Here is a 72,089-nt window from a genome sequence, read left to right on the forward strand (position 1 = left end):
GCAGATTCAACCACAAAGACCAGGGAGGTTTTCCAATGCCTCTCAGAGAAGGGCACCTATCGGTAGATGGGTAAAAAAAGCAGATTTTGAATACCCCTTTGACCATCATGATGTTAGGAATTACACTTTGGATGTGTATCAATACACCCAGTAACAATAAAGATACACACATTCCTTCCTAACTCAGTTGCCGGAGAGGAAGGAAACCACTCAGAGATTTCACCATGAGGCCAATGGGGACTTTAAAACAGTTACGGAGTTTAAGGACTGACTATGAGAAAACTGAGGATGGATCAATAATATGGTAGTTACTCCACAATACTAACCAAATTGACAGAGTGAAAAGAAATAAACCTGTTCAGAATAAAAAATATTCCAAAACATACATCCTGTTTGCAACAAGGCACTAAAGTAATACTGCATGTTTGCGACAAATCCAATACAACACATTACTGAGTACCACTCTCACTTTTCCACGAGCCATTCAGTTGTACAACTGACTAGGTATCCCCCTTTCCCCTTTCCTTTCCATATTTTCAAGCATAGTGGTGGCTGTATCATATTATGGGTATGCTTTTAATCGTTAAGTACTGGGGAGTAATTCAGGATAAAAAAGAAATGGAATAGAACTAAGCAAAGGAGAAATCCTAAAGGAAAACCTGGTTCAGTCGGCTTTCCACTTGACACTGGGAGATGAATTCCTCTTTGAGCAGAACAATAACCTAAAACACAAGGCCAAATCTAAACTGGAGTTCCTTACCAAGAAGGTAGTGAATGTTCAAGTGGACGAGTTACATTTTTAACTTATATCTACTTGAAAATCTATGGCAAGACATGAAAATGGTTGTCTAGCAATGATCAACAACCAATTTGACAGAGTTGAAGAATTTTTCTAAAGAATAATGTGTTAATGAAGCACAATCCAGGCGTGGAAAGCCCTTAGAGACTTACCCAGAAAGACTGACAGCTGTAATCGCTGCCAAAGGTGCTTCTACAAAGTATTGACTCAGGGGTGTGAATAGTTACAGTTGAAGTTTACATACACTCAATTCGTTTTTGGTAGCATTGCCTTTAAATTGTTTAACTTGGGTTAAATGTTTTGGGTAGCCTTCCACAAGCTTCCCACAATAAGTTGGGTGAATTTTGGCCCATTCCTCCTGACAGAGATGGTGTAACTGAGTCAGGGTTGTAGGCCTCCTTGCTCACAAATGCTTTTTCAGTTCTGCCCACAAATTTTCTATAGGATTGCGGTCAGGGCTTTGTGATGGCCACTCCAATACCTTGACTTTGTTATCCTTAAGCCATTTTGCCACAACTTTGGAAGTATGCTTGGGGTCATTGTCCATTTGGAAGACCCATTTGCGACCAAGCTTTAACTTCCTGACTGATGTCTTGAGATGTTGTTTCAATATATCCACATAATTTCCTTTCCTCATGATGCCATCTATTTTGTGAAGTCCACCAGTCCCTCCTGCAGCAAAGCACCCCCACAACATGATGCTGCCACCCCCGTTCTTCATGGTTGGGATGGTGTTCTTCGGCTTGCAAGCCCCCCCTTTTTCCTCCAAACATAACGATGGTCATTATGGCCAAACAGTTCTATTTTTGTTTCATCAGACCAGAAGACATTTCTCCAAAAAGTACGATCTTTGTCCCCATGTGCAGTTGCAAACTATAGTCTGGCTTTTTTATGGCGGTTTTGGAGCAGTGGCTTCTTCCTTGCTGAGCGGCCTTTCAGGTTATGTTGACATAGGACTTGTTTTACTGTGGATATAGATACTTTTGTACCTGTTTCCTCCAGCATCTTCACAAGGTCCTTTGCTGTTGTTCTGGGATTGATTTGCACTTTTCGCACCAAAGTACGTTGTCTAGGAGACAGAACGCGTCTCCTTCCTGAGCGGTATGATGGCTGCGTGGTCCCATGGTGTTTATACTTGCTTACTATTGTTTGTACAAATGAATGTGGTAACTTCAGGCGTTTGGAAATTGCTCCCAAGGATGAACCAGACTTGTGGAGGTCTACAATTTTTTTTGTTGAGGTCTTGGCTGATTTCTTTTCATTTTCCCATGATGTAAAGCAAAGAGGCACTGAGTTTGAAGGTAGGCCTTGAAATACATCCACAGGTACACCTCCAATTGACTCAAATTATGTCAATTAGCCTATCAGAAGCTTATAAAGCCATGACATCATTTTCTGGAATTGTGAAATAATCCGTCTCTAAACAATTGTTGGAAAAATTACTTGTCATGCACAAAGTAGATTTCCTAACCGATTTGCCAAAACTATAGTTTGTTGACAAGAAATTTTTGGAGTGGTTGAAAAATGAGTTTTAATGACTCCAACCTAAGTGTGTGTAAACTTCCGTCTTCAACTGTATGTAAATTCGATGTTTATATATTTCATTTTCAATCAATTTGAAACATTTCTAAAATCATTGTGAGGTATTGTGTGTAGATGGGTCATAAAAAAAATCTAATAAATGTTGAATTCAGGCTGTGACACAACAAAATGTGGAATAAGTCAAGGGTATGAATACTTTCTGAAGGCACTGTATATTTGTACAAATAAATACAACTAAATGTTCTGATCTTTATTATATCTCTCAGATATAGGACAGATCAACCCCCCCCCCCAGCTTAGACAGGGTTTAGATTGTTTAGTGGCAAAAATAAGTGGTTATATATATATATACTCTACCGGTACTCATTCCTACTCATTCAAGGGTTTTCTTTATTTTGATTATTTTCTACATTGTAGAATACGCATTAAGAAGGAACGAAATTCCAGAAATGAACTTTTAAGAAGGCACACATGTTAATTGAAATGTATTCCAGGAGGGTGCAAAGCTCTCATCAAGGAAAAGGGTGGCTACTTTGAGGAATCTCATATATAATATATATTTTGATATGTTTAACACTTTTTTGGTTACTACATGATTCCATATGCGTTATTTCATAGTTTAAATGTCTTCACTATTATTTTACAATGTAGAAAATTGTAAAAATAAAGAGAAACCCTTGAATGAGTAGGTGTTCTAAAACTTTTGACCGTTAGTGTACATGTTCCCTGATCTTTCTTATATCTCTCAGATATAGGACAGACACTTCAGAACAAACTTCCTTTTGATTTTGGGGGGAATATCTGTTGTTCCATGTTGTGAATCTGTTATTCAATGCATTTGTATGGGCTTATAGCGGTAAAGTCCACTAAAAAAAGGGGGCTTAAAATTCTAAATCAAATAGCTAAATGATCCTTGGTATGACATTCTTAAAATAATTCCATATGGCTTAGACCCCCCGGCTTAGGCAGGGCTTTGACTCTTATTGGTTAAATGCTGCAGTAATTTCACTCGTTTTAGTAGCTGATGTGTATAGTGTTGAGTCACCCGCATACATAGACACGCTGGCTTTACTCAGGTGTGAATGCTCTGGGAGTCTAAACCTACCTAACCAGTTTGAATATCAACCATCAGCAGACAATTAAGTAAATTGAGAGCCTTTGAGAAGATCTGTGAGAGAGTTTTGTGCTTACAGGAACGGTCATGTAATATATAGTGTAGGTTAACAGCAAGGATAAACCGCTATCATATGTCTTGCTCATATAGATATCAAAAGATAGAATTAACCCTTGCAAAGGCTTCTGGGGTTGATCTAATGTACCTGTGAGCAAAAGTACTGTTCCAAAAAGTAACACACTTCCTCTATGCCATTTCTTCTCCAACTTCCCCCCCAGCTCTTTTGGGAGAAGTTGTCTATTCACTTGCTGGTTAACAGGGAGCTATGTAGGATTAAGAACTGTCAATGATCACTGACAGGATTTAAGTCCCGCCTCCTGGGTCAGGTTCTACCAGACTTTACACCATATGCTAAATGACCCTGATTCATAACCATCAGCAATCACACCTTTTTGACAGAAAGTAACCTTTGTTTCAACTCTTGTGTGTTGTGCACTTTTGTGAGTTTGCAGAGTTCGGATGTAATCACCCAACCATGATGGCAGCACATTGGAAGCCCATGATACAGCGGCAATTTTGGAGGAAATATTGCAGAGGAGAGAGTTTGGGCCCAATGTGTATTTCCAAACTGGTTAGACCAGGAGGGTAGTCAACTACATTCAGCCGCAGGAAGATTTTTTCTTGAGCAGATAGTCATTGGGCCGGAACATAATTGTTATCATTTGTACATTGCAAATTGACCACAAGTAAGCCCAAACAGATATTATATTTCACAATACCATAATAATTTCATACTTTGATTACATTGAGACAGACCACATACATGTAACTGCCAAAATAATGGAAACACAAGTACATGAGGGATACAAAGTATATTGAAAGCAGGTGCTTTCAAACAGGTGTGGTTCCTACCCTCCTTAATCAAGCAATTAACATCTCATCATGCTTAGGGTCATGTATAAAAATGCTGGGCGGGCCATTATTTTGGCTACCATGATTATACCCCTATAGGAAGACAATGCCCCTATCCACAATCAATTAATGGTTTGATGAGCATAAAAACAATGTAAACCCTATGCCATGCCTGTCTCAGTCACCAGATCTCAACCCAATTGAACACTTATGGGAGAATCTGGAGTGGCGCCTGGGACTGTGTTTCCACAGCCAAAAATAAAACAACAAATGATGGAATTTCTCATGGAAGAAAAGAGTTCCAGACACTTGTGAAATCTATGCCAAGGTGCATTGAAGCTGTTTTAGCTCGTCATGGCCCAACACCCTATTAAGACACTTTATGTTGGTGTTTCCTTTATTTTGGCAGTTACCTGGATGTATATTTATTTGTGGGAGTATTTGCAAACAGATTTCCTAAACAAAAGTAATTTTGAGCTGAATTCCTTTGTCCATCAACAGAAATCGTATGTGGGTGTCAGTCACAATTTATTGTTGAAAATTTTGTTATAGAGCAGAGGGCTGGGAGTGTATATTTCCCTCTTAGCCTAGCAGTGATCCATTTTGTTAAAGGCAGATGTCAGAGGTGATGTGGCTGTAGGGCAGGGCAAACACATGGATGTACAGACCCAGGTGTCTTTTTTTTCACAACCACAATCTCACAAATACTTCTCTGATTAGCTGTGTAAAGAAAGCATTTATCTTATTCACCTATAGATTTGCGCGTACACCTTTAGGTCCCTAGCCTAAATAATCTATAGTCACTCAAAAGCCAGAGATGTGGATGTGATTACAAATGAAATGAAAGGCTGCCATACCTTTGTAGATTTGTCAGTAGCACCATGGGTAGTGAACCTCATTTGATCAATTTAAAGTAGAGATGAGACATGCTAACCCATTGAGAATGGGAGGGTGGGGCAGCAGATTTCCACTCAAATCCTTGAAAATCTTAAAAAGGAAATGACAAAAACCTTTTGGAGAGAATTAAATCGTGGGTCGACTTCTGGCTTAGACTACACATGATATACAAATATAGGACTATGATGAAAAAGCATATTTTTAAATATTGTATCTTAATGAAGTATCTGTATATGCAGGGCTAAGGTGACTTCTGTTAGTAATGCTTTCCTCTCTTCAAGAAGAGGTTTTCAGATTTTTACAGAGCTTGGAAATGTATTCTGTCTTTGGAATGTGTAAACTGACCTTTGTAACCTCAAGTGGCAGAGGGATTATTGGGATCCAGCCTGACCTGTTCTTTCTCCCACTGCCTGCACTGCAGATAGTTTTACCAGACCATTTACCTGATCATCATTGACTCACATTAAACAAATAAAACATCAAAAGTGGAACACCTTCAAGTGTCTAAAAAGTTATTATACATGATTGGAGATGTAAATATATGTCAATTAGTAATTTATTGACTTTTCATATGACATTTATAGAGTTTTCAAAGTATATAGACAACAGAGGGGGATTTCTGAAGATCTTTAGTAACACAATCAAATCTGATTAGATTTAACCTCATTCTATCTACGTAAGCCTCACCATCCATTCGGTGATGGAATAAAGTTTACATGTGTTAATCTGGTCTATCAGCCTAATTCCATTTCGCCGGGCCTATAAATGCCTTTCGATGTTTTACCTTTTTTGGAAAGACCAGGAAACAAATCATATGGAGAGTTTGTCAATGACTTGCAGGTGAGATTGTGTGAGTTTCACAATTATATGATATGTCGACAGACCTGCTGGAGTTGCATTGTTTAGCTCCTCCTCTGAGGTTGTACCCTCCCTCTTCTCATCTTGCTCCAATAGGGTGGGGTGGGGAGGTTATACAAATAGCATTCCTTGGAGATCTGTTGTCGTGGAAGTTCTCTGAGCACATACATTTGTTCCATAACGGAGCATTAGTGTGTTGTATTTTTAGCCCAGTATAAGGTGTATGAGCTCAGTTTGAAGATGTCTCTTATAGAAGGTCTTCTGCAGGCATCAAGCACGGTGACACTGCTGGGTACTGTGCTGTTTCTGCTGGTCCTCTACCTCCGCTCCTCTGGTTCCAGCTCTGAGGAACAGGGGAAGGAGCCTCCAGGACCCAGGCCGCTGCCCCTGCTTGGTAACATGCTCCAGCTGGATCTCAAGAAGCCCTACTGCACTCTCTGCGAGGTAAGATGAAGTCATCCGTTGCTTTCAGAACAAAACATGTTGAGGTTGATTTGATCTGTTTTGTCTCACTTACATAGTTTTTTGCTATTTCACCAGGTTTGAAAAGTTCAGTAAGCAAATTGATGAATGAACTCAGGCACATTGTACATGCTTTTAGCTGGTGAATGTTGTTTAACCACGGGCTCGTCCCGTATGCGGGACGGACATCCAGCGGACATCCAGCGAAAAATCCTATCGCCATTAGCATAACGAAATTTAATATATATATATTTTTTTCAAATATAGGACTATGTTATATCGTTTTATAGATACACCTCTCCTGAATCCAACCACGTTGTCCGATTTCAAAAAGGCTTTACAGCAAAAGCAAAACATAAGATTGTTAGAGGAGTATATCGTAAAAGTAGCCACATAGCCATTTTCCGACCAACCACATGCATCACAAATAACCAAAAAACAGCTAAATGCAGCACTAACCTTTGACAATCTTCATCAGATGACACTCCTAGGACATCATGTTACACAATACATGCATTATTTTGTTCGATAAAGTTCATATTTATATATAAAAACAGCATTTTACATCGGCGCGTGACGTTGACTAACTATTTTCCCTCAAATGCATCCGGTGAAACAGCGCTACAATTTACTAAATTACTATTCGAAAACATTTTTAAAATGTAATATTGTCATTCTAAGATTTATAGATGAATATCTCTTGAAAGCACCTGTAATGCCAGATTTACTGGGTAATCACACTTTGCGATAAAAGTGGATGCGATACTCAGAAAAATAGGCTACCGTTACAGGTCAGCGCCATCTTGGAACAATCGCATATCAAATCTACTCTTGTATACTATTGTCAATAATCCCTTAACTTTGATTATCTTCATTAGAAAGCACTTCCAGGAATCCCAGGTCCACAACAAATGTATTTTCGTTCGAAAAAGTTAATCCTTTACGTCCCAATAGCTTGTTCTTGTTAGCGCGTTCTGAAGGCTGCTCCAAAAGTTCCGTCGGCCACGGGACTCCTCTTTCAATAAAATGCATTTTTTTTTTATTTAGGTTCGTTCAAACATGTCAAACGTTGTATAACATAAATCTTTAGGGCCTTTTTCAACCAGAGCTCCAATAAGATTCAAGGGGGACGATTGCATTGTCTTTCTAAACATTTCCAAAGGGGAGGGTAGCCAGGGGCGCCGGCGTCATAATGGTGATGGCCCTCCTCATGTGACCACTTTCCACAGCCTCTCATTCTGTCAGTTTTCACAGTAGGAGACTCAAACCACTTTGTAAAGACTGGGGACATCTAGTGGAAGCAATAGGAAGTGCTCAATGAACCATTGCTCACGGTGTGATTTATAGGCAAAGTGATGAAGTTGAGTCCGCAATTCAGAATTCCACATCCTGTTACGATCGGTCTCGGGGTTTTGACTGCCATATGAGTTCTGTTATACTCACAGACACCATTCAAACAGTTTTAGAAACTTTAGGGTGTTTTCTATCCACAAGTATTAATTATATGCATATCCTAGCTTCTGAGGTTGAGTAGGAGGCCGTTTAAAGTGGGCATGAATGTTTTTCAAAAATCGCTGTAGCGCCCCCTATCCTAGGCGACCGTCAAGAGGTTAACACAACCCCTCTGAATCAGAGAGGTACGGGGGCCTGCCATAATCGACATCCACGTTTTCGGCGCCCGAGATGCACCCTAGGAATATCCTTTCAAGGATCTTGTTAAAACAGACCTGGGTTCAAATACATAGTGTACTTAAGTATGACATTTTTGTGTTTGACTATTTTCTAATACACAGCCAAAAACAACTACTTCAAATAAAAAAACAAGTAGTTGTAAATACATGCCAATTGTAACAGATGCAGGGAGTCAGTAAGCAGGTGCAGTTAATGACATGACCAGACCTCTGACATGGAAACATAAACAATACTGTCTGATGACTGATAACAAGAGTGCTATATAAAGAGGTAATCAAGGGAGTAATGAAGTCCAGGTGTGACTGAGTCTCAGGTGTGCGTAATGATGGGTGCCAGGTGTGCGTAATGATGGTTGCCAGATGTGCGTAATGATGGTTGCCAGGTGTGCATAAAGATGGGTTGCCAGGACCAATGATTAGTAGACCGGTGACGTTGGGAGCGGGAGCTTGACACCAATACTTTCCAAATGTATTTCCAATAAAAAACTTTGTCTAAATACTAATTATTTTGTAAGTAATTCAATTACATTGACTGGTATTTGAACCTAGGTCTGACATCAACTGTAAACCACTGTCTTCACGCTATTTCTTGACTGAAACATGTTAAACAAGCTGTATGTGATGTCCAGTTATGTGTTTAGTCATATAGCATTACAAGACATAACTGAGTCTATGGTTTACTTTTATGTATACTTTATCTGTCCAGCTCTCCAAGAAATATGGTTCCATCTTCACGGTTCACTTTGGACCCAAGAAAGTGGTTGTTCTGGCAGGATACAAGACGGTCAAGCAGGCGCTGGTCAACCAGGCAGAGGACTTTGGGGACAGGGACATCACGCCTGTGTTCTATGAGTTCAGCCAAGGACATGGTAATGATATTTTACTCTTATGCTGGCTATGTTCCATTCTTAAAGGGATAGTTCACCCAAATTACAACCTGTTTTCTTGATTTCCTTAATAATCTGTAAGCAGTCTATGAACAAGCTAAAACAGCAATCCATGCGTTTGTTCTCCAATGTATGTGTTGGCCACAAATATGAGCATAGGATGAGTCAACAACATTGTGGGTATGAGTTAACAAATTATGAACTTTTAAAAGTGAGATTTTCACCTAATAGTTACTTTAAATAAACTTTATTGAGCTACACAATACATTTCAGACACTTTGAGATGAGTTGGATATGAAATGCATTACAAGCTGTTGAAAGTCTTATTCTAGCCTGGTGGAACAAGTCTGATTGCTTCATTCACCAATCTGTTTTACTGCATGTATCAGCCTGCCCTTTATCCAATAGATTGGCGTTTGGAATAAACCAGAAAATGGTCCAATCAGTACCCTCGCAGAAACAGTGGTTGGGTTTAGGACAACAACCAATGTTGCCAAATACTGTGCTTGAATTAGGCTGTCCTCTGATTGGTTGAAAGGGATCCAATAGCTGACAAGTTCATTTTGAATAATACCACTCCTTTCTGACATTTCAGGCTAGAATGGTGAATGCAGAGATCAGGCTAGAATGGTGAATGCAGAGATCAGGCTAGAATGGTGAATGCAGAGATCAGGCTAGAATGGTGAATGCAGAGATCAGGCTAGAATGGTGAATGCAGAGATCAGGCTAGAATGGTGAATGCAGAGATCAGGCAAGAATGGTGAATGCAGAGATCAGACTTTCCACAATTCATCAAATGTTCTGACTCTAATCCTCTAATCCTCCTCTGCAAATTATATAAATGTCTAAAATAGTTACAGATGATCATGACCAGAAAGGATGCAGAGATAATTTGGCAGATTATAAAAATATATTTGGTACATGCTCATTATTAAATGGCATATTATAGTAAATATCATGATTTATTATTATTACACTTTGAATTGTCATGGAAACATCTACGTTCTTTACAGGGATTCTGTTTGCCAATGGAGACTCATGGAAAGAGATGAGGCGCTTTGCCCTGACAAACCTTAGAGACTTTGGGATGGGCAAGAAAGGGAGTGAGGAGAAAATCTTAGAGGAAATTCACTACCTGATTGAAGTGTTGGAAAAACATGAGGGTAAGAGTATCAGTATCTCTACACTAGTAGTAGAAGTAGTATGATGTATTTATAGGGGATGCCTAGGCTTAATTGCCTGGTTAAAATCAGGCTATTTTTAACCACATTATTAGTAAATAGCTAATGGGCTTGTTAAGTGATCGTGTGGGTTCTGGAAAGCTTATTTAGTAATTGATTAGATGTTTTGTCTATTACAGGTAAGGCATTTGACACAGCACAGCCTGTGATTTATGCCGTCTCCAACATTATCTCGGCCATTGTCTATGGCAGCAGGTTTGAATACACTGACCCACTATTCACAGGCATGGCCGACAGGGCCAATGAGAGTATACACCTTACAGGTTCTGCATCAATTCAGGTAGTCTGCTAATTCAGACCATTTTGTTTTTACTGTATTTTCTGAGTAAATAATGGCTGTCTCAGTGCAATCAATAAAACTAGGAAACAGAACACCTGTTATGAATTCTTGCAAGTTAAAATGTACATACTCAGTTATACTTTACTTGATGTGCCAGTAAACTTATTATAAACCATTACTGTACAGTTTATAACCCATTACTAAGCTGCTTATACATCATTATATACAATATTCATGATGTATACATATAACATATCAAATAAAATCCTCATAGCCCAGTCCAAGCTCTTCTCTGTCCTGGCACACCAATGGTGGAACCATCTTCCCCCTGAAGCTAGGAGAGCAGAGTCCCTGCCCATCTTCCCCCTGAAGCTAGGACAGCAGAGTCCCTGCCCATCTTCCCCCTGAAGCTAGGACAGCAGAGTCCCTGCCCATCTTCCCTCTGAAGCTAGGACAGCAGAGTCCCTGCCCATCTTCCCTCTGAAGCTAGGACAGCAGAGTCCCTGCCCATCTTCCCCCTGAAGCTAGGACAGCAGAGTCCCTGCCCATCTTCCCCCTGAAGCTAGGACAGCAGAGTCCCTGCCCATCTTCCCCCTGAAGCTAGGACAGCAGAGTCCCTGCCCATCTTCCCCCTGAAGCTAGGACAGCAGAGTCCCTGCCCATCTTCCCCCTGAAGCTAGGACATCAGAGTCCCTGCCCATCTTCCCCCTGAAGCTAGGACAGCAGAGTCCCTGCCCATCTTCCCCCTGAAGCTAGGACAGCAGAGTCCCTGCCCATCTTCCCCCTGAAGCTAGGACAGCAGAGTCCCTGCCCATCTTCCCCCTGAAGCTAGGACAGCAGAGTCCCTGCCCATCTTCCCCCTGAAGCTAGGCCAGCAGAGTCCCTGCCCATCTTCCCCCTGAAGCTAGGACAGCAGAGTCCCTGCCCATCTTCCCCCTGAAGCTAGGACAGCAGAGTCCCTGCCCATCTTCCCCCTGAAGCTAGGCCAGCAGAGTCCCAGCCCATCTTCCCCCTGAAGCTAGGACAGCAGAGTCCCTGCCCATCTTCCCCCTGAAGCTAGGCCAGCAGAGTCCCTGCCCATCTTCCCCCTGAAGCTAGGACAGCAGAGTCCCTGCCCATCTTCCCCCTGAAGCTAACTGTGAATTGCTCTGGATAAGAGTGTTAGCTAAATGGCTAAAATATTTTTTACTATTAATTATATCATTGTAATTATTATATATAATATGGTTAAATAATCACTAGTGATGGGCACCGATATACAAAAGGATATCAATATCAGTAGCATTTTTGTGATTCCGTATCGGTTTGCATAAAATATATTGCAACTGTCTATGTTCACTTTTCTGTTCACGTCCATGGCTCCTTGAAGTTCAGACAACTGTTTGCAGATTGTCTGTTGGGCCAGGCGTGAATATTCTGGTATTATAATATTGTATTCAAACTGGTTAGTTAGGGAGGCCTATATTATAGGACCATGAACAGGCAATTAATTTAAATATGCTAAATTGAGAGCCTGTGAGGTCTGTTTGAGGGTTTTGTGTACGCAGGAAAAGTAATGTGTTCTTTTTACAGAATAGTAAAAATAATAAACCAACATTACAATATTCCTTGCTCATATCGATATCAAACAGTATTGAATATCACTATTGGTCCTCACAACTAATAATTACATATTTATGCATGTGTGTATCACATTTGAATTTATGTATTTAATAATCTAATCATAGTTGTGGTGTGTTATGTTATAATTAATATGATATTGTTTTATGCGTATTGTACCTGAATCTATGTGTAGATGTACAACATGTTCCCCTGGTTGGGCCCGTGGGTAAACAACCTGACACGTCTGAAAAAGAATATTGCTGATATGAAGATGGATGTGACAGAGCTGGTGAGGGGCCTGAAGGAGACTCTGAACCCTCAGATGTGTAGAGGCTTTGTGGACTCGTTCCTTGTACGAAAGCAGACCCTGGAGGTATGAAGACTTCATGCAGAATCTGCATCTCACTCATTCATAACAAAGTGTTGCATTAATATTGCTCAGTATAACTGTACAGAATATCATTAATCAATAAGGTCCAAGGGGGTGTGGTGTATATGGTCAATTTACCACAGCTAAGGCACTGCATGATGCGAAGTGCAGTGCCTGTATACAGTCCTTGTATATTGGCCATATTCCACAAAACCCAGAGGTGCCTTGTTGGTGTTATAAACTTGTTACCAACATAATTAGAACAGTAAATGAGTAATTTTGCGTTACACCTGTGGAATATTGTGTAAATTACTAAGACGTTCAGAAAAACAGTATCCAGGAACCAAACTGTCGGGTTTATAATACTTATTACGCCACCTTGTGGTTCACTTTGCTGCCAAAAAACACAACTAACTTGAGTTGTCCAACACTAACATCCCACTGGGCACAGACGTCAATTCAACATCTATTCGACGTTGATTCAACATAATTTAATTAAAATGACGTGGAAACAATGTTGATTCAACCAGTTTGACTGAATGCCAGCTGAAGGAGGATCTAACTAGTTCTCTATGTCAGTAGAATCACATGTAAACTCACACAGACTCAAACACTAAAACAGTTCCTCAAGCTGATTTTAAAGAATGTGTTTTTTTGTTTTGTTCTTTTCCATATTATGTCTATCTCTGATAAGCTACACAGGAGAGGGCTTAAAATAGCCCATATTAATATATGTAGCCTTAGAAATAAGGTTAATACAATTAATAACTTGCTAACATCAGATAAACATTCATATATTAGCCATTTATGAGACTCATGTAGATAATTAATTTGATACATCATTAGCAATACAATGATATAACATCTACAGATGACACAGGAATGCCTATGGGGGAGTTGTCGCTGTATGTATTCAGAGACATATCCCTGTAATGCTTAGACAGGATCTCATGTCAAGTGTTATTGAAGTGTTGTGGTTGCAGGTTCACCTGCCTCCTCTAAAGCCTATTTTAGTGTAGCTCCTATAGGCCACCAAGTTCTAACTGTCAATATCTAGATAATGTGTGTGAAATGCTTGATGGGGGCTCCCAAGTGGCGCAGAGGTCTAAGGCACTGCATCTCAGTGCTAGAGGCGTCACTACAGACCCTGGTTCGATTCCAGGCTGTTTCACAACTGGCCTTGATTGGAGTCCCATAGGGCGATGCACAATTGGGCCAGCATTGTTAGGGTTTGGCCGGGGTATGCCGTCATTGTAATTAAGAATTTGTTCTTAACTGACTTGCCTGGTTAAAAAACAAATGGTGTATGTGTTATAAACAGAGAAGTCTACGATCTTGGGGACCTGAATATTGACTGGTTGTCATCAAGCTTCTCACTGTAACCAGTGACTGTAATCTGGTTCAGGTTATTAATCAACCTACGAGGGTGTTTACAAACAGAATAGGAACGATCATCCACATGCACTGTATTGATTAAAAACAAATGAAGACTTTCGGAATGCTTATAGAAGGCCACTGAACATGCACTGGCACAAATGACTGATGATTGGTTTAAAGAAATGTATAATAAAAAGATTTCAGTGCAGCCTTTAATATTAGTGACCCTAACGTGTTGAAAAATCGTATGTGTTATGGCTTTTCAACCTCTGCCATTGTCACATTCGTCGTAATGAGTCAACCAAGGCGCAGCGTGTAGAGTGCTCATTCTTACATTTATTAAAGGAGAACACTTAAACAGAAAAATAACAACGACCAACAGTTCCGTAAGGTACAAAGACTAATACGGAAAACAACCACCCACAAAAACCCAAAGGAAAACAGGCTGCCTAAGTATGGCTTCCAATCAGAGACAACGAAAGACACCTGCCTCTGATTGGAAACCACACTCGGCCAAACCTGGAAAACGAAACATAGAAAATGAAAACTAGAACACATTCCCCTAGAAACAAACAAACCCCAAAACACACAAAACAACCCCCCTGCCACGCCCTGACCATTCTACTATGACCAATGACCCCTTTTCACTGGTCAGGACGTGACAGCAATATTGTGGATTCAGAGCTATCTATCTAATAGAACCCAAGGGGTTTTCTTTAATGGAAGCTTCTCTAATGTTGAACATGTAAAGTGTGGTGTACTGCATGGCAGCTCTCTTGGCCCTCTACTCTTTTCTATTTTTATGACCTGCCACTGGCATTAAACAAAGCCTGTGTCCATGTAAGCTGATGATTCAACCCGTCAGCAATCACAGCTAGTGAAATCACTGCAACACTAAACAAAGAGCTGCAGTCAGTTTGAGAATGGGTGGCCAGTAATAAACTGGTCCTGAACATCTCCAAAATGAAGCATTGTATTGATACAAATCATTCCCTAAGTTCTGGACATCAGCTGAATCTGGTAATTAATGGTGTGGCTGTTACTTGGTGTTATTTTAGATTGTAAACTCTCATGGTCAGAACATATTGATTCAATGATTGTTAAGATGCTGAGAGGACTGTCCGTGATAAATAGATGCTCTGATTTTTTCAATCAATCAAATGTATTTATAAAGCCCTTCTTACATCAGCTGATGTCACAAAGTGCTGTAAAGAAACCCGGACAAAAACCCCAAACAGCAAGCAATGCAGGTGTAGAAGCACCACTCTCCACAAAGCAAGCTCTAGTTTGATCTTATCTTAATTATTGTCCAGTCAAAAGAAGGGCCAACTTAAGCTGCCCAGAACAGCGTGGCACATTTATCTCTTCATTGTAATCAGAGAGCTAACATCAATACTATGCATGCCAGTTTCTCTTGGCTAAGAGTTGAGGAAAGACTGACTGTACATAACTCATGTCATCTGCGGGTCTGTTTCTGTTAGGAATCTGGCAATATGGATTCTCTCTACCATGACGACAACTTGGTATTTAGTGTTGCTAACCTGTTTGGTGCTGGTACCGACACCACCGGGACAACCCTGCGCTGGGGTCTACTGCTAATGGCCAAGTACCCCCATATACAGGGTAAGGATTGATATAAACACAAACGCATGCACGCACACTCACCACAGGAGGCTGCTGAGGGGAGGACGGCTCATAATAATGGCTGGAATGGAGTGGTATCAAAAATATGGAAACCATGTGTTCGATTCCGTTCACGCCATTACTATGAGCCCGTCCTCCCCAATTAAGGTGCCACCTGTGACACAGACATGAAACAGTAAAGCACTCATGGTGTTAAAAGTTATAAACATTGGCAAAGAGCCAGATTGAAGAATATATTATGAAACTAGATAAGGATGGCTTGGTTAATGAAGGTTAAACGTTAAGTCAGGTTTATACACTGAGTGTACAAAACATTAGGAACATCTTCCTCAGAACAGCCTCAATTTGTTGGAGCATGGACTCTAGAAGGTATCGAAAGCATTCCACAGAGATGCTGGTCCATGTTGAATCCAATGCTTTCCACAGTTGTGTCAAATTGGCTGGATGTCCTTTGGGTGGTGGACCATTCTTGATACACACGGGAAACTGTTGAGTGTGAAAAACCCAGCGGCGTTGCATTTCTTGACACAAACCGATGCGCTTGGCACCTTCACCATACCCCGTTCAAAGGCATTTAAATATTTTGTCTTGCCCATTCACCCTCTGAATGGAACGCAAAGACAATCCGTGTCGCAAGACCCACTGGTTGATGCTTATTTATAAAACCCTCTTAAGCCTCACTCCCCCATCTGAGATATCTACTGCAGCCCTCATCCTCCACATACAACACCTGTTCTGCCAGTCACATTCTGTTAAAGGTCCCCAAAGCGCACACATCCTTGGGCCGCTCATCTTTTCAGTTCGCTGCAGCTAGCGACTGGAACGAGCTGTAACAAACACTCATTCGGGACAGTTTTATCTCAATCACTTCATTCAAAGACTCAATCATGGACAGTCTTACTGACAGTGGCTGCTTTGTGTGATGTATTGTTCTCTACCTTGCCCTTTGTGCTGTTGTCTGTGCCCAATAATGTTAGTACCATGTTTTGTGCTGCTACCATGCTGTGTTGTCATCTTAGTTCTCTCTTTATGTAGTGTTGTGTTCTCTCGTCGTGGTGTGTGTGTGTTGTCCTACATTTATATTTTACTTATTTTTACTCCCTGTCCCTTCAGGAAGCCTTTTGGTAGGCCGTCATTGTAAATAAGAATGTGTTCTTAACTGACTTGCCTAGTTAAATAAAGTCTCAATTGTCTTGAGGCTTAAAAATCCTTTGTTAACCTGTCTCCTCCACTTCATTTACACGGATTAAAGTGGATTTAACAAGAGACATCAATAAGGGATCATAGCTTTCACCTGGTCAGTCTGTCATGGAAAGAAGAGCAGGTGTTTTTAATGTTTGTATACTCAGTGTACATTTCACTGCAGTAACTCCAACCCTCCCTCCTTTCTGTCTCAGATCAGGTCCAGGAGGAGATCAGCAGGGTTATAGGAAGTCGTCAGCCCTTGGTAGAGGACAGGAAGAACCTACCCTACACTGATGCGGTGATCCATGAGACCCAGAGACTGGCCAACATTGCACCCATGGCCATCCCTCACACCACCAGCCGAGATGTCACCTTACAGGGATATTTCATCAAAAAGGTCAGATACCTGGATATCCAAATCTCTTTGTTTATTTTGTGACCAACTTCATATTGTCTTCTTTTTTTCTGAAGGGAGGTTACAGGTTCAAAAAACAATAAAATAAATGCATACAAAGAGAAGCCCAATCCATTCCCCCCTTCAGTTCCTATCCACCCGCCCGCATCCTCCTTCCCCACCTGGAAACCATGCCTCCCACCCCACCTGTATAAATTGATGGTTGGGATTACAGGATGCCAAGGTCATATTTTTCTATTGTAACGTGTGAGCTGGGAGTCGGGAAGCAAGTTCAGGGAGTTAATCATTTAATCAGTAAACAAAACCTAATACAAAACAAGAACGAACAATGCACAGACATGAAACTGAAACAGAAACAATGTCTGGGGAAGGAACCAAAGGGAGTGATATATGGAAGTTAATCAGGCAGGTGATGGTGTCCAGGTGAGTCTGAGGTGCTGGTGCACGTAATGATGGTGACAGGTGTGTGTGTGTGTGTGTGTGTGTGTGTGTGTGTGTGTGTAATAATGAGCAGCCTGGTGACTTGGTGCGCCGGAGAGGGAGTACACGTGACATCTATAGTCTGTTCCAGTTAAAGGATTGTTCAGATTGAATTAGATCTGTGGACCATACTTTTTTAATGGCTAGCTCAGAATATGAGCTTTCCAAAAGTTGTTTATAAATTATAGAGATCAGTCCATTTGGGAGCCCAGAGCCCAGTGTATTTATAAATCCATCACTGGATGGTTTGGTAGTTGTGGTTTCCCAAAAGACTCCGTAGACCAGCATAGCTGACTTTAGTTGTAAATATAGAAAAAAGGAGTTGCCTGGTAATGTGTATGTATCTTTCAAATCTTGGCATGTTCTCAAACCATTACTGTCCATGATATCGGTAAGGATTCCACATTTGGGTGATGTAAAAAGACGGCATCCAGATCACAACACATTATTGTGAAATATTGGAGTATGGGCATGCCATAAGTATATATTTCTGCCTGAAGTTGCAATCCACTCCTTTTGAGTGTACACATTTATTAACCCAATTTTCATCACTTTTACTCTGAAAATAAGGGGTCCTATGCTTCACCTTTACTGCAGGGGACATCTGTGATTCCTCTACTGACGTCGGTCCTACAGGACGATAGCGAATGGGAGAGCCCCCACATCTTTAACCCCTCCCACTTTCTGGATGAGCAGGGAGGATTTGTCAAGAGGGACGCCTTCATGGCCTTCTCTGCAGGTATATTAACTTCATTATATAACAAATAATTTCATTGCAAGAAGTAGAATAACTCTGGTAGCCTTTTGGACAGACTTCATGCTATTTTCTGTATCTTTGGTCTCTCTCGCAGGTCGTAGGGTGTGTCTGGGGGAGGGTCTGGCCAGGATGGAGCTCTTCCTCTTCTTCACCTCCCTCCTGCAGCGCTTTCGTTTCACTCCTCCTCCTGGAGTAACAGAGGATGATCTGGACCTCACACCATCCGTGGGGTTCACCCTCAACCCTTCACCTCACCAGCTCTGTGCTGTGAGCCGGCTCTGAGATTTGAACATGAAAATATTGATGGGGCAAACTCAATCACAAAAGCTAATATGCATCGAAACCACTACACATGAAATGCACCATTCTAATAAATAATCCAAGAAATGAGTTTGCGCGACACACACAAACATTATTATATTTAGTTTATGATCGGTTCATAGGCTACTACCAATATCTTTTTACATCTAATTACACGAAGACTACGGTAGTCGAACATATTTTTATAGAGTGAAGTCTATTTTACTTCATTTTCAGCATTGGTCTGCAGTATTGCTAAATTTGTTAGAGTATTGGGACGCAGTCCAACACGTTCTGAAGGTAGTTGCCTGTTAATAAGATATTCCTGTTAAGAATAAAGCAACAAAGGTTATAAAGCTTCTCCTTCGTTTCAATCATTGCATCGCAAGTTCCATGGGTTATTAAAACAGGGTCTTATCCTGTTTTAACAGTGCCTATTAAAACAGGATAAATCCATTAGAATTCAATAGCTTTTTTGACAACACCCCTTCGGATTTGAACGAAACCTTCCATACATATTTGCCCATTGTTAAAGTGCACAGAAAGTGACTTATTAAATAAATATTTTTGTTCCCAAGAAATTTGACAACCTGGTTGTAGATAAACCAAAATACAAATGTATTTGTTGCTGGTATGTACCCGCCCCCCTGCTGCCATGGCGGATGCTATTGTTGCTATATCTGAGTTTTTAACACCTTTTCTGTCCTCGGAGTTGGTCATTTTAGGGGATTTGGATCTGGATTAGCTATCCCTGGCTTCAGATCAATAGTTGGCTCTAGAAAAGGTCTCCTCTATAAATATATACACTACCGTTCCAAAGTTTTTAATTTTTTTTTAAATGTCCTTGTTTTTGAAAGAAAAGCTATTTTTTGTCCATTAAAATAACATCAATTTGATCAGAAATACAGTGTAGACATTGTTAATGTTGTAAATGACTATTGTAGCTGGAAACAGCTGATTTTTTAATGGAATATCTACATAGGCGTACAGAGGCCCATTATCAGCGACCATCACTCCTGTGTTCCAATGCCACGTGTTAGCAAATCCAAGTTTATCATTTTAAAGGATAATTGATCATTAGAAAACCCTTTTGCAATTGTTAGCACAACTGAAAACTAGTACTGATTAAAGAAGCAATAAAACTGGCCTTTAGAATAGTTGAGTATCTGGAGCGTCAACATTTGTGGGTTCGATTACAGGCTCAAAATGCCCAGAAGCAAAGACCTTTCTTCTGAAACTTGTCAGTCTTTTCTTGTTCTGAGAAATGAAGGCTATTCCATGTGAGAAACTGAAGATCTCGTACAACGCTGTATACTTCACCCCTCACACAACAGCGCAAACTGGCTCTAACCAGAATAGAAAGGAGTGGGAGACCCCGGTGCACAACTGAGTAAGAAGACAAGTACATTATTGTCTAGTTTGAGAAACAGATGCCTCACTAGTCCTCAACTGGCAGCTTCATTAAATAGTACCCACAAAACACCAGTCTCAACGTCAACAGTGAAGAGGTGACCACAGGATGCTGGTCTTCTAGGCAGAGTTGCAAAGAAAAAGCCATATCTCAGACTGGCCAATAAAAATAAAAGATTAAGATCGGCAAAAGAACAGACACTGGACAGAGGAACTCTGCCTAGGACGCATCCCGTTGTCGCCTCTTCACTGTTGACGTTGAGACTGGTGTTTTGCGGGTACTATTTAATGAAGCTGCCAGTTGAGACGTCTGTTTCTGTAACTAGACACTAATGTACTTGTCCTCTTGCCCAGTTGTGCACCGGGGCCTCTCACTCCTCTTTCTATTCTGGTTAGAGAATGGTACTGGTTAGACTGGTACTGTAAATTAGTTTTTATATTTTTCATTAAAATCATTCAATAACTTTCTTAGAGGCGATGATAATATATTATCAAGCTTATCCACAATTTATCTTCCCTGCAAGATGTTAGGTTGATCATTGTGGACAATATCAGATTTATTTTAAATACACAAACTATACATTTAGCAAATTATTTTGGTATCACAACGCAGAAGTGTAAAATGACTCCAGCTGTGTATTATACAGTGCCTTCGGAAAGTATTCAGACCCCTTTTACTTTTTACACATTGTTACGTTACAGCCGTATTCTAAAATGGATTAAATAAATAAAAATCTACACACAAAACCCCAGAATGACAAAGCAAAAACAGGTTTAGACATTTTTGCAAATGTATCAAACCTCATATACGTAAGTGTTCAGACCTTTTCTATAAGACTCTAAATTGAGTTTAAGTGCATCCTGTTTCCATTGATCATCTTTGATGTTTCTACAGCTTGATTGGAGTCCACCAGTGTTAAAGTCAATCGATTGGACATGATTTGGAAAGGCACACACCTCTAAATAAAGGTCCCACAGTTGACAGTGCATGTCAGAGCAAAAACCAAGCCATGAGGTCGAAAGAATTGTCCGTAGAGCTCAGAGACAAATTTGTGTCGAGGCACAGATCTGGGGAAGGGTTAAAAAAGAATTCTGCAGCATTGAAGGTCCCAAAGAACACAATGGCCTCCATCATTCTTAATTGGAAGTTTGGAACCACCAAGACTCTTCCTAGAGCTGGCCGCCTGACAAAACTGAACAGTCAGGGGATAAGGGCCTTGGACAGGGAGGTGACCAAGAACCCGATGGTCACTCTGACAGAGCTCTGGAGATCCTCTGTGGAGATGGGAGAACCTTCCAGAAGGACAACCATCTCTGCAGCACACCACCAATCAGGCCTTTATGGTAGAGTGACCAGACGGAAAGCCACTCCTCAGTAAAAGGCACATGACAGTCCGCTTGGAGTTTGCCAAAAGGCACCTAAAGACTCTCAGCCCATGAGAAACAACATTATCTTGTCTGATGAAACCAAGATTGAACTCTTTGGCCTGAATGCCAAAAGTCATGTCTGGAGGAAACTCTAGCACCATCCCTTCGGTGAGGATGTTTTTCAGCGGCAGGGACTGGTAGACTAGTCAGGATCGAGGGAAAGATGAACAGCGCAAAGTACAGATAGATCCTTGATGAAAACCTGCTCCAGAACCCTCAGGACCTCAGACTGGGGTGAAGTTTCAACTTCCAACAGGACAACAAGCCTAAGCACACAGCCAAGACAACACAGGAGTGGCTTTGGGACAAGTCTCTGAATGTCCTTGAGTGGCCCAGCCAGAGCCCGGACTTGAACCCGATCTAACATCTCTGGAGAGACCTGAAAATAGCTGTACAGCAACGCTCCCCATCCAACCTGACAGAGCTTGAGAGGATCTTCAGAGAAGAATGGGAGAAACTCCCCAAATACAGGTGTGCCAAGCTTGTAGCGTCATACTCGAGGCTGTAATCGCTGCCAAAGGTGCTTCAACAAAGTACTGAGTACAGGGTCTGAATACTTAAGTAAATGTGATATTTACGTTTAATATTTAAAGGGGAGCAAGGAGAAAATATTTTCTAAAAACCTGTTTTTGTTTTGTTATTGTGGGGTATTGTGTGTAGATTGATGAGGGGGAAAAAACTATTTAATCCATTTTAGAATGAGGCTGTAACATAACAAAATGTGGAAAAAGTCAAAGGGTCTGAATACTTTCTCTAGGCACTGTATATTTCTATTGACTGTATGTTTCCAGTAGTAATAATACAGAAAATAACTGTTTTTTTCAGTGTTGGAGGCCACATTTTATATGTGAATAATTAAAACATGCACATAATGGACCTTTGATATGTTTGTAGACTTTATACACTCAAATAAGAAAATCTACAAGACCTGGAGTTAAGACTGTGCTGAAATCGGATATTGTTATTGGACACAAAGTATATTGTAGATAACAAATTAATGAAAAATTCCTGCTGCATGTGCAGGCTAGGTAAGATTAAGAATGCTGCACTTTATATAAAGTGATCTTGTTTTTCACAGATACTGTATAATGAAAAAAACAGCTCCATTTGAAAATGTAGACTACTATTTAATTTAAAGCTGTGGGATTATCAGGGCTGTATTTACTAGGAACCAAACAAAAGTAAATGGGCCAAAACTGGGCGGGACTAACCTGTATTTGTCCAATGAGAAACACTTGTTTTCCTGGCTAAACATTTTCCATTTTACCTGATCTCACTTCAGTTATTTTCTTTGATAATGCAATTGACTATTCACCCTTTAATAAAAAGCTCTTAAAATAAAAAAATGATGCGGAAGCATTGAATAATTCTCCAAATAGGTTAAATGAGAAAGGAATGGAAATGTTTGTTGCTAATAGTAGCCAACTCTTTTTTTTCTCCTTGCCATGCATTAGCCAAATTACAATAAAAGCCTATTAACTTTTCTACACGAGTGCCTTTATATTTTTGAAAGGGTTTGCTAATGCTTTTGCACTTTTCACACTACCAGAATATACTTTTTTGCTTGTTTAACTGTTCATCACCATTTCAAAGAGCACCTATCATCTGTCATAGATTGCCAAAGAGGCGCTCCTCCTCTGTTTTGTTAAATAGATCATTATTAGATGTGATAATGATCTGTAGGAACTATACTGTTTAAACCTGATAGAATGAGACAGATTTATTTCTGGATACCTAGCCACTCCTCTTCTGCTAAACCTGAACCCTATAGAGGGCGGGGTCTACTGACAGTTGAAGTCGGAAGTTTACATACACCTTAGTCAAATACATTTAAACTCAGTTTTTCACAATTCCTGACATTTAATCCTAGTAAAAATTCCCTGTCTTAGGTCAGTTAGGATCACCACTTTATTTTAAGAATGTGAAATGTCAGAATAATAGTCGAGAGAAAGATTTATTTCAGCTTTTATTTCTTTCATCACATTCCCAGTGGCTCAGAAGTTTACATACACTCAATTAGTGTTTTGTAGCATTGCCTTTAAATTGTTTAACTTGGGTCAAACGTTTCAGGTAGCCTTCCACAAGCTTCCCACAATAAATTGGGGAATTTAGAAAGAAAATTGTTGTTTTGGCAGGATACAAGATGGTTAAGCAGGCGCTGGTGAATCAGGCAGAGGACTTTGGGGACAGGGACATCACTCCTGTGCTCAGTGAACTAAACCAAAGACATGGTAATGATTTTTGACTTATTCTGGCCTTGTCACATTCTTAAAGAGCTAGTTCACCAAAATTACAAAATTACATATTGGGTTTCCTTACCCTGTATGCAGTCTATGGACAAGCTAAGACAGCAATCCATGCTTTAGTTTTGTTTTCCTGGCCAGAACAGCTAATCCAATACAAGTCAATATCCCCACATGTTTTGTTTTGTGTTTTATGTCCAAATCATCTTAAAGTAATTGTCCAGTGTTTCCACATATCTATGAAATATGACCGATAATTAGTTACAATATGAGGGACATATTTTCCATTCCAAAACAATTGTAATTGAGCATGTTAAAAATAAGCTTTTCTGTGTTGGAATGGTGTGGGCATACCACAACAAAATTGTGTGGGCGTATACCAAAATATTAATGTGAGTCGACTACTTTTTGGCATTTTTTAAATAGTCTGTTTGAGATAGAAGTTTTAGTGTTTTTTCTCCAATTTATGTTAGGCCACAAGGAGGAGTCAACAATATTATGTGGGTATAAGTTAACAGAATATTAACTTTTAAAAGTGGGATTTTCACTGGAGAGTTACTTTAAAGCTGCAATAGGTACGTTTTTGGGCAACCTGACCAAATTCACATAGAAATTATAGATATGTTATAGATATGTTATTCTCATTGAAAGCAAATCCATCAAAGCTACTTATACTAATCCTCTGCAAATAATATAAATGTCTATGATTAATTAGATGATGATCATGCCCAGAAAGGATGCATAGATAATTTGGCAGATTATTCATTTTCTTGGTATATGATAATTATTATGAAAGAGTCAATAATTATGAAATGGCATATTATTGTGAATATATTATGTTTTTTTATTTCACTTTGAATTGTCATGGAAACCGACTACCTTCTTTACAGGGATTCTGTTTGCCAATGGAGACTCATGGAAAGAGAAGAGGCTCTTTGCCCTGACAAACCACTATAAAGTCCATGGAGAACAAGAGCACCTTCTCCCAGCTGCCCACTGCACTGAGGCTAGGCAACACGGTCACCAATCGAAAATTTCAATAAGCATTTCACTACAGCTGGCCATGCTTTCCTCCTGGCTACCCCAACCCCGGCCAACAGCTCCGCACCCCCCGCAGCTACTTGCCCGAGCCTCCCTAGCTTCTCCTTCACCCAAATCCAGATCGCAAGATGTTCTGAAAGAGGTACAAAACCTGGACCCGTACAAATCAGCTGGGCTAGACAATCTGGACCCTCTCTTTCTAAAATTATCCGCCGCCATTGTTGCAACCCCTATTACCAGTCTGTTCAACCTCTCTTTTGTATCGTCCGAGATCCCTAAAGATTGGAAAGCTGCCGCGGTCATCCCCCTCTTCAAATTGGGTGACACTCAAGACCCAAACTGTTATAGTCCTATATCCATCCTGCCCTGCCTTTCTAAAGACTTTGAAAGCCAAGTTAATAAACAGATCACTGACCATTTCGAATCCCACTGTACCTTCTCCGCTGTGCAATCCGGTTTCCGAGCTGGTCATGGGTGCACCTCAGCCACGCTCAAGGTACTAAACGATATCATAACCGCCATCGATAAAAGACAGTACTGTGCAGCCGTCTTCATTGACCTGGCCAAGGCTTTTGACTCTGTCAATCACAGTTTTCTTATCGGCAGACTCAATAGCCTTGGTTTCTCAAATGACTGCCTCGCCTGGTTAACCAACTACTTCGCAGACAGAGTTCAGTGTGTCAAATCGGAGGGCCTGTTGTCCGGACCTCTGGCAGTCTCTATGGGGGTACCACAGGGTTCAACTCTCGGGCCGACTCTTCTCTCTGTATATATCAACGATGTTGCTCTTGCTGTGGGTGATTCCCTGATCCACCTCTATGCAGACGACACCATTCTGTATACATCTGGTCCTTCTTTGGACACTGTGTTAACTTCTTACATGTAGGGGGCAGTATTTTCACGTTCGGATGAAATGCATGCCCATATTAAACTGCCTCCTACTCAAACTCAGAAGCTAGGATATGCATATTATTAGTAGATTTGGATAGAAAACACTCTGAAGTTTCTAAAACTGTTTGAATGATGTCTGTGAGTATAACATAACTCATATGGCAGGCAAAAACCTGAGAAAAATCCAACCAGGAAGTGGCAAATATGATGCTTGGAATCTTTACATGTCATTGCCTATCTAACACACAGTGACTTAGGTTTCATTTTGCACTTCCTAAGGCTTCCACTAGATGTCAACAGTCTTTAGAACCTTCTTGCAGCCTTTTGCAGTGAACAGAGAGCGAACAAGAAGGTGGGGAAGTTGGTGACCCAGAAAATGACATGAGTTCACTAGCGCGCATTCACTTGAGGAGGTAGCTGTGTTCCATAACGTTTTTCAAGACATTGGAATCGTCCGGTTGGAATATTATTGAAGTTTTATGTTAACCTGTTGGGGATAGGGGGCAGTATTTGCACGGCCGGATAAAAAACGTGCCCGATTTAATCTGGTTACTACTCCTGCCCAGTAACTAGAATATGCATATAATTGTTTGATTTGGATAGAAAACACCCTAAAGTTTCTAAAACTGTTTGAATGGTGTCTGTGAGTATAACAGAACTCAAAATTCGCTGTAGCACCCCCTATCCTTGGCGTGCGTTAAGAGGATAATCTAATGTTTTGCTTTCGCTGTAAAGCCTTTTTGAAATCGCACAATGTGGTTACATTAAGGAGAAGTGTATCTTTAAAATGGTGTAAAATAGTCGTATGTTTGAGAAATTGAAATTATTCGATTTGTGATGTTTTGTATTTCGCGCCCTGCTGTTCCATTGGATGTTGGCTAGCGGAACGCCTGTCCTCAACATTGAATAAAGGTGAAATAAAAAATAAATTGATTAGATGTTTTGTCACTTACAGGTAAGGCATTTGACACCACCCAGCCTGTGATTTATGCCGTCTCCAACTTAATCTCGGCCATTGTCTATGGCAGCAGGTTTGAATACACTGACCCCCTATTCACCGGCATGGCGGATAGGACCAATGAGACCATACACCTTACAGGTTCTGCATCACTCCAGATACAGCCTGCTTATTCAGTCCACCCTGTTTTTAACTCTACTTTCTCACTAGACAATGGCTGTTTCAGTGCAATCAATGAAACTAGGGGGGGAAAAAATCAAGGACAAAAATGTAAGCATCTTCCCCGCTCTGCAGATGGCTATATCGGTCCACTGATACAGGACTATTAAAGGCCCAGTGCACTACTTTTGTGAAAAAATATGGCATTTTTTTTGTACATGTTTCTCAGCACCCCAACTTCCCTGTGGATGTGAATTTTCTGGTAGCATATTCCTACCTAACCAGTTTGAAAACAATGGGAAGTCTATCCACTGTTGATGGACCATCAACAGGCTATTAAATATAATAAGTGAAAGGTCTGTGAAAAGGTCTGAGGGTTTTGTGTATGCAGGAAAAGTAATTTATTATTTTTACAGAATAGTGTAGGTTAACAGGATGAAGAAAAACGACATCACAATATGCCTTGCTGATATTAATATAAAACAATATTGATATATCAAATTATCAATATTGTTGCCCACCACAAAAAATGACATACAATAAATATACATATTCATAAATACAGTATCTATAAAATGTATATATTATTGAATTGACATACGTTTAATATTATGGTAGTTGTGTATAGTATGTTATATGTAATATTGTTAGAAATCATTGATATAAGCAGATATTAAAATATAGTTTTATGCATATTTTACCTGTATCTCTGTGTACATGTACATATTGCCCTGGTTGGACCCATGGATAAATAGCCTGACACGTCTGACAAAAGAATATTGTTGATATGAAGATGGAGGTGACAGAGCTGGTGAGGGGCCTGAAGGACACTCTGAACCCTCAGATGTGTAGAGGCTTTGTGGACTCGTTCCTTGTCCGAAAGCAGACCCTGGAGGTATGAAGAGTTCATGCAGAATCTGCATCTCACTCATTCATAACAAAGTGTTGCATTAATATTGCTCAGTATAACTGTACAGAATATAATTAATCAATAAGGTCCAAGGGGGTGTGGTGTATATGATCAATTTACCACAGCTAAGGCACTGCATGATGCGAAGTGCAGTGCCTGTATACAGTCCTTGTATATTGGCCATATACCACAAACCCAGAGGTGCCTTGTTGGTACTATAAACTGTTTACCAACATAATTAGAATGGTAAACTAGTAATTTTGCATCATACCGGCCAATCAGCATCCAAAGAACCCAGTTTATAATTCTAATTATGCCACCATGTGGTGCACTTGGATACTGCAGCAGAACACAACTAACTTGACTCCACCACTAACATACCAATGTGCACAGATGTCAATTCAACGTGTATTCAACATTGGTTCAATGTAATTTCATTGAAATTAAGTAGAAACAACGTAGATTCATCCAGTGTGTGCCCAGTATACATATGACTGAATGCCAGATGGAAGGATAGAATTACAGTTCTCCTTATCAGCAGAATCACATGGAAACTCAAACACTTCCTCAAGCTGCTTTAATAGAATATGTTGATTATCTGTGAATAACTTACAACAGCTCCTTAAGTAACTGTTGTACATAATTCATATGTCATCTGAGGGTCTGTTTCTTTTAGGAATCTGGCAATATGGCAATATGGATTCTTTCTACCATGACAACAACCTGGTATTTAGTGTTGCTAACCTGTTTGGTGCTGGTACCGACACCACCGGGACAACCCTGCGCTGGGGTCTACTGCTAATGGCCAAGTACCCCCATATACAGGGTAAGGATTGATATAAACACAAACGCATGCACACACACTCACCACAGGAGGCTGCTGAGGGGAGGACGGCTCATAATAATGGCTGGAATGGTATCAAATGCATGTGTTTGATACCATTCTATTAATTCTGTTCCAGCCATTACTGTGAGCCCGTCCTCCCCAATTAAAGTGCCAGCGACCGCCTGTGATGCACGGACGCACGAACACACACAGAGAGACAAAATACTAAAGCACTCATGGTGTTACAAGTTGTAAACATTGGCAAAGGGCTAACTTGAAGCAGAGGTTATGAAACTAGTTTAGGATGGCTGGGTTAATAAAGGTTAAACATTAACTCAGCTTTATAAGTTTCAATGCAGTAACTCCAACCCCTCTCTCGTTTCTGTCTCAGATTGAACCACATACCTTGTTAAAGATCATTGAGATTAATCTTCACCTCTGGGTTAGAGTAACAGTGGCACTTTTCCTGTATTTTTTCCAGATCAGGTCCAAGAGGAGATCAGCAGGGTTACAGGAAGTCGTCAGCCCTTGGTAGAGGACAGGAAGAACCTGCCCTACACTGATGCAGTGATTCATGAGACCCAGAGACTGGCCAACATTGCACCCGTGTGTCACGCCCTGACCTGAGAGAGCCGTTTTTCTCTGTTTGGTTAGGTCAGGGTGTGACATGGGGTGGGCATTCTATGTGTTATATTTCTATGTTCCATTCATGTTTTCTATTTCTTTGAGTATGGTTCCTTATCAGAGGCAGCTGTCTATCGTTGTCTCTGATTAGGAATCATACTTAGGCAGCCCTTTTCCCTCCTTCAGTGTGGGATCTTGTTTTTGTACAGCTCAGTTTAGCCTGCAGAACATGACGTTCGTTTTCCGTTGTTTATTGTTTTGTTTTAGTGTTCTGAGTTTAATAAAAATAGAAATATGTACACGTACCACGCTGCACCTTGGTCTACTCATTTTGACGATCGTCACAGAATATCCCACCACCAACGGACCAAGCAGCGTGGTCGGGAGAAATGGACCTGGGAAGACATCCTGAACGGAAAGGGATCCTGGACCTGGGAGGAGATCCAGGCTCAATGGGATCGCCTCCCATGGGAACAGGTGGAGGCAGCGAGAGCAGAGCGGCGACGAGAAGAGGAACTAGCACGGCAACGAGGCAAGCACGAGAGGCAGCCCCAAGATAATTTGGGGGGGGGGGGGCACACGGGGAGATTGTCAGAGTCAGGGTGGAGACCTGAGCCAACTCCCCGTGCTTACCGTGGGCAGCGTAGGACTGGTCAGGCACCGTGTTATGCGATGATGCGCACAGTGTCTCCAGTGCACAGCCACAGCCCGGTGTGCTCTGTTCAAGCTCCCCGCAGTTGCTGTGCTAGAGCTGGCATTCAGCCAGGAAGGATTGTGCCGGCTCAGCGTTCCTGGTCTCCAGTGCGTCTTTTTGGCCCAGGTTATCCTGCGCCAGATCTACGCACGGTACCCCCAGTTCGCCAGCACAAAGCCGTGCGGCCTGTTCCAACTCCCCGCGCTTGCCGGGCTACGGGGGGAATCCAGCCAGGACGGGTTGTGCCAGCCATACGCTCCAGACCTCCAGTGCGCCTCCGCGGCCCAGTATATCCTGTGCCAGCTCTGCGCACCGGTCTCCAGTGCGTCTCCCCAGTCCGGTGAGACCGGTTCCAGCTCCACGTACGAAGCCTCCAGTGATAATCCATGGCCCGGAGCCTGTAGGGATGATCCATGACACGAAGCCTCCAGTGATGATCCATGGCGCGGAGCCTGCAGTGAAGATCCATGGCGCGGAGCCTGCAGTGAAGATCCATGGCGCAGAGCCTGCAGCGACGGTCCCCAGTCCGGAACCTCCTGAGACGGCCCACGGTCCGGAACCTCCTGAGACGGCCCACGGTCCGGAACCTCCTGAGACGGCCCACGGTCCGGAACCTCCTGAGACGGCCCACGGTCCGGAACCTCCTGAGACGGCCCACGGTCCGGAACCTCCGGCGACGTTCCACGGTCCGGAACCTCCGGCGACGGTCTTCAGTCCGGAGTCTTCGGCGACGGTCCGCGGTCCGGTTCATCCGGCGACGATCCGCGGTTCGGAGCTTCAGGCGACGATCCACGGTCTGGTTCCTCCGGCGACACAAAAGCGGAGAGATCAGCGGGCGGAGTGTGGGCTACGCCCTGAACCGGAGCCGCCACTATGAGTAGATGCCCACCCGGACCATCCCCTATAGTTTCAGGTTTGCGGCCAGGAGTCCGCACCTTTGGGGGGGGTACTGTCACGCCCTGACCTGAGAGAGCCATTTTTCTCTGTTTGGTTAGGTCAGGGTGTGACATGGGGTGGGCATTCTATGTGTTATTTCTATGTTTTCTATTTCTTTGTGTTGAGCCGAGTATGGTTCCTAATCAGAGGCAGCTGTCTATCGTTGTCTCTGATTAGGAATCATATTTAGGCAGCCCTTTTTCCCTCCTTCAGTGTGGGATCTTGTTTTTGTACAGCTCAGTTTAGCTTGCAGAACGTGACGTTTGTTTTTTCTTTGTTTATTGTTTTGATTTAGTGTTCTGAGTTAAAATACATTTATCATGAGCACTCACCACGCTGCACCTTGGTCTACTCATTTTGACGATCATCACACCATGGCCATCCCTCACAACACCAGCCGAGACGTTACCTTCCAGGGATATTTCATTAGAGGTCAGATTCTATAAATGGCTGTCTAATAAAATAAGGCTGAAATGATTAAGTAAACATTACTGTAATTAATTTTAGAATACCGAACAACAAAGTAACAGAGTTATTTTCAATTAATAGTGTACAGAGTGAAATGCAATGATACAGAGTTAAATATCAACAATAAATTGAGCATATACAACTCTGAAAAAAATGACTCTGATGCCAGAGTAGGTTTTACTCTCTTTAGACTGGGACCAAATGTTATCTGTGGCAGAGTTATATTTCTTCAATAAGAGTTCAATTTACTGTCATTTTTATTGTGCGTGCTATCCGGTACACCAGTATCTATAGGTAGACTTTATCTGTATGCTTTATCCCTCCAGCTATCCAATAAATATGGCTCCATCTTTACGGTTCACTTTGGACCCACAAAAGTGGTCATCCTGGTAGGATACAAGATGGTCAACCATCCAGAGGAGTTTGGGGACAGGGGAATACCTCCTGTGTTCTAAGATTTCCCCAATGGATATGGTAATGTTGGATAAGTCAAACTTGAATTCTACTCAATGGTCTGTTAAGCAGGCATACTTAATGCTGTAACTCCAGCCCCAAATATTTGACAAAGATATTATTCTCTCATAACATGATTAATTCCTGACACCTGCACAATGTGACTTTTCTACAGGTATTCTGTTTGCCAATGGAGACTCATGAAAGAGATAAGACACTTTGCCATGGCGAACCATAGACCTTGGCATGGGCTAGAAAGGAAGTGAAGAGGAAATTCGCTACCTAATTCAATTGTTTGAAAAACATGAGGGTAAAAATTTGAAGTTCTGATTTGTGAAAACCCCAAATAAGATAACAAATATATACATGTTCTTAGTTTTGCTAATTCTGTTGGTCTTTGTGACAGGTAAAGCATTTGATACAACCCAGCCAATGAATTATGCTGTCTCCAATGTAATCTCCAACATTATGTATGGCAGCAGGTTTGAATACTCTGACCCCAAGATCCAAGCCACTGTGAATCAAGCCAATGAGAACCTTAGAATTAGTGGCTCTGTTTCAATGCAGGTACATGATGTTTACTTTGTTTCTCACTCTTAGAGAAAAATGACAAACTGGTCACACTTGACTAAACCAGGAAAATTAAATAAATATTATATTTGTAGCGGGATACATTTATGCTTTACTCTTTATTTATGTGAAAATAGTTGTACAACATGTTCCCATGGCTGGGACCTTGGCTGAAAACCAAGTAGCTTTTGTTAAAGAATATTGACAACAACAAGAAGGAGATGAGGGAGGTCTCCAGGAACAGGATTGAAGTTAAAACCTACAGGAGGGTACAGTATCTCTCCAGGAACCGACAGGATGATAACTCTCCAGGAACAGGGTTAGAGTTAACCTACAGGAGAGTAGCACTACAGGAACAGGGTTAGAGTTAACCTACAGGAGAGTAGCACTACAGGAACAGGGTTAGAGTTAACCTACAGGAGAGTAGCACTACAGGAACAGGGTTAGAGTTAACCTACAGGAGAGTAGCACTACAGGAACAGGGTTAGAGTTAACCTACAGGAGAGTAGCACTACAGGGTTAGAGTTAACCTACAGGAGAGTAGCACTACAGGAACAGGGTTAGAGTTAACCTACAGGAGAGTAGCACTACAGGAACAGGGTTAGAGTTAACCTACAGGAGAGTAGCACTACAGGAACAGGGTTAGAGTTAACCTACAGGAGAGTAGCACTACAGGAACAGGGTTAGAGTTAACCTACAGGAGAGTAGCACTACAGGAACAGGGTTAGAGTTAACCTACAGGAGAGTAGCACTACAGGGTTAAAGTTAACCTACAGGAGAGTAGCACTACAGGAACAGGGTTAGAGTTAACCTACAGGAGAGTAGCACTACAGGGTTAGAGTTAACCTACAGGAGAGTAGCACTACAGGGTTAGAGTTAACCTACAGGAGAGTAGCACTACAGGAACAGGGTTAGAGTTAACCTACAGGAGAGTAGCACTACAGGGTTAGAGTTAACCTACAGGAGAGTAGCACTACAGGAACAGGGTTAGAGTTAACCTACAGGAGAGTAGCACTACAGGAACAGGGTTAGAGTTAACCTACAGGAGAGTAGCACTACAGGGTTAGAGTTAACCTACAGGAGAGTAGCACTACAGGAACAGGGTTAGAGTTAACCTACAGGAGAGTAGCACTACAGGAACAGGGTTAGAGTTAACCTACAGGAGAGTAGCACTACAGGAACAGGGTTAGAGTTAACCTACAGGAGAGTAGCACTACAGGAACAGGGTTAGAGTTAACCTACAGGAGAGTAGCACTACAGGAACAGGGTTAGAGTTAACCTACAGGAGAGTAGCACTACAGGAACAGGGTTAGAGTTAACCTACAGGAGAGTAGCACTACAGGAACAGGGTTGGAGTAAATATATATTTTTTAAACTACAGGAGAGTAGCTCTCCAGGAACAGGCTTGGAGAGCTCTGTGATAGAGGACAGCGTAAAGATGAAGATAGCTGAAATAGCAGTGGGCTGCGTTCAAACCCATACAGCAGTGGCATCTGTTCTGGAGGCTAGACCATCCTATGCCACGCCCCTTTTGACAAATAATTCCTACCCTTTAAAATGCATTGTGTTTTTATGTATGTATGTATAAGGAATCAGGCAACAAACTCTCATTAACATGACAACAACCTAATAGCTTCTGTTTTCTGCTGGTACAGACACCACAGGGACAACCCTATGCTGGGTTTTGAAGCTAATGGCCAAGAACCCCCTTATACAGGGTAAGCATCAATGAGCACACAGACCACCACACACAGACAGTGCAGGTGATTAAAGTAATGCAAGACAATCAACATTTTACTTCCTGTTAACATTGGCAAATTGCCCACCTGCGATTTACCCAAGCAAAACTGTTTTGGAACAGGGAAACCTGGTTCGGGAAAAGTGTTCAAGCAATCGAGAAAACCTATATAAGGTAAATGTTCTCTGAAGGTAGTCATTTTGGCTCTTCCTTTCCTTTATTTTACAGACCGAGCCCAAGAGGAGATCAGCAGCGTCATAGGAAGTCGTCAGCCCTTGGTAGAGGACAGGAAGAACCTACCCTACACTGATGCAGTGATCCATGAGACTCTGCGACTAGCCAACATTCTACCCATGGCCATCCCTCACACCACCAGCCGAGATGTCACCTTCCAGGGATATTTCATCAAGAAGGGGACACTTGTTTCCTCTACTGACATCTGTCCTACAAGACGGGAGCGAATCGGAGAGCCCACACACCTTTGACCCCGCCCACTTTCTGGATGAGGAAGATCGATTTGTCAAGAGGGATGCCTTCACGCTCTTCTCTGCAGGTGATTCCACTGTTTAATTTACACAGTCAGGAATTAAATAAATCAGATATCAGATATCATTCTATGGTGCTCATTACTTTGGCCCAGAGAAAGTTGAGGGGATGGAAGTGTCTGTGACAGATATCGATATTGATAACACTAAGTAAATCATTCAGAATCCATGGTGCTCTAATCTTATTGGGCATTGCTTTGACCCAGAGATGTTATGGTATAGTTGATGGTATAGAAATGTGTGAACAATTTGACATATATTGATATTGTTGTCTTCCTCATGTTATCTTCTTCCAGGTATTAGGGTGTGTCTAGGGGAGAATCTGGCCAGGATGGAGCTCTTCCTCTTCTTCACCTCCCTCCTGCAGCACTTTAGTTTCTCTCCTCCTCCTGGAGTAACAGAGGATGATCTGGACCTCACACCATCCATGGGGTTCACCCTCAACCCTTCACCTCACCAGCTGTGTGCTGTGAGCCGGATCTGAGATGAGAGACCTGTCCCTCATAATGGTTTTGGTTGAATTTGACTGCTCTACATTGCGACAATGTAATTGATTGATACAAAGCAGCGCTATTATGTGTATGTCCAGAAAGCTTGTTTTTTTTGCTTGATGTCCTGCCTTGTCTGGGACTACAGCTGTTGTCCAGCTTAGCAAAGTCAATCAGTTTTCTAGCTAATGTTCAGTAGTTGACACTAATATATATATATATATATATACATGACTAGCAAGCATACTTATTTCTTAGTTCTAGCTAGCAAATATGGTTAACACTAACTAACCAGCTAGCTAGCTCCAGCAGGAGTGGAAGTTCTGCTGCCTACTTTCCCTCCATGAGTGGTACCAGTTATGAAAGTACACTTGAAACAAAGAAATACTGCACTTACACAGGCAGCCCGATTCTGATATTTTTCCACTAATTGGTATTTTGACCAATCATATTAGCTCTTTGGGCAAAATACCAGAATTGGGATGCCTGTGTAAACGCAGCCAAAAAGTCTCACTTAAAGTAAAGTTGTTTACAAACAGTTCGCTAGCTGGTAGCTAGTTTAACCGAGTCCTTGTCCAATGACGTTAGCTAGTGGTTAGCATTAGCCACATTAGCTACTAATAACTTTTTACATATAATACATTTGGCTAAATTTGGGCAAGAAAATCCAACTTATTGCACCTTTAAACTTTCTTGTCCTATTCAAACAGGCCAACCAAAGGTACATAACACTAACAATGTCAGTTACTGATAACAGTTAGATGAATGACTTTTCTAAGCTTGGATACACCCCAAAGATAAGACGTAGACTTCTGATTAGCCTTTGACTATTTGGTTAGCAGTGTGTCACACTGCTCCATATAAATTGCTAATCAATGAGTATACTTGACATCGGCAGCTTTTTTCTCGAGTTGGAGTCTGGATATTCAATTCCAACGAATTCCAAATCCAAAAATCCTGGAGTCGTTCACCAAAAAAGCACTCAGAATGTTTGTATAGAATATACCTCGGCACAGCACTGTGATCTATCAATCCACTGGGCACACACACTGGTTGAATCAACGTTGTTTCCACGTCATTTATATTTCACACCCCACTAAAGTGTCAAATGTGAAAGACTCCTCAAATGTGTGCATTTGTGAAAAAGGTTGGAAATATGTATCTAATAGTTGCTAAATGACATTCAAAAGATATTGGTTAACACAGTAAAACTGCAAAGGTTTTACACTTGCCTTCAATTGTATCTAGTGTTTATCAAAGTCTAATAAACTATGGGAAATCCTCATAGGACGATGACCGGTAACCTTCGCATAGATAAGAGCACATTTTTTTCAGAATGTTTAGCCCCTCCCCTGAGGCTGTTTCATGCTCTATAAAAGGTGAGGCTCCATTGGCAGGCAGATCAATGAGCAGGAAGTAGTCACTATTTTTAGCCCTGTGTAGGTATAAGAGCTGTTTGAAGATGTCTCTTTTAGAATGTCTTCTCCAGACATCGAGCACAGTGACACTGCTGGGGGCTCTGCTGTTTCTGCTGGCCCTTTACCGCCTCTCCTCTGGTTCCAACTCTGAGGAACAGGGGAAGGAGCCTCCAGGACCCAGGCCTCTGCCCCTGCTTGGTAACATGCTCCAGCTGGATCTCAAGAGGCCCTACCGCACTCTCTGTGAGGTGAGAGGAAGTCCTGAGATTAAACTATGTTATGGTTGTTGATATGATATGTGACATTGTTTTATCTGGCTAAATATTTTCAAAATATTTATTTTAGCAGGTTTAAAACTTCCAGTTAGTTTCAATAGGCATGTATTGTCAAAGCAGCATATTAATATATGTTGAGTACATAGTGTTTCAACCAGTTAGCAATAGTTTTTGTCAACACAGGAGCCCTCTAAAATGTTTTTATTTTGATGTGGCCCTACTTACCACACTCGCTCTGAGTTTATGAATGTTTTCAGAGAATGTTCCTCCGTTAATGTTACATTTCAGTTTTTTTAAATGCCAAGTGTTGTCAAATAATACAGGTGAAATGATGACCACCGTGCATTCACTCACATAATAGAGGCATTTGGCTTGAGAATCGTATCTGTCATAAATGCTTAAAGGGATTGTTTTTTCTGTGTGTTTCTACCCCTATCTTAATAGTTTTCTTGTCACAGACCAAACAACTCACCAAAATAGCTCACACACTTCAATCCAACTTATATTGCAACAATATCACTCCAGAAGATATGTATCAACATAGAATTATACTTTATTTGTTACAGAACTGCTTCCAACAACCTTTAGTTCAAGTTTTTATATTCACATTTCATGCATTGTTTACTTCACAGGGCTTTTCGTAGCACCTGCATTTTTTAAAGTCACACACTGATCTCCACAGTCTGTGTTTGGTTAATTGATTTTGAATAACTTCTAGATGTTTTGAGTGCTTAGTTAAAGGGACAATCTGCAGTTCAAACAATAAAGCTTACACCCCACTACTGTTTTAGGTTAACAGCTAAGGAATGGGGCTGGAGAAATATAACCCCTCTGAAATTATAGACAGACCTAAAGATGCAATGACTGACCACCCATAATAATACAATTATAGTTTTAACCATGTTTAGAGGCTACATGTATTTATTATGTTTAACAATCTCATACTTTGGGTTCTGATGGGGTATGACAGTTGCGCTAAGCTCATAAGGTGTTTCTAGTTATATTCTTCAAGAGTCATTAGCTAAAAAGTAAAAAAATGGATGTACCAATGACAGATTGACCCTTTTTTAAACTGGTTTACTCTTTAGAACTCAGTGTTTGTTTGTTTGTAAACAATGTGATTCTACACAAACACTGTATAGCTTCACATGATGGTTAAGGGCTAGATTGAATCCGGTCGCATTTGTCCACTATGCACGTTTCAAAGGCAATGTTCCCGCATTCTCGGAGACCACGTTCACGGTAAAAGCTGCATATGTCTGCTCAATTGGAAATTACCTTTACATTTTGCATTGTCCAAATCAGCAATCGGATTGAATCCTGGCCTAAAAAGATCATTTCACAGATGGTCAGTCCTTGCATCCATAGCGCCATCTGTGAATTTGAGTGGTTGCATTTCTCCAGCCCCATTCCTCAGCTGTTTACCAAAATAAGTGATGGGACAGATGTTTTGATGTTGTTTGAATTATGGACTGCAGCTTTGAGATTGGTGTAAAACTCAGGAAAACATTGACCCGCCTGCTCTTTGAAACACCCTTGTGGTCGTTGCCTGGTAACAAGGTAAACAATGGGCCACATGTCATTATGAGCCTAAATAGTATACTCCCAGCCAGTATAGTATTAGATAGAACGTGGAGGCCCCGCACTCCTGTGAGAAAATGACCTGCAGTTACATAGGTTACCCCATTGGCTCACTGCAAAAACTTGTCTGCTTGTTTTAGTCAATTACAAGACTACATTTAAGAAAAGTACAACATGTCTAAACATTACTTTTTTAATCATAATGGCACACCTCATGTAGCCTAGCCCATAGGCCTATGTTAAGGTTTGTATCACAACTAAAGTGGCCAAATAACTTCTTAAAATGAAGCACATTAATTTGCGTTACAACTGGTGTAGAGCCTAACTGGCATACATATGAAGCGCGGGAGTTTCAAGTTTGTGAGAACATTTTACCATAAAAATGCACATTTTATAATAAAATAAATACATGCAGAATTGCATTTGCTGTCACTTTTGAGAATGGGGTTTTCCTGCTAATGGAACATTCACGCGTATAGCCTACTGCCATGTGCACATTGCTGAGCTTATGTGAAGAAATGGCATAATCGTTTATCAACAATTTAAGCTAAACGTTCTGATCTGTTGTGTCAGGCTCATTGCTTAAAACAGTTTTTTTTAATGCTATTGGTTGTATTTATTCGGGATCTATCGCATCCCACAACTGTCCCAGACAATGTTTGGAATATTTATTTCTAGTTAACTTTTGTACTGGGGGATAGTAGATTGACACGGGGTAGTGCTTTTGCTGTTTGTTAGGCCCACTTATCTTGTTGGCTGACAAAAATTCAATTACAGTTCTTCCAATATGCGCCTCAAATTTGGATAAGGATGCGAGCAGTTATGTCCCTCTTCACTTGTAGCCTGTGAGAAAGACCCAATCACTGACAGAGAGCCATGTGAGTGAGAGGTTTTTGGCAAGCAGCCAGGAGAAGGGAATTATACATATTTTTCATTTTAACCTTTATTTAACTAGGCAAGTCAGTTAAGAACAATTTCTTATTTACAATGACAGCCTACCAGGAAACAGTGGTTTAACTTCCTTGTTCAGGGGCAGAAAGACAGATTTTTACCTTGTCAGCTCGGGGATTTGATCCAGCAACCTTTTGGTTATTGGCCCAACACTCTAACCACTAACCTACCTGCCGCCCCTTCAGCCCAAGGGCAAAACGGCCACTCGCTGCAAAAGGCATGGATTTTTTTTTAGGTGGTACACTAAGGGAATGCAGCAAAGAAATTCGAGGCATTATCAAGCGATTGTCAAATTGTGAATGACAGACTGATGAAGTGTGTACAGCCTATTTAAGGTTTTTGTATTTCGCGCCACTCGATTCCACTGGCTGTTGACTAGGTGGGACGCTCACGTCCCACGTAGCCCAGGGAAGTTAAAGAGAGCAGAGTTGGAGAAACTTGCACTTTCTCTTGAGCTATTTTTATAGCCTACGTTTTAGGAGTGGGAAGATTTTCAGACTGAGAAATATGGGTGATCAATATTTAGCCCTATTTCTAGGCAATGTAGTAAACTATAGCCTAATCATAGGCCTATTAAGGAAATATATTTAATTGGAAAGATAACTACCCTGTGCTTCTCCGACCATGTATACATAGGCTATAGTCTACTCTGTTTAGTTGAGAACACACGCACACCTGATCTCGAAAGTTACTGCTACTGAACTGGAAGCAGCAAGAATGATGACAGCGACACTTGACGTTTAGCATAGTCCTATAGGTTAGCCTACCTTTCAGGAGGACAATTTGCAGGCATAGACAAATAAATGGGTATTCAATACTGAAGACCCATTGAATGTTTTCCCCAATTGATAAAGCAACTTCGCTCGAATGTGCACTGCACACTCGATCATATTGTCTTTATTATTTGATAAACAACGTTAATTTAACACTATGACATCCGGCATGCTGTTAAGTAGCTTGCTAGCTAAAAGCCACAACACATGAAAAGGGGTTAGTTACCAGTATCGTTCTGCTTGAGCTATCTTACGGTTTGTAAACAAAGCTGTTTGATGACAGTTTTAAAGTGTAACACATTTAAACTGGTTAAGATAAGAGCTACCATTGGTGTTTTAAAATGTCGGTTTTACCTGAAATTAGATAAAGCCAGAAGTAATGCCTGCCTCATTAATCCAAGTGTTTGACATGGGGGGGAAGGGACCAGTAACTTTATGATCAACTTTGTCAATGTACCAGCTATAGTACTTTTTCATACTTGGGTCAAACTGCAATGAACTGGTTACATCCAAAAATCATCCAATTTGATGAACAACATGATTTTCACTGTCCGGGACCTTTAATAAACCATGCATTTAGTCTTATTTTACGTTCTACAGCTGTCTAAGAAGTATGGGTCTGTTTTCACGGTTCACTTGGGACCCACAAAAGTGGTCATCTTGGCAGGATACAAGACGGTCAAGCAGGCGCTGGTCAACCATGCAGAGGAGTTTGGGGACAGGGGCATGCTTCCTGTGTTGTATGATTTCACCAATGGACATGGTAATGTAGGATATGTGAAACTTGTAATCCCAGTTAACTGTTGCATTCGACAATATTCTATCAAGCAAGCATATTTGGGTCTGTAACAACAGCCCCAAATATGTGACAAATATATGATTCTCTCCTGACATGATTAATTCCTGACACCTGCACAATATAACTTTTAAATAGGTATTCTGTTTGGCAATGGAGACTCATGGAAAGAGATGAGGCGCTTTGCCCTGGCGAACCTTAGAGACTTTGGGATGGGCAAGAAAGGGAGTGAGGAGAAAATCTTAGAGGAAATTCACTACCTGATTGAAGTGTTGGAAAAACATGAGGGTAAGAATTCGTAGTTCTGATTTTGAAAACCAAAAAAAGGGTTACATAAAAAAGAAATCCTTAGGCTTCCTAATTACATTTCTGATCTTGTTCTTTTTAACAGGTAAAGCATTTGACACAACCCAGCCATTGAGTTATGCTGTGGCCAACGTAATCTCCAACATTGTGTATGGCAGCAGGTTTGAATACTCTGACCCCAAGTTCCGAGCCACAGTGGATCGAGCCAATGAGAACCTACGAATTGCAGGATCTGTTTCAGTTCAGGTACTGTACTATGTGCTCATGATGTTTACTTTGCCATTATTCTCAGAGTGAAAAACAAACTGGTCACACTTGACTAAACCAGGAAAATTAAATAATTATTCAAATTTGTACTAGGCTACTGGAATAATAGAGGATAATTCATGCTTTACTTTTTGTTTATGGGGAGATAGTTGTACAACATGTTCCCCTGGCTGGGCCCTTGGCTGAAAAGCAGGAAGCTTTTGTTGAAGAATATTGAGAACAACAAGAAGGAGATGGAGGAGCTGGTGAGGGGGCTGAAGGAGACTCTCAACCCTCAGCTGTGTAGAGGCTTTGTGGACTCATTCCTTGTCCAAAAGCAGACCCTGGAGGTATGAAATCTCACTACAGTTAAAATCATCTCAATTAAAAACAAGATAACTCATGTAAAATATACTGTGTTGGTAAAATGTATATAGGTTCAGAACGTTTGTGAAACAGCGCAGTTATAAATACACTGCTCAAAAAAATAAAGGGAACACTTAAACAACACAATGTAACTCCAACTCAATCACACTTCTGTGAAATCAAACTGTCAACTTAGGAAGCAATACTGATTGACAATAAATTTCACATGCTGTTGTGCAAATGGAATAGACAACAGGTGGAAATTATAGGCAATTAGCAAGACACCCCCAATAAAGGAGTGGTTCTGCAGGTGGGGACCACAGACCACTTCTCAGTTCCTATGCTTCCTGGCTGATGTTTTGGTCACTTTTGAATGCTGGTGGTGCTTTCACTCTAGTGATAGCATGAGACGGAGTTTACAACCCACACAAGTGGCTCAGGTAGTGCAGCTCATCCAGGATGGCACATCAATGCGAGCTGTGGCAAGAAGGTTTGCTGTGTCTCTCAGTGTAATGTCCAGAGCATGGAGGCGTTACCAGGAGACAGGCCAGTACATCAGGAGACGTGGAGGAGGCCGTAGGAGGGCAACAACCCAGCAGCAGGACCGCTACCTCCGCCTTTGTGCAAGGAGGAGCAGGAGAAGCACTGCCAGAGCCCTGCAAAATGACCTCCAGCAGGCCACAAATGTGCATGTGTCTGCTCAAATGGTCAGAAACAGGCTCCATGAGGGTGGTATGAGGGCCCGACGTCCACAGGTGGGGGTTGTGCTTATATCCCAACACCGTGCAGGACGTTTGGCATTTGCCAGAGAACACCAAGATTGGCAAATTTGCCACTGGCGCCCTGTGCACTTCACAGATGAAGCAGGTTCACACTGAGCACGTGACAGAGTCTGGAGACGCCGTGGAGAACGTTCTGCTGCCTGTAACATCCTCCAGCATGACCGGTTTGGCGGTGGGTCAGTCATGGTGTGGGGTGGCATTTCTTTGGGGGGCCGCACAGCCCTCCATGTGCTCGCCAGAGGTAGCCTGACTGCCATTAGGTACCGAGATGAGATCCTCAGACCCCTTGTGAGACCATATGCTGGTGCGGTTGGCCCTGGGTTCCTCCTAATGCAAGACAATGCTAGACCTCATGTGGCTGGAGTGTGTCAGCAGTTCCTGCAAGAGGAAGGCATTGATGCTATGGACTGGCCCGCCCGTTCCCCAGACCTGAATCCAATTGAGCACATCTGGGACATCATGTCTCGCTCCATCCACCAACGCCACGTTGCACCACAGACTGTCCAGGAGTTGGCGGATGCTTTAGTCCAGGTCTGGGAGGAGATCCCTCAGGAGACCATCCGCCACCTCATCAGGAGCATGCCCAGGCATTGTAGGGAGGTCATACAGGCACGTGGAGGCCACACACACTACTGAGCCTCATTTTGACTTGTTTTAAGGACATTACATCAAAGTTGGATCAGCCTGTAGTGTGGTTTTCCACTTTAATTTTGAGCGTGACTCCAAATCCAGACCTCCATGGGTTGATAAATTGGATTTCCATCGATTATTTTTGTGTGATTTTGTTGTCAGCACATTCAACTATGTAAAGAAAAAACTATTTAATAAGATTATTTCTTTCATTCAGATCTAGGATGTGTTGTTTAAGTGTTCCCTTTATTTTTTTGAGCAGTATATATGGCAAATAGAAATCAAACTGAATGGTCTTCAGAGATAGCTGGGTGGGGTTGGGTAGCTGAAGGATGGGATTAAATACAAACAAAAGATAACAATTGTAAAATACATTGTGTCTGTAAAATGTATATAGTGTGTATAAGCTGGAAGTAGAAGCCTAAGTGTAGTTGTCCATTAGTTTACTGCAATTAGGGGAGGGGTGGAAGGGTTAGTGAAAAATAATAAAGGTAAATATATTTAATATCTCTCTCTCAATTCAATTTCAATTCAAGGGCTTTATTGGCATGGGAAACATTTGTTAACATTGCCAAAGCAAGTGAAGTTAATAAACAATAAAAATGTACAGTAAACATTACACTCACAAAAGTTCCAAAAGAATAAAGACATTTCAAATGTCATATTATGTGCAAATAGTTAAAGTACAAAAGGGAAAATAAATAAGCATAAACATGGGTTGTATTTACTATGGTGTTTGTTCTTCACTAGTTGCCCTTTTCTTGTGGCAACAGGTCACAAATATTGCTGCTGTGATGGCACACTGTGGTATTTTGGGTAGCCAAATAAAACCACCCGCAGGCCAAATTCGGGCACGGGCTACCAGATGGGGAAACCTTACATAGACTGACCAGGTAAATCCAGCTGAAAGCGACGATCCCTAATTGATGTGACTTGTTAAATCCACTTCAATCAATGTAGATGAAGGGGAGGAGACATGTTAAAGAAGGATTTTTAAGCCTTGAGACATGGATTGTGTATGCGTGCCATTATTTTTACTATTTTCTACATTGTAGAATAATACTGAAGACATCAAAACGATGAAATAACACATATGGAATCATCTAGTAACCAAAAAAGTGTAAAACAAATCAACATTTATTTTAGATTCTTCAAAGTAGTCACTGTTTGCCTTGATGACAGCTTTTGCACACTCTTGGCATTCTCTCAACCAGCTTCATGAGGTAGTCACCTGGAATGTACTTCAATTAACATGTGTGCCTTGTTAAAAGTACTTGTGGAATTTCTTTCCTTAATGCATTTGAGCCAATCAGTTGTGTTGTGACAAGGTAGGGGTGGTATACAAAAGATAGCCCAATTTGGTAAAACACCAAGTCCCTATTATGTCAAGAACAGCTCAAATAAGCAAAGTGAAATGACAGTCCGTTACTTCAAGACATGAAGTTCAGTCAATCCGGAACATTTCAAGAACTTTGAAAGTCTCTTCAAGTGCAGTCGCAAAAACCATCAAGCGCTATGATGTAATTGGCTCTCATGAGGACCGCCACAGGAAAGGAAGACCCAGAGTTACCTCTGCAGCAGAGGATACGTTCATTAGAGTTACCAGCCTCAGAAATTGCAGCCCAAATAAATGCTTCACAGAGTTCAAGTAACAGACACATCTCAACATCAACTGTTTAGAGGAGAAAGAGTGAATGAGGCCTTCATGGCCGAATTGCTGCAAAGAAACCACTACTAAAGGACACCAATAATAAGAAGAGACTTGCTTGGACCAAGACACACGAGCAATGGACATTAGACCATTAGAAATCTGTCCTTTGGTCTGTTGAGTCCAAATTCGAGATTTTTGGTTCCAACTGATGTGTCTAATTGAGATGCAGAGTAGGTGAACGTTTGATCTCTGCATGTGTGGTTCCCACCGCAAGGCATGGAGGTGTGGTGGTGCTTTGCTGGTGACACTGTCAGTCATTTATTTAGAATTCAAGGCACACTTAACCAGCGTGTGTTTTATTTAATCATTTTGATGTCTTCACTATTATTCTACAATGTAGGAAAAAAAATTTATGAAGAAAAACCATGGAATGAGTGTATCCAAACTTTTGTGTATACATACATGCATGCATGCATGCATGCATACATACATACAGTTGAAGTCGGAAGTTTACATACACTTTAGCCAAATACATTTAAACATTTACACAATACATTTACACAATTCCTGATATTTAATCCTTGTAAAAATTCCATGTCTTAGGTTAGTTAGGATCCCACTTTATTTTAAGAATGTGAAATGCCAGAATAATAGTAGAGAGAATGCTTTATTTCAGCTTTTGTTTCTTTCATCACATTCCCAGTGGGTCAGATGTTTACATACACTCAATTAGTATTTGGTAGCAGTGCCTTTAAATTGTTAAACTTGCGTCTAAGCTTCCCACAATAAGTTGGGTGAATTTTTGCCCATTCCTCCTGACAGCTGGTGTAACTGAGTCAGGTTTTTAGGCCTGCTAGCTCACCCATGCTTTTTCAGTTCTGCTCACAAATGTTTTATGGTTTTGAGGTCAGGGCTTTGTGATGGCCACTCCAATACCTTGGTTTTGTTGTCCTTAAGCCATTTTGCAACAACTTTGGAAGTATGCTTGGGGTCATTGTCCATTTGGAAGACCCATTTGTGACCAAGCTTTAACTTCCTGACTGATGTCTTGAGATGTTGCTTCAATATATCCACATCATTTTCCTGCCTCATGATGCCATCTATTTTGTGAAGTGCACTAGTCCCACCTGCAGCAAAGCACCCCCACAACATGATTCTGCCACCCCTGTGCTTCACGGTTGGGAGGGTGTTCTTTGACTTGCAAGCTTCCCCCTTTTTCCTCCAAACTTAACGATGGTCATTATGGCCAAACAGTTCTATTTCATCAGACCAGAGGACATTTCTCCAAAAAGTACGATCTTTGTCCCCATGTGCAGTTGCAAACCGTATTCTGGCTTTTTATGGCAGTTTTGGACCAGTGGCTTCTTCCTTGCTGAGTGGCCTTTCAGGTTACGTCGATATAGGACTTTTTTTACTGTGGATATAGATACTTTTGTATCTGTTTCCTCCAGCATCTTCACAAGGTCCTTTGCTGTTGTTCTGGGATTGATTTGCACTTTTCGCACCAAAGTACGTTCATCTCTAGGAGACAGAACGCGTCTTCTTCCTGAGCGGTATGGCGGCTGCGTAGTCCCATGGTGTTTATACATGCGTACTATTGTTTGTACAGATGAACGTGGTACCTTCATGTGTTTGGAAATTGCTCCCAAGGATGAACTCTACTTTTTTTTTTCTGATGTCTTGGCTAATTTCTTTTGATTTTTCTTAATCAATCTACACAATAACCCATAATAACAAAGCGAAAACAGATTTTAATTGTTTTTTTTGCAAATTTATATCAAATAAAAAAACATGCCTAATTGACATAAGTATTCAGACTCTTGGTATGTCCACCTGTGGTAAATTCAATTGATTGGACAGGATTTGGAAAGGCACACACCTGTCTATATAATGTCCCACAGTTGACGGGTCATGTCAGAGAAAAAACCAAGCCATGAGGTCAAAGGATTTGTCCGTAGAGCTTTGAGACAGGATTGTCGATGCACAGATCTGGGGAAGGGTACCATAAAATGATCGAAGCATTGAAGGTTCCAAAGACGACAGTGGCCTCCATCATTCTTAAATGGAAGAAGTTTGGAACCACCAAGACTAACTAGAGCTGGCTGCCCGGACAAACTGAGCAATCAGGGGAGAAGGACCTTGGTCAGGAAGGTGACCAAGAACCCAATGGTCATTCTGACAAAGCTCCAGAGTTTCTCTGTGGAGATGGGAGAATTTTCCAGAAGGACAACCATCTCTGCAGCACTCCACCAATCAGGCCTTTATGGTAGAGCGGCCAGATGGAAGCCACTCCTCAGTAAAAGGCACATGACAGCCCGCTTGGAGTTTGCCAAAAGACACCTAAAGGACTCTGACCATGAGAAACAAGATTATCTGGTCTGATGAAACCAAGATTGAACTCTTTGGCCTGAATGCCAAGCGTCACCTCTGGAGGAAACCTGGCACCATCCCTACAGTGAAGAATGGTGGTGGCAGCATCATGCTGTGGGGATGTTTTTCAGCGGCAGGGATTGGGAGACTAGTCAGGATCGAAGCAAAGATAAACGGGGCAAAGTACAGAGATATCCTTGATGAAGACCTGCTCAGTACCTCAGAGTGGGGCGAAGGTTCACCTTCCAACAGGACAACAGCCAGGACACACAGTGAAGACAACGCAGGAGTGGCTTTGGGACAAGTCTCTGAATGTCCTTGAGTGGCCCAGCCAGAGCCCAGATTTGAACACAATCGAACATCTCTGGAGAGACCTGAAAATAGCTGTGCAGAGGCGCGCCCATCCAATGTGACAGAGCTTGAGAGAATCTGCAGAGAACAATGGGAGAAACTCCCCAAACACTGGTGTGCCAAGCTTGTAGCGTCATACCCAAGAACGCTCGAGGCTGTTATCGCTGCCAAAGGTGCTTCAAGAAAGTACTGAGTAAATGGTCTGAATACTTATAAATGTGATATTTCAGTTTTTTTTATACATTTGTAAAAATGTATAACCTGTTTTTGCTTTGTCATTATGGGGTACTGTGTGTAGATTGACAAGGAAATATGTATTCAATCCATTTTAGAATAATGCTGTAACATAACAATATTTGAAAAAAAACAAGGGGTCTGAATACTTTCCGAATGCACTGTACAGTGAGGGGAAAAGTATTTGATCCCCTGCTGATTTTGTACGTTTGCCCACTGACAAAGAAATGATCAGTCTATAATTGTAATGGTAGGTTTATCTGAACAGTGAGAGACAGAATAACAACAAAAAAATCCAGAAAAATGCATGTTAAAAATGTTATAAAATGATTTGCATTTTAATGAGGGAAATAAGTATTTGACCCCTCTGCAAAACATGACTTAGTACTTGGTGGCAAAACCCTTGTTGGTGTAGCGTGGTTCGTTCTGCGTTGTGTACAACTGGAATTCTGATGGAAATTTGCAATAAACAAATTAATCAAAAACATACAAATAAGCACGAATACCTGTATCTAATGAATATGCTACACTCACATTTACTGTTTACAGTATATATTAGCTTACAGCAAACCATCAACAAATGCGCATGCTCAGTTCGTGCACCTCAGCCACATGCACAGCTCCGGGGGTCGGCTTGAGCTGACCAGTCGGCAGGTCACGGCACCAGTTTGTAGCGTGGTTCGTTCTGCGTTGTGTACTTTTACTTAGGACACTGCCACAACTGGAATTATGATGGTTGGATAATTTTTATTCGACCTGCACACGAAGAGACAACACACAATATGTTAGCCCTCGGTGCAGTCACAGCTCTCGGGCACCTTGCTAGTTGAAGGTCAGGCAAAAGAGAGCGGGAACTGCATGTACACATTCAGTGCCCAACAGCACACTATACAATACAAGTAAAATGATATACAACATAATTCGGACAAAATAAAAGACATACATGCACACGAAGAGACAACACACTATGTTAGCCCTCGGTGCAGTCACAGCTCTCGGGCACCTGCGTGAGCACATAGAAACTCACTCAAACACGGTCCCAAATACTCCCGAGTTACAATAGGTACCCTAATTAGCGAGCTCGGTGAAAGTTGTTAACATAAATATTTATAATTTTCCACATTGTAACAAAACCTATAGTTGCGTAACAGCACTTTATGTAACTTTACCACAGTTTTATATTGACAAATTACGGCGCCAAGGACAACATACCTTGCTAGCTGAAGGTCCGGCAAAAGAGAACGATAAAAGGGTACGTAAGTACAGATAACCCGCGATGGACCAAACCAAAATATACAAAACTTTTACAATTAGGTGTATTTACAATATAGATATCAAAAAAATGTTTGTACCCCGAAAAATAACATTAACTATGCAGCTATAATTAAATAAAGAAAACACATTGAATTATTGTTATTAACTTATTAACATCCCCTCTTGACCTGGCCTACTTGAACTGTCCTTGCGTGCAACTTGGTGCATAATCTAGGGGAACAACCTCACTCTACTACATTGGCAATCACAGAGGTCAGACGTTTCTTGTAGTTGGCCACCAGGTTTGCACACATCTCTGGAGGGATTTTCTCCCACTCCTCTTTGCAGATCTTCTCCAAGTCATTAAGGTTTCCTCCACAGATTTTCTATGGGATTACGGTCTGGAGACTGGCTAGGCCACTCCAGGACCTTAATGTGCATCTTCTTGAGCTACTCCTTTGTTGCCTTGGCCGTGTGTTTTGGGTCATTGTCATGCTGGAATACCCATCCACGACCCATTTTCAATGCCCTGGCTGAGGGAAGGAGGTTCTCACCCAAGATTTGACGGTACATGGCCCCGTCCATCGTCCCTTTGATGCAGTGAAGTTGTCCTGTCCCCTTAGCAGAAAAACACCCCCAAAGCATAATGTTTCCACCTCCATGTTTGACGGTGGGGATGGTGTTCTTGGGGTCATAGGCAGCATTCCTCCTCCTCCAAACACGGCGAGTTGAGTTGATGCCAAAGAGCTCCATTTTTGGTCTCATCTGACCACAACACTCACCTCTGAATCATTCAGATGTTCATTGGCAAACTTCAGACGGGCATGTATATGTGCTTTCTTGAGCAGGGGGACCTTGCGGGTGCTGCAGGATTTCAGTCCTTCACGGCGTAGTGTGTTACCAATTGTTTTCTTGGTGACTATGGTCCCAGCTGCCTTGAGATCATTGACAAGATCCTCCCGTGTAGTTCTGGGCTGATTCCTCATCGTTCTCATGAACATTGCAACTCCATGAGGTGAGATCTTGCATGGAGCCCCAGGCCGAGGGAAATTGACAGTTCTTTTGTGTTTCTTCCATTTGCAAATAATCGCACCAAATGTTGTGACCTTCTCACCAAGCTGCTTGGCGATGGTCTTGTAGCACATTCCAGCCTTGTGTAGGTCTACAATCTTGTCCCTGACATCCTTGGAGAGCTCTTTGGTCTTGGCCATGGTGGAGAGTTTGGAATCTGATTGATTGCTCTGTGGACAGGTGTCTTTTATACAGGTTAGAAACTGAGATTAGGAGCACTCCCTTTGAGTGTGCTCTAATCTCAGCTCGTTACCTGTATAAAAGACACCTGGGAGCCAGAAATCTTTCTGATTGAGAGGGGGTCAAATACTTATTTCCCTCATTAAAATGCAAATCAATTTTTGAAATGCGTTTTTCTGGATTTTTTAGTTGTTATTCTGTCTCTCACTGTTCAAATAAACCTACCATTAAAATGATAGACTGATAATTTCTTTGTCAGTGGGCAAACGTACAAAACCAGCAGGGGATCAAATACTTTTTTCCCTCATTGTATATATTTACAACAGTATTGGGGATTGGAAATGATGCTGACAATTACATTGATGGAAGCTACAATCTATCTGCAATATTAAAGCTAATCCACCCCCCCACCCAATTTTTGTTTTTAAATAAATAAGAAAATGAATGAATAACTTGCATGTAGGGATTTAGTGTGCATTGAGAAATATGTAAATGGCCCATGTCATAGAGAAAATATAGGAGCGATTGTGCTGAAATAGCATTGGGCCCATGCTGCAGCGGTATACTGTACACTGAGTGTACAAAACATTAGGAACATCACCCCCCTTTTGCCCTCAGGACAGCCTCAATTCTTTGGGGCATGGAATCTACAAGGTGTCAAAAGCATTCCACAGGGATACTGGCCCATGTTGACTCCAATGCTTCCCACAGTTGTTTCAAGTTGGCTGGATGTCCTTTGGGTGGTGGAACATTCTTGATACACATGGGAAAATGTTGAGCGTGAAAAATCCAGCAGCGTTGCAGTTCTTGACACTCAAACAGGTGCGCCTGGCACCTACTGTACTACCATACCCCATTCAAAGGCACTTAAATCTTTTGTCTTGCCCATTCACCTTCTGAATGGCACACATACACAATCCATGTCTCCATTGTCTCAAGGCTTAAAAATCCTTCTTTAACCTTTCTCCTCCTGTTCATCTACACTGATTGAAGTGGATTTAACAAGTGATATCAATAAGGGATCATAGCTTTCACCTGGATTAACCTGGTCAGTTTATGTAAGGTTTCCCCAACTGGCAGCCCGCAGTCCGAATTTGGCCCGAGGGTGGTTTTACTTGGCCCCCTAGGTTTTCTGGAATTTAAAACTTTTTGTTCATTTTTTTTTAAAATTATTATTATTCTTTTTTTTTACACAAGACTGTAAAACACCAGGAAATCAGCTCTAACTGATATTCATTTTGTAAATCTGCTCCCAAGTATTCCCACGTATAATAGAGAGACAACTCTGAGCAAGGTTTGAGAAATGATTGAGTCAAATATTATCTCTTGTGGTCAATTTGCAGTCTACAAATGTATATGCAATTATAATCCAGCCATCTGCTCAAGGGGATTTTTTTTAATATATTTTTTTTTATCGGCCTGCGGGTGAATCTAGTTGATGATCCCTGGTCTATGCCATGGAAACAAATATTTTCTCCCCTTTTTAAAATGCTTTTTCGGTGTTTTTCTGTATGTATAAGGAATCTAGAAACAAGAACTCTTACTACCATGACAACAACCTGATATCCTCTGTGAGAAACATGTTTTCTAATGGTACTAACACCACAGGGACAACCCTACGCTGGGCTTTGATGCTAATGGCCAAGTACCCCTTTATACAGGGTAAGTATCAATGTGCACACAGCCACACACCATTGTACATACATTGCAAGTGATTGTAGTGATGCAAGACAATCAAGGTGTTACTTGCTGTGAACATTTCCCACTTGAACCACAGGCCAGTTTATAGTTTGTTTCAATTGCTTGAACACTGAATGAAGCTGTAGTCCACATGAATGAAACAACCAGTTTTGTTTCCTGGGATAACCTACATGTGTAAGGAAGCCAAGTGATAGATATATAATGGAGTTGAACTATGGTGTGGTATTTATGTGGTAATAAAGGATACCGTAGCCATAGAGGACAACAGGTTCTTAACTTGAGGGAGAGCAGTGGAGCAAAAACCCGGAAGGAGCAGTGATCGGAGTAGATTACACAATTATAATCTTTGTTCTAATAATAAATCATATATATTTTTTAACTAGTCTACAAAAAGTATTTAGAAATATTCTCAAAAAAATCCACTTGCAAAAATAACATCCTTCCATGTTGATCAGATAATGCACTTTCCCCACTGTCTAGCTTGACTTTCCCCACTGTCTAGCTTGACTTTCCCCACTGTCTAGCTTGACTTTCCCCACTGTCTAGCTTGACTTTCCCCACTGTCTAGCTTGACTTTCCCCACTGTCTAGCTTGACTTTCCCCACTGTCTAGCTTGACTTTCCCCACTGTCTAGCTTGACTTTCCCCACTGTCTAGCTTGACTTTCCCCACTGTCTAGCTTGACTTTCCCCACTGTCTAGCTTGACTTTCCCCACTATCCATTTTGTTCCAACCTTCCAGCTTGGACAGGTGTATATTTTTTGTGTGCAGTTTTTTTCTCATTCCTTTATAAGCATTTTATTTGGAACAATGTTTTAGATTTTCAAAACAGTGTACACAAGACACAGTGCTGTTTTTCATAGCACTAAATGTACACTGAACAAAAATATGAACGCAACAATTTCAACGATTTTACTGATTTACAGTTCATATAAGAAAACCATTCAATTGAGAAAAATCTATGGATTTTACATGACTGAGAATACAGATATGCATCTGTTGGTCAGAGATACCTTAAAGGTAGGGGCAGTATCTGGTGTGACCACCATTTGCATCATGCAGTGCGACACATCTCCTTCACATAGAGTTGATCAGGCTGCTGATTGTGGCCTGTCGAATGTTGTCCCACTCCTCTTCAATGGCTGTGCGAAGTTGATAGGTATTGGCAGGAACTAGAACACTCCGTCGTACACGTCGATCCAGAGCGTCCCAAACATGCTCAATGTGTGACATGTCTGGTGAGTATGAAAGCCATGGAAGAACTGGGACATCAGCTTCCAAACAACTGTTGTGTACAGCATGTAAAATAACTAAATCAGTACTCCCATAATGGTATATATTTTACCATTCATGTAAACTCTTTGTACAGTGACTGGTTTTACAGTACTTCAGTCACAATTGCACTTTCAACATCTCTTCTCTTTGATTTATCTTTACTGCATTGTAAAGCGTTACAATATACAGCACCGAACACTTTTGCAATTCTAAACAGTATCAGGTTTAGTGAAATTCTTCCTGCTTTCGTATTAAATGCTAATTGAGAGAACAAGAATACAGCTCATTTCTAGTAAATGTTTGATAACCATATCCTACCATTTACTCTTCAATAGAAAAATAGTCTATTGATGGTGATAGTGTCACGCCTGCTCCCTCCCTCCTGCATCAACATCGCCGGTCTACTCTCCACCGGTCCTGGCAACCCACTTTGCGCATAGCTGCTCCCATCGTTAAGCCCACCTGGACTTCATCACCACCCTGATTACTCTCCCTTCTTATAGCCCTCACCAACCCCAGTCATCAGGCAGAATTGGTTCTGTTTTCATGTCCTGATGCGGCTCTTGTTTTGTACTTGCTATGGTCGTTATTATTAAACTCACCATCTGCTCCCTGACTCATTGTTACAGATGGTTAGTATTTGTTGAGCCATTACGCAATGAATGGTGAGATTACCATCTTGTTCTATGACAAATTATACTGTTTTGATAGTTACTTAATTTAGTGACAGGTTTTGATGGGGTTAGTGCATTTTGCTAGGGAAATGTGGTGTTTTGGCAAACACTTACAATTTAGTGGTTTGCGTTATCCCTGTTTTGAGGGAAGTGTTCAAACAATTCAGAAACAGTTTTGTTGGACATGATTTACCCTATTTACTTATTGTGTAGCTGTTGTCTACTGTTTTACAAAAAGGTGTTATGCATTTAGTGTGAACTGTGCAGAAAAGGTAACTGTTTTGGTACGTAGGTTAAGGTATCATTCCCAGCTTAATTCAGTTATCAAGCCATCTTGGAAAAACAATAAAATGCCCAGGGTAAAGATTATTAAGATGACATTTTCTGAGGGTAGTAACTTTGGTCCTCCCTCCTTTCTGTCTCAGACCGGGTCCAAGAGGAGATCAGCAGCGTCATAGGAAGTCGTCAGCCCTTGGTAGAGGACAGGAAGAACCTACCCTACACTGATGCAGTGATCCATGAGACCCAGAGACTGGCCAACGTTTTACCCATGGCCATCCCTCACACCACCAGCCGAGACATCACCTTCCAGGGATATTTCATCAAGAAGGGGACGCTTGTGTTTCCTCTACTGACGTCTGTCCTACAAGACGGAAGCGAATGGGAGAGCCCACACACCTTTAACCCTGCCCACTTTCTGGATGAGGAAGGTCGATTCACCAAGAGGGATGCCTTCATGCCCTTCTCTGCAGGTGAGTTCCGCTGTTTCTGTATTCATACTGACTGGGTAAGTGAATCCTTCTATGGTACTCTAAACTTAAGAGTTTGGGGAATTGCTTTGACCCAGAGTTTATGGTATAAAATGTGTGTACAATTTGACAAATATTTATGTGAACTATAGGAAATCTATGTAGACCTAATTGTCATATGTTGTCTTCCTCATTTTATCATGTTCCAGGTCGTAGGGTGTGTCTGGGGGAGGGTCTGGCCAGGATGGCGCTCTTCCTCTTCTTCACCTCCCTCATGCAACGCTTTAGTTTCTCTCCTCCTCCTGGAGTAACAGAGGATGATCTGGACCTCACACCATCCGTGGGGTTGACCCTCAATCCTTCACCTCACCAGCTGTGTGCTGTGAGCCGTATCTGAGATGAGTCTGGGCCTAATGTATATTATACATGACTTAGAACAAACGCTCCACTTTAGACAAACATGCTGAAATGGGTTACCTCACCAGCTGTGCTGTGAGCCAGGTCTGAGATGAAACCAGTCCCTCAATGGTTTTGGTTTAATTTGATTGCTCTACATTCCGACAATGTAATTGATTGATTCAAAGCACTGCTATTATGTATGTACAGAATGCTTGTTGTTTTTGCTTGCTGTCCTGCCTTGTCTGGGACTGGACAGCTGTTGTCAAGCTTAGCAAAGTCAATCAGCTTTCTAGCTAATGTTATCGGTAGTTGATGTACAGTGAGGGGAAAAAAGTATTTGATCCCCTGTTGATTTTGTACGTTTGCCCACTGACAAAGAAATGATCAGTCTATAATTTTAATGGTAGTTTTATTTGAACAGTGAGAGACAGAATAACAACAAAAAAATCCAGAAAAACGCATGTCAAAAATGTTATAAATTGATTTGGCCTTCCCTGTGGCTCAGTTGGTAAAGCACGGTGTTTGCAACGCCAGCATGGCGTGTGCAACGCCAGGGTTGTGCGTTCGATTCCCACGGGGGGCCAGTACAAAAAAATGCATGAAATGTATGCATTCACTACTGTAAGTCGCTCTGGATAAAAGCGTCTGCTAAATGACTAAAATGTAAATTTGCATGTTAATGAGGGAAATAAGTATTTGACCCCTCTGCAAAACATGACTTAGTACTTGGTGGCAAAACCCTTGTTGGCAATCACAGAGGTCAGACGTTTCTTGTAGTTGGCCACCAGATTTGCACACATCTCAGGAGGGATTTTCTCCCACTCCTCTTTGCAGATCTTCTCCAAGTCATTAAGGTTTCGAGGCTGACGTTTGGAAACTCGAACCTTCAGCTCCCTCCACAGATTTTCTATGGGATTAAGGTCTGGAGACTGGCTAGGCCACTCCAGGACCTTAATGTGCTTCTTCTTGAGCCACTCCTTTGTTGCCTTGGCCGTGTGTTTTGGGTCATTGTCATGCTGGAATACCCATCCACGACCCATTTTCAATGCCCTGGCTGAGGGAAGGAGGTTCTCACCCAAGATTTGACGGTACATGGCCCCGTCCATCGTCCCTTTGACGCGGTGAAGTTGTCCTGTCCCCTTAGCAGAAAAACACCCCCAAAGCATAATGTTTCCACCTCCATGTTTGACGGTGGGGATGGTGTTCTTGGGGTCATAGGCAGCATTTCTCCTCCAAACACGTTGAGTTGATGCCAAAGAGCTCCATTTTTGGTCTCATCTGACCACAACATTTTCACCCAGTTGTCCTCTGAATCATTCAGATGTTCATTGGCAAACTTCAGATGGGCATGTATATGTGCTTTCTTGAGCAGGTGGACCTTGCGGGCGCTGCAGGATTTCAGTCCCTTACAGCGTAGTGTGTTACCAATTGTTTTCTTGGTGACTATGGTCCCAGCTGCCTTGAGATCATTGACAAGATCCTCCCGTGTAGTTCTGGGCTGATTCCTCACCGTTCTCATGATCATTGCAACTCCACGAGGTGAGATCTTGCATGGAGCCCCAGGCCGAGGGAGACTGACAGTTGTTTTGTGTTTCTTCCATTTGCAAATAATCGCACCAACTGTTGTGACCTTCTAACCAAGCTGCTTGGCGATGGTCTTGTAGCCCATTCCAGTCTTGTGTAGGTCTACAATCTTGTCCCTGACATCCTTGGAGAGCTCTTTGGTCTTGGCCATGGTGGAGAGTTTGGAATCTGATTGATTGATTGCTTCTGCTCCCAGGTGTCTTTTATACAGGTAACAAATTGAGATTAGGAGCACTCCCTTTAAGAGTGTGCTCCATATCTCAGCTGGTTACCTGTATAAAAAACACCTGGGAGCCAGAAATCCTTCTGATTGAGTGGGGGTCAAATAGTTATTTCCCTCATTAAAATCCAAATCAATTTATAACATTTTTGACATTCGTTTTTCACTTATTTTTGTTGTTATTCTGTCTCTCACTGTTCAAATAAACCTACCATTAAAATTATAGACTGATCATTTCTTTGTCAGTGGGCAAATGTACAAAATCAGCAGGGGATCAAATACTTTTTTCCCTCACTGTACCTGGTTAAATAAAGGTGAAATAAAAAAAAACGTTGTAATTTATCCCCGCGTGTGAATCCTTTATCTTACAACTGTTTGGCAACCAACATTACATTTTCAGTAGACCCCAAGCCAGTGTCCCATTTTCAGTTCCAATATTACGCATTTAAACAGTAGGCTACAGTTCCCTTGACATGCCATAGGCCTATTTGAAGTCCTGTATTCATTTGAATTTGTATAACGCCAATTATCACACATCACACACTGCTATCATCCTCTTTTACAACTTCCCCAAATTACTTTTCTGGCGCTGCTTTTGATTTATTTTCAACTCTCTTTTCGCAGCTTTTGTTTTATTGAATTAAACTTCGACAATGTCATTTTTGCCTCCATGGATTGATGTTGACTTTTTCTTTTTCTGCTTGTTCTCAAAAGTATTATTTGGCGATTGGCTGTGTAATCGCAGAGACCGTGGGCAATAAATCAACCATCATCACTACACTATGCTGGGGAGAATGTTCACAACAGACTTATAAATTCAGACAAGCTAAGCAGAGCCCGGGGGAATATTGGATTCAAAAAACGTAGAACCAGGAATAGATATAGCCCTTGGTTCACTCCAGACCTGTCTGCCCTTGACCAACACAAAAACATCCTGTGGCGTTCTGCATTAGCATCGAACAGCCCCCGTGATATGCAACGTTTCAGGGAAGTTAGGAACCAATATACACAGGCAGTCAGGAAAGGTAAGGCTAGCTTTTTTAAACAGAAATTTGCATCCTGCAGTACAAACTCCAAAAAGTTCTGGGACACTGTAAAGTCCATGGAGAATAAGAGCACCTCCTCCCAGCTACCCACTGCTCTGACGCTAGGAAACACTGTTACAACTGATAAGTCCACTATAATTGAGAATTTCAATAAGCATTTCTCTACGGCTGGCCATGCTTTCCACCTGGCTACCCCTACCCCGGTCAACTGCCTAGCACCCTCCACAGCAACCCGCCCAAGACCCCACCATTTCTCCTTCACCCATATCCAGATAGCTGATGTTCTGAAAGAGCTGCAAAATCTGGACCCCTACAAATCAGCCGGGCTAGACAATCTGGACCCTCTCTTTCTAAAATTATCTGCCGAAATTGTTGCAACCCCTATTACTAGCCTGTTCAACCTCTCTTTCGTATCGTCTGAGATTCCCAAAGATTGGAAAGCTGCCGCGGTCATCCCCCTCTTCAAAGGGGGAGACACTCTAGACCCAAACTGCTACAGGCCTATATCTATCCTACCCTGCATCTCTAAGGTCTTCGAAAGCCAAGTTAACAAACAGATTACCGACCATTTTGAATCACACCGTACCTTCTCCGCTTTGCAATCTGGTTTCAGAGCCGGTCATGGGTGCACCTCAGCCACACTCAAGGTCCTTAACGATATCATAACCGCCATCGATAAGAGACATGTGCAGCTGTATTTATTGACTTGGCCAAGGCTTTTGTCAATCACCACATCCTCATCGGCAGACTCAACAGCCTTGGTTTCTCTAATGACTGCCTCGCCTGGTTCGCCAACTACTTCTCTGATAGAGTTCAATGTGTCAAATCGGAGGGCCTGTTGTCCGGATCTCTGGCGGTCTCTATGGGGGTGCCACAGGGTTCAATTCTTGGGCCGACTCTTTTCTCTGTGTACATCAATGATGTCGCTCTCGCTGCTGGTGAGTCTCTGATCCACCTCTACGCAGACGACACCATTCTGTATACTTCTGGCCCTTCTTTGGACACTGTGTTAACTAACCTCCAGACGAGCTTCAATGCCATACAACTCTCCTTCCGTGGCCTCCAACTGCTCTTAAATGCAAATAAAACAAAATGCATGATATTCAACCGATCATTGCCTGCACCTGCCGGCGGACGGCTCCGACTTAGAATACGTGGACAACTACAAATACCTGGGTGTCTGGCTAGACTGTAAACTCTCCTTCCAGACTCATATTAAGCATCTCCAATCCAAAATCAAAACTAGAATCGGCTTCCTATTTCGCAACAAAGCGTCCTTCACTCATGCCGCCATACACACCCTCGTAAAACTGACCATCCTACCGATCCTCGACTTCGGCGATGTCATCTATAAAATAGCCTCCAACACTCTACTCAACAAACTGGATGCAGTCTATCACAGTGCCATCCGTTTTGTCACCAAAGCCCCATACACTACCCACCACTGCGACCTGTACGCTCTCGTTGGCTGGCCCTCACTTCATACTCGTCACCAAACCCACTGGCTACAGGTTATCTACAAGTCTCTGCTAGGTAAAGCCCCGCCTTATCTCAGCTCGCTGGTCACCATAGCAGCACCCACTCGTAGCACGCGCTCCAGCAGGTATATCTCACTGGTCACCCCCAAAGCCAATTCTTCCTTTGGTCGCCTTTCCTTCCAGTTCTCTGCTGCCAATGACTGGAACGAACTGCAAAAATCTCGGAAGCTGGAGATTCCCATCTCCCTCACTAGCTTTAAGCACCAGCTGTCAGAACAGCTCAAAGATCACTGCACCTGTACATAGCCCATCTGTATACAGCCCATTTATCTACCTCATCCCCATACTGTATTTATTTATTCTGCTTCTTTTGCACCCCAGTATCTCTACTTGCACTTTCATCTTTTGCACATCTACCATTCCAGTGTCTAATTGCCATACTGTATTACTTTGCCACCATGGCCTATTTATTGCCTTAATTCCCTTATTTGACCTAAATTGCACTCACTGTATATAGACTTTTAGTTTTCTTTTTTTCCTACTGTATTATTGACTATGTTTTTGTTAATTTCACGTGTAACTCTGTGTTGTATGTGTCTAACTGCTATGCTTTATCTTGACCAGGTCGCAGTTGCAAATGAGAACTTGTTCTCAACTAGCCTACCTGGTTAAATAAAGGTGAAATACATTTTTTTTTTAAAAGCTGCCTGGGCCCCCCATCAGGCGAAAGCAGGATGTCACTGCGACGTGCTGACGCTGCAGCCAAACAGAAGATGAAAGAGCATGCTGACAAGACATACCATGCCATCCACACTGAAAGTGGGTGACACAGTTCTCTGTCCTTAAAGAAAGGAAGGGAAACTGCCATCTCTATTCAATCCAAGACCACACCAGGTGATAGCTGTCAAAGGACCTATGGTCACAACAATCATGTCATTACCAGAAACTATTCCCACTTCAAAGTCATATGACTGCCTTGCACAGACCTCCCACTGGATATAGAATGGGGCAATACTGAGAGTGACATGGACTGGAGTGTAGGTGAGGTAGAACAAGCCCCTGCTCCCCGAAAACCCCCCTCCCCAGTCAGAAAATACCCTCTCAGCAAGAACGGGTCAAACAGCACAGTTATCTGACTTTAAAAAGTAAATACAGACTGGTTGTCAGTTACACCATTGAAAAGACTAATACTGTAGTTTGTTTTACGCCCCAAAAGAAAGGAGGGTTGTAATGTTCTTGATATTACCTGCCTGTTAGGTGTTTATGGTATTTACTTCAGGCATGGAGAAACAGGAATTTAGTTTTACGGGTGAGAGCGTGGGAAGCACAATAGAGATTCTTAATCCAAGTTCTAATAAAGAAGTTCTGCATAATAATCAATCAGGATTCATTCCACAATTAAACATTACAGGCCCGTGGTTGTACACAGATATGAAAAATGAATTCATGAGTTTGTAGTTGATAGACCATATGGTTGAAGAGAAAAGCCTAATTAATGAAAAAAGCATCTAATCAACCATGGTGTTATTTTAAATTAACTGTGCGTCTCTTCCAACTATTGACTTTTACAACTACCACCAGTTTGGGGCCAAAACATTTACAAAGACATATCAGTAAAATAAATGAAAGTGGGTCAAAATAAATATAAAGCATATTTCATACTGAAACCCTCATATTAAACACCAATGTTATTCACTAAGTTGATGATTTGTATTTAGGATTATGTTTTACAGCTTTGTCATGCATTTTCTTCATAATCTTATTTACGACCACACCGAGGGCCAGAGATCATTACAAATACATGTGATGATCTGAAGTACCCCAAAAGGCCACTAGATGTCATCTGATACAATAAAATGAAAAACATTGAAAGCTACCAACATGCTGGTATTTTACTGGTAAACTTAGAAAATCTCCAGTTATATACCTTCCCTTTACAACCCTACTCCTGACTATATTAAACTATGAGGAAAAACGAACAGATTTTGTATGAAACATGCTACTTTCATTAATCTGTCCTTCTTAAGAGATCTTGATTCTTGTGCAAATGTCACTCAACTACTCCACCAGAACAATGTTGTTTCACTGTACTTTTCAATAGGTATTCTGTTTGCCAATGGAGACTCATGGAAAGAGATGAGACGCTTTGCCCTGACAAACCTTAGAGACTTTGGGATGGGCAAGAAAGCGAGTGAGGAGAAAATCATAGATGAAGTTTGCTACCTGATTGAATTGTTTGAATAACACAAAGGTAATGGTTGATATCAAAAACATATTCAATACAAGTCTAAGGGCTCTACTCAATCCATATCGCGGAAGTTCAGCGTTGTAGAGTGAATGAAATTTAAAGGCAATGTTCCCGTGTTAGAAAAGACTGCATTCATGGTAAATAATGCATATGTTGGCTCAATCGGAAATTACATTTAAATTTGTATCGCGCAATCTCAGTTTTTCTTATTTTGATTCTGTTGTCGCTCTTTGTCACAGGTAAAGCGTTTGACACAACCAAGCCAATGTATGGCAGCCGGTTTGAATACTCTGATCTGAGGCATGATGGAATGAGCCAATGAGACCATCCAACTTGGAGGCTTTGTTTCAATACGGTATTGTACTGTGCTTATGATGATGGTTACTTTGAGAACAATGACAGACTGGTCACACTATGCTAGATTATTCCAATTGTTTATGGGGAAATTGTTGTACAACATGTTTCCAAGGCTGTGCCCATCGTTGAAGACCAGGACACAAAATTGACAACAACAAGAAGGAGATGGAGGAGCTGGTGAGGGGGCTGAAGGAGACTCTCAACCCTCAGACGTGTAGAGGCTTTGTGGACTCGTTCCTTGTCCGAAAGCAGAAACACACAGCTGTGTGCTGTGAGTGCGTCTGAGATGAGAGTTTGGGCCAAACGTATACTACACACTAGACTCTCAACTTCACACAAACATAGAACTATGCTGAAAAAAGTACTGTGACTGAACATGGACATTAATTCTATGATTTTATAGGATTTTATACCTGGCTACAGGGATCTGAGGCTTTAAGTTGATTGGATCAAAATGAACCAAAACAGCTTTTGAACATCATTCAGAGTGGTCTTGCAGTCTTAGATGCTGACACCATAATGAGGTCTGATGGGCATTTGTGCAAACGATCACTGTTGATCTGTTGACATGACATTTAACTTACCTTTAGGGATGTTCCCACGGAGGGTCCTCTGTAAAATTGTGTCCAAAGGAGTTGGACGTTAGGGTTGAGAGACCAAACTTGGATGTTAGGATCCTATTATTAGATTGGATGAGCACTTACCCCCACTGAGATCCAATGAAATTATCCCCCCACCCCCCACTCAAAGGATCATATTCATGGTTTGTCAATCAAGAATACAGTCCCAGGATCAGTTTCTTGGTTTGTCATTCAAGATTAAATCAAATCAAATCAAATTGTATTTGTCATATGTGCCGAATACAACTGGTGTAGACTTTACGTAGAAATGCTTGCTTACGAGCCCTTCCCAATGATAGAGTTTAATAAGAATAATAGAACAGTAACACAATAATGGATCTACAGTATTTCCTCCATAGAGATCCTGTTAGTATTCTAATTCTTTGAACACCTCCTGGCTTTTTGCCCGCTATCACATTCTAACTATAGAATTAGAACAGGTATTATATTTCCATGATTCCAACAGTTCAACCAAGTGTTTTGATCTAAATCGCAAATCAAATCACAATTGCAATATTTTGTACAAAATAAGGCCTAGATTTTTTGCTTATATGTGGAAATGATCTCAAATGAGATCAACTTCTGGTTGAAGTTTATTAAACAGTATAAACTACTCAGATTGGAAAAAGCACCTCTGAAATCACTTAGAATTTACAGTTGAAGTCGAAAGTTTACATAAACTTAGGTTGGAGTGATTAAAACTCATTTTTCAACAACTCCACAAATTTCTTGTTAACAAACTATAGTTTTGGCAAGTCGGTTAGGACATCTACTTTGTGCATGACATGAGTAATTTTTCCAACAATTGTTTAAAGACAGATTATTTCACTTATAATTCACTGCATCACAATTCCAGTGGGTCAGAAGTTTACATACACTAAGTTGACTGTGCCTTTAAACAGCTTGGAAAATTCCAGAAAATTATGTCATGACTTTAGAAGTTTCTGTCAGGCTAATTGACATCATTTGAGTCAATTGGAGGTGTACCTGTGGATGTATTTCAAGGCCTACCTACAAACTCAGTGCTTCTTTGCTTGACATCATGAGAAAATCAAAAGAAATCAGCCAAGACCTCAGAATTTTTTTGTAGACCTTCACAAGTCTGGTTCATCCTCAGGAGCAATTTCCAAATGCCTGAAGGTACCACGTTAATCTGTACTAACAATAGTACACAAGTATAAACACCATGGGACCACGCAGCCATCATACCGCTCAGGAAGGAGACGCATTCTGTCTCCTAGAGACGAATGTACTTTCGTGCGAAAAGTGCAAAATCAATCCCAGAACAACAGCAAAGGACCATGTGAAGATGCTGGAGGAAACAGATACAAAAGTATCTATATCCACAGTAAAACGAGTCCTATATCGACATAACCTGAAAGGCCGCTCAGCAAGGAAGAAGCCACTGCTCCAAAACCGCCATAAAAAAGCCAGACTACGGTTTGCAACTGCACGTGGGCACAAAGATCGCACTTTTTGGAGAAATGTCCTCTGGTCTGATGAAACAAAAATAGAACTGTTTGGCCACAATGACCATCGTTATGTTTGGAGGAAAAAGGGGGAGGCTTGCAAGCCGAAGAACACCATCCCAACCGTGAAGCACAGGGGTGGCAGAATCATGTTGTGGGGGTGCTTTGCTGCAGGAGGGACTGGTGCACTTCACAAAATAGATTGCATCATGAGGAAGGAAAATGATGTGGATATATTGAAGCAACATCTCAAGACATCAGTCAGGAAGTTAAATCTTGGTCGCAAATGGGTCTTCCAAATGGACAATGACCCCAAGCATACTTTCGAAGTTGTGGCAAAATGGCTTAAGGACAACAAAGTCAAGCTATTGGAGTGGCTATCAAAAAGCCATGACTTTAATCCTATAGAAAATTTGTGGGCAGAACTGAAAAAGCGTGTGTGAGCAAGGCGGCCTACAACCCTGACACCGTTACACCAGCTCTGTCAGGAGGAATGGGCCAAAATTCACCCAACTGATTGTGGGAATCTTGTGGAAAGCTACCCAAAATGTTTGACCCATGTTAAACAATTTAAAGGCAATGCTACCAAATACTAATTGAGTGTATGTAAACTTCTGAGCCACTGGAAATGTGATGAAAGAAATAAAAGCTGAAATAAATCTTTCTCTCTACTATTATTCTTCATTTCACATTCTTAAAATAAAGTGGTGATCCTAACTGACCTAAGATAGGGAATGTTTACTAGGATTAAATGTCAGGAATTGTGAAAAACTGAGTTTAAATATATTTGACTAAGGTGTATGTAAACTTCCGACTTCAACTGTAAGTAGACCCCGCCCTCTATAGGGTTCAGGTTTAGCAGAAGAGGAGTGGCTAGGTATCCAGAAATAAATCTGTCTCATTCAGCAGGTTTAAACAGTATAGTTCCTACAGATCAATACCACATCTAATAATGATCTATTTAACAAAACACAGGAGGAGTGGCTAGGTATCCAGAAATAAATCTGGCTCATTCTGGCCTGCTCGCCTCCCTACCTCTGAGGAAGCACAGTTCCTGCTCAGCCCAGTCAAAACTGTTCGCTGCTCTGGCACCCCAATGGTGGAACAAGCTCCCTCACGATGCCAGGACAGCGGAGTCAATCACCACCTTCCGGAGACACCTGAAACCCCACCTCTTTATCCTATCCCCACCCCTGGGATAGGATAAAGTAATCCTTCTAACCCCCCCCCCTTAAAAGATTTAGATGCACTATTGTAAAGTGGTTGTTCCACTGGATATCATAAGGTGAATGCACCAATTTGTAAGTCGCTCTGGATAAGAGTGTCTGCTAAATGACTTAAATGTAATGTAAATGTTAAACATTCTAGTTCCTACAGATCATTATCACATCTAATAATGATCTATTTAACAAAACAGAGGAGGAGCGCCTCTTTGGAAATCTATGTCAGATGATAGGTGCTCCTTGAAATGGTGATGAACAGTTAAATGGTCACAACTTGCAGACTTGTTTACGTGCTGCTGTGCGTTTTGTTGCCAACCTTACTTTGGTACCTGGCAACTTTCCGGTTTTTACTTTTTAATTACGTTTATATTTTTAGTTTTTCCCTCACTCAACTTTTTTTTCATTCAACTTTTTCACTCCGGACGCTTTATCTGGACATGGTTCGTCAAGACCTCCAACAGCCGAAGCTAAGTAGTAACATTAACATGATGCCTTCAAATTGCAGTCGATGTACTCATAATTTACAGGAGAACGATCGCCTTACGGCGAGGATAGCTGTGCTGCAAGCCCAGCTTCAGACGCAATCGTTAGGCAAGGGTAATTTCAGTGTAGGAAAGGATGAAACAGCGTCTGTGCCACTAGTAAGTACGGATAGTAGTATAAATCCCCTCGCATGGTCCCCACAGCCGGACAATTTTCTCATGGCTTCTGGAGGGGAATGCTCAACCGGTGTCGCTCAATCAGCCAACAAACTTTCAACCGGTTCTCCCCATTACGCAGCGAGTCTGAGGCCGAGCCTTCTCTGGCCTCTACTCCTCCCGTTACGGGGTCTGAGATGCTGAAGGCTCCCACCATTAGCTCTGATAAATTGAAAACCCTAGTCATTGGCGACTCCATTACCCGCAGTATTAGACTTAAAACGAATCATCCAGCGATCATACACTGTTTACCAGGGGGCAGGGCTACCGACTTTAATAAAAGGCTAATCTGAAGATGGTGCTGGCTAAAGCTAAAACTGGCGAGTGTAGAGAGTATAGGGATATTGTTATCCACGTCAGCACCAAAGGCGGAGGTGTTGCTAACATTTACGGAGGTGTTGCTAACATTTACGATAGCAAATTTCAATTTACAAAAAAACCTACCGTTTTCGTCTTTTGAGCTTCTAGTCATGAAATCTATGCAGCCTACTCAATCACTTTTTATAGTGACTGTTTACAGGCCTCCTGGGCCATATACAGCTTTCCTCACTGATTTCCCTGAATTCCTATCAGACCTTGTAGTCATGGCAGATAATATTCAAATTTTTGGTGACTTTAATATTCACATGGAAAAGTCCACAGACCCACTCCAAAAGGCTTTCGGAGCCATCATCGACGCAGTGGGTTTTGTCCAACATGTCTCCGGACCTACTCACTGCCACAGTCATACTCTGGACCTAGTTTTGTCCCATGGAATAAATGTTGTGGATCTTAATAATATTTCTCATAATCCTGGACTATTGGACCACCATTTTATTACGTTTGCAATCGCAACAAATAATCTGCACAGACCCCAACCAAGGAGCATCAAAAATTGTGCTATAAATTCTCAGACAAGCCAAAGATTCCTTGATGCCCTTCCAGACAAAAATCAGTTAACCTGTTGTGGTATAGGGGGCAGTATTTTCACGGCCGGATAAAAAACGTACCCGATTTAATCTGGTTACTACTCCTGCCCAGAAACTAGGATATGCATTAGTAGATTTGGATAGAAAACACTCTACAGTTTCTAAAACTGTTTGAATGGTGTCTGTGAGTATAACAGAACTCATATGGCAGGCGAAAACCTGAGAAGATTCCATGCAGGACGTGCCCTGTCTAACAATTTGTTGTCCTTCTGTTGCATCTCTATCGAAATTACAGCATCTGTGCTGTAACGTGACACTTTCTAAGGCTTCCATTGGCTCTCTAAAGCCGCCAGAAAGTGGAATGGAGTGTCTGCTGTCTCTAGGCAAATTATAGGAGCAGAGTTTGTAAGTGGTCAGCCTGGAGACAGTGAGACTGGAGAAGCGCGTTCATGAGACTTCTCCATTTTTTTTCTTTCAGTCTTTGAATGAATACAACGTTGCCCGGTTGGAATATTATCGCTATTTTACGAGAAAAATAGCATAAAAATTTATTTTAAACAGCATTTGATATGCTTGTAAGTACGGTAATGGAATATTTTTAATTTTTTTGTCACGAAATGCGCTTGCGCGTTACCCTTCGGATAGTGACCTGAACGCACGAACAAAGCGGAGGTATTTGGATATAACTATGGATTATTTGGAACCAAAACAACATTTGTTGTTGAAGTAGAAGCCCTGGAAGTGCATTCTGACGAAGAACAGCAAAGGCAATCCAATTTTTCTAATAGTAATTCTGAGTTTAGGTGACCCCGAAGTTGGCGGATGTCAAAATAGCTAGCCGTGATGGCCGAGCTATGTACTCAGAATATTGCAAAATGTGCTTTCGCCGAAAAGCTATTTTAAAATCGGACATAGCGATTGCATAAAGGAGTTCTGTATCTATAATTCTTAAAATAATTGTTATGTACTTTGTCAACGTTTATCATGAGTAATTTAGTAAATTCACCGGAAGTTTGCGGTGGGTATGCTAGTTCTGAATATCACATGCTAATGTAAAAAGCTGGTTTTTTATATAAATATGAACAAAACATGCATGTATTGTATAACATAATGTCCTAGGAGTGTCATCTGATGAAGATCATCAAAGGTTAGTGCTGCATTTAGCTGTGGATTTGGGTATTTGTGATGCATGCTAGTGGCTTGGAAATGGCTGTGTGGTTTTTTGTGTCTATATACTCTCCTAACATAATCTAATGTTTTGCTTTCGCTGTAAAGCCTTTTGGAAATCAGACAACGTGGTTCGATTCAGGAGAAGTGTATCTATAAAATGGTGTAAAATAGTCCTATGTTTGAGAACTTTGAATTATGACATTTTGTGGTTTTAAATTTGGCGCTCTGATTTTTCACTGGCTGTTGAATAGTATGGGACGATTTCGTCCTACCTCCCCTAGAGAGGTTAACCACCTAACTGAGGAACTCAATTTAACCTTTCGCAATACCCTAGATGCAGTTGCACCCATTTAAACTAAGAACATTTGTCATAAGAAACTAGCTCCCTGGTATACAGAAAATACCCGAGCTCTGAAGCAAGCTTCCAGAAAATTGGAACGGAAATGGCGCCACACCAAACTGAAAGTTCCGACTAGCTTGGAAAGACAGTACCGTGCAGTATCGAAGAGCGCTCACTGCTGCTCGATCATCCTATTTTTCCAACCTAATTGAGGAAAATAAGAACAATCAAAATGTATTTTTGATACTGTCGCAAAGCTAACTAAAAAGCAGCATTCCCCAAGAGAAGATGGCTTTCACTTCAGCAGTAATGCATTCATGAACTTCTTTGAGGAAAAGATCATGATCATTAGAAAGCAAATTACGGACTCCTCTTTAAATCTGCGTATTCCTCCAAAGCTCAGTAATCCTGAGTCTGCACAACTCTGCCAGGACCTAGGATCAAGGGAGACACTCAAGTGTTTTAGTACTATATCTCTTGACACAATGATGAAAATAATCATGGCCTCTAAACCTTCAAGCTGCATACTTGTCCCTATTCCAACTAAACTACTGAAAGAGCTGCTTCCTGTGCTTGGCCCTCCTATGTTGAACATAATAAACGGCTCTCTATCCCCCGGATGTGTACCAAACTCACTAAAAGTGGCAGTAATAAAGCCTCTCTTGAAAAAGCCAAATCTTGACCCAGGAAATATAAAAAAACTATCGGCCTATATCGAATCTTCCATTCCTCTCAAAAAGTTTAGAAAAAGCTGTTGCGCAGCAGCTCACTGCCTTCCTGAAAACAAACAATGTTTACGAAATGCTTCAGTCTGGTTTTAGACCCCATCATAGCACTGAGACTGCACTTGTGTAGGTGGTAAATGACCTTTATAATGGCGTTAGACCGAGGCTCTGCATCTGTCCTAGTGCTCCTAGACCTTAGTGCTGCTTTTGATACCATCAATCACCACATTCTTTTGGAGAGATTGGAAACCCAAATTGGTCTACACGGACAAGTTCTGGCCTGGTTTAGATCTTATCTGTCGGAAAGATATCAGTTTGTCTCTGTGAATGGTTTGTCCTCTGACAAATCAACTGTAAATTTCGGTGTTCCTCAAGGTTCCGTTTTAGGACCACTATTACTTTCACTATATATTTTACCTCTTGGGGATGTCATTCGAAAACATAATGTTAACTTTCACTGCAATGCGGATGACACACAGCTGTACATTTCAGTGAAGCCCCAAAATTGCCCTTGCTGGAAGCCTGTGTTTCAGACATAAGAAAGTGGATGGCTGCAAACTTTCTACTTTTAAACTTCTGTTGAATCTGACAATTAATCTTGATGGTTGTACAGTCATCTCAAATAAAACTGTGAAGGACCTCGGCGTTACTCTGGACCCTGATCTCTCTTTTGACGAACATATCAAGATTGTTTCAAGGACAGCTTTTTTCCATCTGCGTAACATTGCAGAGATCAGAAATTTTCTGGCAAATTGATGCAGAAAAATAATCCATGCTTTTGTTACTTCTAGGTTAGACTACTGCAATGCTCTACTTTCCAGTTACCTGGATAAAGCACTAAATAAACTTCAGTTAGTGCTAAATACAGCTGCTAGAATCCTGACTAGAACCAAAAATGTGATCATATTACTCCAGTGCTAGCCTCCCTACACTGGCTTCCTGTGAAGGCAAGGGCGGATTTCAAGTTTTTACTGCTAACCTACAAAGCATTACATGGGCTTGCTCCTACCTATCTTTCCGATTTGGTCCTGCTGTACATACCTACACGTACGCTACGGTCACAAGACGCAGGCCTCCTAATTGTCCCTAGAATTTCTAAGCAAACAGTTGGAGGCAGGGCTTTCTCCTATAGAGCTCCATTTTTATGGTCTGCCTACCCATGTGAGAGACGCAGACTCGGTCTCAACCTTTAAGTCTTTATTGAAGACTCATCCCTTTAGTAGGTCCTATGATTGAGTGTAGTCTGGCCCAGGAGTGTGAAGGTGAACGGAAAGGCACTGGAGCAACGAACCGCCCTTGCTCTCTCTGCCTAGCCGGTTCCCTTCTCTCCACTGGGATTTTCTGCCTCAAACCCTATTGCAGGGGCTGAGTCACTGACTTACTGGTGCTCTTCCATGCCGTCACTTGAGTGGGTTGAGTCACTGACGTGGTCTTCCTGTCTGGGTTGGCACCCCCCCCCCCTTGTGCCGTGGCGGAGATCTTTGTGGGCTATATCCTTGTCTCAGGATGGTACGTTGGTGGTTGAAGCTATCCCTCTAGTGGTGTGGGAGCTGTGCTTTGGCAAAGTGGGTGGGGTTATATCCTGCCTGTTTGGCCCTGTCCGGGGGTTTCATCGGATGGGGCCACAGTGTCTCCTGACCCCTCCTGTCTCAGCCTCCAGTATTTATGCTGCAGTAGTTTATGTGTCGGGGGGCTAGGGTCAGTCTGTAATATCTGGAGTATTTCTCCAGTGTCCTGTGTGAATTTAAGTATGCTCTCTCTAATTCTCTCTTTCTCTCTCTCTCTCTCTCTCTCTCTCTCTCTCTCTCGGGGGGCCTGAGTCCTAGGACCATGCCCCAGGCCTACCTGGCATGATGACTCCTTGCTGTCCCAAGTCCACCTGGCCGTGCTGCTGCTCCAGTTTCAACTGTTCTGCCTGCGGCTATGGAACCCTGACCTGTTCACCGGACGTGCTACCTGTCCAAGACCTGCTGTTTTCAACTCTCTAGAGACAGCAGGAGCAGTAGAGATACTCTCAATGATCAGCAATGAAAAGCCAACTGACATTTACTCCTGAGGTGCTGACTTGTTGCACCCTCGACAACTACTGTGATTATGATTATTTGACCATGCTGGTCATTTATGAACATTTGAACATCTTGGCCATGTTCTGTTATAATCTCCACCCGGCACAGCCAGAAGAGGACTGGCCACCCCTCATAGCCTGGTTCCTCTCTAGGTTTCTTCCTAGTTATTGGCCTTTCTAGGGAGTTTTTCCTAGCCACCGTGCTTCTACACCTGCATTGCTTGCTGTTTGTCGTTTTAGGCTGGGTTTCTGTACAGCACTTTGAGATATCAGCTGATGTAAGAAGGGCTATATAAATAAATTTGATTTGATTCAACAAGCAACAATGTAGATTCTGGTAGTGTGAACAGTGCATAAGCATTAGTAAACCCTTTCAAAAATATAAAGGCACTCGTGTAGAAAAGTTAATAGGCTTTTATTGTAATTTGGCTAATGCATGGCAAGGAGAAAAAAAAGAGTTGGCTACTATTAGCGAGAAACATTTCCATTCCTTTCTCATTTAACCTATTTGGAGAATTATTCAATGCTTCCGCATCATTTTTTTATTTTAAGAGCTTTTTATTAAAGGGTGAATAGTCAATTGCATTATCAAAGAAAATAATAGCTGAAGTGAGATCAGGTAAAATGGAAAACGTTTTTCAAGGAAAACAAGTGTTCCTTATTGGACAAATTCACGTTAGTCCCGCCCAGTTTTGGCCCGGTTACTTTTGT

At 41.6% G+C, this 72,089-nt stretch overlaps 2 protein-coding genes and 1 pseudogene across 2 annotated transcripts; all 3 read left to right on the forward strand.

Annotated features, from left to right (window-relative positions):
- The first annotated feature begins 6,220 nt into the window (after positions 1-6,220).
- Positions 6,221-19,170, forward strand: LOC115206622 (cytochrome P450 2K1). The gene is made up of 9 exons (XM_029773786.1): positions 6,221-6,566; positions 8,982-9,144; positions 10,176-10,325; positions 10,523-10,683; positions 12,479-12,658; positions 15,514-15,655; positions 17,074-17,258; positions 18,354-18,495; positions 18,608-19,170. Exons 1-9 carry the CDS (start codon positions 6,363-6,365, stop codon positions 18,793-18,795), a joined length of 1,515 nt encoding a protein of 504 aa, XP_029629646.1. The 5' UTR covers positions 6,221-6,362; the 3' UTR covers positions 18,796-19,170.
- Positions 19,171-21,013: 1,843 nt separating this feature from the next.
- On the forward strand, positions 21,014-35,191 carry LOC115198264 (cytochrome P450 2K1-like; annotated as a pseudogene).
- Positions 35,192-36,657: 1,466 nt separating this feature from the next.
- LOC115206630 (cytochrome P450 2K1-like) lies at positions 36,658-55,594 on the forward strand. Its single transcript, XM_029773799.1, has 8 exons — positions 36,658-36,861; positions 40,794-40,956; positions 41,128-41,277; positions 41,381-41,541; positions 41,712-41,891; positions 51,951-52,092; positions 54,505-54,831; positions 55,038-55,594. The coding sequence occupies exons 1-8, from the start codon at positions 36,658-36,660 to the stop codon at positions 55,223-55,225; spliced, it is 1,515 nt and encodes a 504-aa protein (XP_029629659.1). The 3' UTR covers positions 55,226-55,594.
- Positions 55,595-72,089: the final 16,495 nt, after the last annotated feature.

The sequence above is a fragment of the Salmo trutta genome, chromosome 1, assembly GCF_901001165.1.
Source record: "Salmo trutta chromosome 1, fSalTru1.1, whole genome shotgun sequence".
Lineage (NCBI taxonomy): Eukaryota > Metazoa > Chordata > Actinopteri > Salmoniformes > Salmonidae > Salmo > Salmo trutta.

Excerpts from the sequence above, each read along its gene's own strand:
- LOC115206630 (XM_029773799.1), top strand. The coding sequence starts at position 36,658 with ATGTCTCTTTTAGAATGTCTTCTCCAGACATCGAGCACAGTGACACTG. Across the intron at positions 41,278-41,380 it reads AGTGTTGGAAAAACATGAGG|GTAAAGCATTTGACACAACC; the intron begins GTAAGAATTCGT and ends TCTTTTTAACAG. Across the intron at positions 41,892-51,950 it reads TCCAAAAGCAGACCCTGGAG|GAATCTAGAAACAAGAACTC; the intron begins GTATGAAATCTC and ends TGTATGTATAAG.
- LOC115206622 (XM_029773786.1), top strand. The coding sequence starts at position 6,363 with ATGTCTCTTATAGAAGGTCTTCTGCAGGCATCAAGCACGGTGACACTG. Across the intron at positions 10,684-12,478 it reads CAGGTTCTGCATCAATTCAG|ATGTACAACATGTTCCCCTG; the intron begins GTAGTCTGCTAA and ends ATCTATGTGTAG. Across the intron at positions 12,659-15,513 it reads TACGAAAGCAGACCCTGGAG|GAATCTGGCAATATGGATTC; the intron begins GTATGAAGACTT and ends TGTTTCTGTTAG.